Genomic DNA, 72,089 nt, shown 5'->3' with positions numbered 1-72,089 from the left:
CAGAGGCCAATGAGGTATCTAGGTTTCTATATCTATGGTTTCGAGCGTGTGATTGTGATATGCACCGACATTCTGCCAAGACCCGCCCCAGACCCGGAAAAGTTGCGCTGTGATTGGCCAGTGGTCACTTTGAGTGACAGTTGGGGCAAACGCAGTCCCCACAACATCATTTACTATTCTGTGCCTATCGGTACATAACTCGGACGGCGCTTAGTCGACTAGCAGACCATCGGCCGGTCGTCGCGGGCACTCGCGCCTGGAGGCACTCGGGTGCGACTCCTTGGCCTCAAGGTCTGCTGAGTCGGTGCGCCTCCGTCATGGTCCAAAACTATACTTTATTAGCCAAAAAAATGTTGTCTGCGGTTGTTGGAAAAAGAGTGCCCCCAGCAGGATTCGAACTCAAGCCTCAGGGTCGGCAGTGTAACCCCTAGTGAGGCACGCCACGAGACCAGAAGGCATTACAATGACTACAAGTCAGATCTGCCTTCTTTCCCCACCTTGATTAGACCCCTCCCCTATCGTGTCCGGGTCCAATCGCCCCGTCAGGGTTTATTTCTCAACAATGACCGGCTTGCTGTCAATTATCCCTTGCTTAAATAACCTGCAAAAAATGTTATACCTTTGGCCTTACATGATGACATAAGAAATTTTGAAATGTACTGTTTAATAAAATGTATTTACTGTGATCTCCATCCTCCTGTCCGCCTACAGTATCACACACACACACTCGCGCACACGCACACACAGTTTAGTTTTATTGTCACATCACAGGTTTTTACAGGTGTAAAATATCGGGTGAAATTCGTTTTTGTGATCATTTCTTTGTTTTCAGGAAAAAAATTAAAAATAATGGACAGGGAAAGCAAGGGGGAAAAAAATAAAAAAAATAAACATGTCAAAGAAAAATCTAAGATATCTACAAATTTACACATAGTTAACCTAAAAAATCTACAGGTTTTTCTACAGGTTTGTACTTTGTACATAAGACTAGACTTGTAACAGCTTTCATGCTCTGACTGCCACACAGAGGAAATGAAAACTCTGCCCCCTAGCGAAACTTTAGCTAAACTGCACACAGGAAATGTGGAAATACCACACCTACATCTTCTCATTAACCACATGGATCCATTACCACATTCACGTGACGTGAAAATGAAAGTAGCAACACATTTCCAAATTACTGAATATATCTATCAGTTGAACCCATGGTGTGCTTGATGATACAGTGAGCTTTGACTAGTCTTTCTCTCTCTCTCTGATTTACTGAATTCTTGAACGGTCTCTGGTCACAAGGAAGGTATGTATGTAGCTATAATTGCCTATATATACACATGTAAATGTAGGCTATTAGGCCTATATCATTTCAAGTTCCAACTTACATAGTGTCACATCAGAAGTTTAGGTACAAGTACTCTTTTGTCCCTCTGTCAATTACACTCCTCTATGGACTCCTTGTGGAGGGCAGACAGCAGGGTAGAGGGATTTGAGGTGGCGCTAAGGTGTTGCTCTTGTTGCACTAGGTATGTTGGTTGGGGTATGCTGGAGCCTGGAGGGTGATATATAGGCCTAAATGGTTTGTACGTGTCACTGTGTGCCTTATTGTTTTTGTACTGAATGGTATTGCATTGTGTATGTATGCTGCTGGTCCATGTGTCCAATTTCTGGTGATAGACTTGGACTTTTTACAGCGGCCAGTTTCGAATTGCAGCCACCTCTAAGTGCTCTTTTAGAGCGGTTTTGAAGGAGAGTAAGGATTCACACTTTCTATGACAGTTAGGGCATTCCACATTTTGGCACCATTTAATATTTGGGTGCATTTGTAAATATGCTATGAGAATCTGCTACGATTTCAGAGTGCTCTGGTGTTGACGCCATAGAGCAGTCTCTGGACTGGTCATTTTCCATTTTTGTCTTTTGAAATGCATTCAAATTAACGTGAATGCCAGCTTTACATGTATCCATGTTGAATGCTTTATTGTTGTCAGAAATTTTCAGATGCTCTGACAACTTTTCACTCAGAGAGGTCAGTGTGCGCCCTGAGCTTCTGACTGTTACCCGAACAGGTGCATTCCAGTGTTCTCAGAGCGTAATTTCTAAACCACAAAGTGTGTAATGGGGAGGCATCTGCAGCTGTCACCATGCTGGAAACTCAGATTTCAGTGGTGGCCCATGCCACCTTAGGCCATCCCCTGGGCATGCCACTGCTGCCTTTCATAGAGATAAAATGATATTAGTGTTAGTGTGAATAAAGCTGGTCCTATAGATGAGCTGACAGTTCTCAACCAACAACTGCCCATTCAAAAGTTATCTTAATGCAAGTGATAATCAAATATGTTTAAGATTGTTCATTATATTTGGCATAAATATATGTTATTAATTTTATATTAATTTACCTGTGCATCTACCGTACGTTTCTGGTCAGCAATGGCGTAATTTGCCTAGGGTGGGTGAGCTGTGTGAACCCAGACACAGGATTTTGCACTGCATGGGCATGGCCTATATGGGATTTATCTGAAATTAATGTACACCATTACCACATTCACGTGACGTGAAAATGAAAGTAGCAACACATTTCCAAATTACTGAATATATCTATCAGTTGAACCCATGGTGTGCTTGATGATACAGTGAGCTTTGACTAGTCTTTCTCTCTCTCTCTGATTTACTGAATTCTTGAACGGTCTCTGGTCACAAGGAAGGTATGTATGTAGCTATAATTGCCTATATATACACATGTAAATGTAGGCTATTAGGCCTATATCATTTCAAGTTCCAACTTACATAGTGTCACATCAGAAGTTTAGGTACAAGTACTCTTTTGTCCCTCTGTCAATTACACTCCTCTATGGACTCCTTGTGGAGGGCAGACAGCAGGGTAGAGGGATTTGAGGTGGCGCTAAGGTGTTGCTCTTGTTGCACTAGGTATGTTGGTTGGGGTATGCTGGAGCCTGGAGGGTGATATATAGGCCTAAATGGTTTGTACGTGTCACTGTGTGCCTTATTGTTTTTGTACTGAATGGTATTGCATTGTGTATGTATGCTGCTGGTCCATGTGTCCAATTTCTGGTGATAGACTTGGACTTTTTACAGCGGCCAGTTTCGAATTGCAGCCACCTCTAAGTGCTCTTTTAGAGCGGTTTTGAAGGAGAGTAAGGATTCACACTTTCTATGACAGTTAGGGCATTCCACATTTTGGCACCATTTAATATTTGGGTGCATTTGTAAATATGCTATGAGAATCTGCTACGATTTCAGAGTGCTCTGGTGTTGACGCCATAGAGCAGTCTCTGGACTGGTCATTTTCCATTTTTGTCTTTTGAAATGCATTCAAATTAACGTGAATGCCAGCTTTACATGTATCCATGTTGAATGCTTTATTGTTGTCAGAAATTTTCAGATGCTCTGACAACTTTTCACTCAGAGAGGTCAGTGTGCGCCCTGAGCTTCTGACTGTTACCCGAACAGGTGCATTCCAGTGTTCTCAGAGCGTAATTTCTAAACCACAAAGTGTGTAATGGGGAGGCATCTGCAGCTGTCACCATGCTGGAAACTCAGATTTCAGTGGTGGCCCATGCCACCTTAGGCCATCCCCTGGGCATGCCACTGCTGCCTTTCATAGAGATAAAATGATATTAGTGTTAGTGTGAATAAAGCTGGTCCTATAGATGAGCTGACAGTTCTCAACCAACAACTGCCCATTCAAAAGTTATCTTAATGCAAGTGATAATCAAATATGTTTAAGATTGTTCATTATATTTGGCATAAATATATGTTATTAATTTTATATTAATTTACCTGTGCATCTACCGTACATTTCTGGTCAGCAATGGCGTAATTTGCCTAGGGTGGGTGAGCTGTGTGAACCCAGACACAGGATTTTGCACTGCATGGGCATGGCCTATATGGGATTTATCTGAAATTAATGTACACCATTACCACATTCACGTGACGTGAAAATGAAAGTAGCAACACATTTCCAAATTACTGAATATATCTATCAGTTGAACCCATGGTGTGCTTGATGATACAGTGAGCTTTGACTAGTCTTTCTCTCTCTCTCTGATTTACTGAATTCTTGAACGGTCTCTGGTCACAAGGAAGGTATGTATGTAGCTATAATTGCCTATATATACACATGTAAATGTAGGCTATTAGGCCTATATCATTTCAAGTTCCAACTTACATAGTGTCACATCAGAAGTTTAGGTACAAGTACTCTTTTGTCCCTCTGTCAATTACACTCCTCTATGGACTCCTTGTGGAGGGCAGACAGCAGGGTAGAGGGATTTGAGGTGGCGCTAAGGTGTTGCTCTTGTTGCACTAGGTATGTTGGTTGGGGTATGCTGGAGCCTGGAGGGTGATATATAGGCCTAAATGGTTTGTACGTGTCACTGTGTGCCTTATTGTTTTTGTACTGAATGGTATTGCATTGTGTATGTATGCTGCTGGTCCATGTGTCCAATTTCTGGTGATAGACTTGGACTTTTTACAGCGGCCAGTTTCGAATTGCAGCCACCTCTAAGTGCTCTTTTAGAGCGGTTTTGAAGGAGAGTAAGGATTCACACTTTCTATGACAGTTAGGGCATTCCACATTTTGGCACCATTTAATATTTGGGTGCATTTGTAAATATGCTATGAGAATCTGCTACGATTTCAGAGTGCTCTGGTGTTGACGCCATAGAGCAGTCTCTGGACTGGTCATTTTCCATTTTTGTCTTTTGAAATGCATTCAAATTAACGTGAATGCCAGCTTTACATGTATCCATGTTGAATGCTTTATTGTTGTCAGAAATTTTCAGATGCTCTGACAACTTTTCACTCAGAGAGGTCAGTGTGCGCCCTGAGCTTCTGACTGTTACCCGAACAGGTGCATTCCAGTGTTCTCAGAGCGTAATTTCTAAACCACAAAGTGTGTAATGGGGAGGCATCTGCAGCTGTCACCATGCTGGAAACTCAGATTTCAGTGGTGGCCCATGCCACCTTAGGCCATCCCCTGGGCATGCCACTGCTGCCTTTCATAGAGATAAAATGATATTAGTGTTAGTGTGAATAAAGCTGGTCCTATAGATGAGCTGACAGTTCTCAACCAACAACTGCCCATTCAAAAGTTATCTTAATGCAAGTGATAATCAAATATGTTTAAGATTGTTCATTATATTTGGCATAAATATATGTTATTAATTTTATATTAATTTACCTGTGCATCTACCGTACGTTTCTGGTCAGCAATGGCGTAATTTGCCTAGGGTGGGTGAGCTGTGTGAACCCAGACACAGGATTTTGCACTGCATGGGCATGGCCTATATGGGATTTATCTGAAATTAATGTACACCATTACCACATTCACGTGACGTGAAAATGAAAGTAGCAACACATTTCCAAATTACTGAATATATCTATCAGTTGAACCCATGGTGTGCTTGATGATACAGTGAGCTTTGACTAGTCTTTCTCTCTCTCTCTGATTTACTGAATTCTTGAACGGTCTCTGGTCACAAGGAAGGTATGTATGTAGCTATAATTGCCTATATATACACATGTAAATGTAGGCTATTAGGCCTATATCATTTCAAGTTCCAACTTACATAGTGTCACATCAGAAGTTTAGGTACAAGTACTCTTTTGTCCCTCTGTCAATTACACTCCTCTATGGACTCCTTGTGGAGGGCAGACAGCAGGGTAGAGGGATTTGAGGTGGCGCTAAGGTGTTGCTCTTGTTGCACTAGGTATGTTGGTTGGGGTATGCTGGAGCCTGGAGGGTGATATATAGGCCTAAATGGTTTGTACGTGTCACTGTGTGCCTTATTGTTTTTGTACTGAATGGTATTGCATTGTGTATGTATGCTGCTGGTCCATGTGTCCAATTTCTGGTGATAGACTTGGACTTTTTACAGCGGCCAGTTTCGAATTGCAGCCACCTCTAAGTGCTCTTTTAGAGCGGTTTTGAAGGAGAGTAAGGATTCACACTTTCTATGACAGTTAGGGCATTCCACATTTTGGCACCATTTAATATTTGGGTGCATTTGTAAATATGCTATGAGAATCTGCTACGATTTCAGAGTGCTCTGGTGTTGACGCCATAGAGCAGTCTCTGGACTGGTCATTTTCCATTTTTGTCTTTTGAAATGCATTCAAATTAACGTGAATGCCAGCTTTACATGTATCCATGTTGAATGCTTTATTGTTGTCAGAAATTTTCAGATGCTCTGACAACTTTTCACTCAGAGAGGTCAGTGTGCGCCCTGAGCTTCTGACTGTTACCCGAACAGGTGCATTCCAGTGTTCTCAGAGCGTAATTTCTAAACCACAAAGTGTGTAATGGGGAGGCATCTGCAGCTGTCACCATGCTGGAAACTCAGATTTCAGTGGTGGCCCATGCCACCTTAGGCCATCCCCTGGGCATGCCACTGCTGCCTTTCATAGAGATAAAATGATATTAGTGTTAGTGTGAATAAAGCTGGTCCTATAGATGAGCTGACAGTTCTCAACCAACAACTGCCCATTCAAAAGTTATCTTAATGCAAGTGATAATCAAATATGTTTAAGATTGTTCATTATATTTGGCATAAATATATGTTATTAATTTTATATTAATTTACCTGTGCATCTACCGTACGTTTCTGGTCAGCAATGGCGTAATTTGCCTAGGGTGGGTGAGCTGTGTGAACCCAGACACAGGATTTTGCACTGCATGGGCATGGCCTATATGGGATTTATCTGAAATTAATGTACACCTTCTAGCTAATTACACATGAGTATTCTCTGTGATCATACAGTAGTATACTATAACTCATATTGATACATGGGAACTAATCTTCTTTCTTTCTTTCTTTCTTTAGATATGAAGATGTTCATGCTGACGTACAATCAGAGTCTCTGTCTAATATCAGTTCTGTATCTGCTCTGCTACACTGGAGGTAAATTACACTGCAATTAACCTACCGTTTATGAAATTGAAAACTGGTGTAGCTCTTACTTTAATTGACATTTAAAGAGCGAACAACAGGTCAATTTAATTGCTGGAAAGCCCAGAGAGACTGTGGTTTACAGTGATTTTAGAAAAGTCGTCATGCTTAACAATGCCCAGAGCTGGATCTCTGAACGGGCACGCTGGGCCCAGGCCCAGGAGCCCAAAGTTCAGGAGGGCCTCTAGACAACTGGGCCAACTGGGACCCATTCAGGGGTGAACTGTAAAAAAATATTGCCTGGGATTTTATTGTTATACATTGTTGCTGTCGGGCAGAAACCTTGTACGTCCATATTTAAAAATAAATCTACTTCATCATACAAGAGTGTCGAACAAAAGTAGTGAAAATAGCCAATCTACAAGCTCCCAAACCTCACGATGCGAGGCATTGTGAGCTTGTAGAGCGTCTATTTTCACTATTTCAATCGTGTTTTCAATAATAATTCAAAATAAATCGTTTCCACCAAACAGCCACGACATACGATTTATAAAATCAGCTGATCAGTCTGTCTATCAAATAAATAGAAATGAAAGGGCCTAGCATGACAGTCTAATAGTACCATACCCCTAAGGTCTGTTTAGTAGACCACGGTATTGTACTGCACAGGCTAATTAAACTATCTCATATTTTGACACTACTACACACCTCAATGTGACAAAGGTTTGTCGGCTATCCAGCCTTCATGAATGTGACACTGATGAACGCTGGATAGCCTGTCTGTCATTTTGGCTGCACTAAATTATTCTGAGATAAATCTTTACCAATAATGACAATATTATTAAAATCAAATATGTCACAATAATGTAATTAAAGGGATATATCTTTTGGGTAATTTTAAGCCCACTCAGGCTTTTGGGAGCACCACTGACCGTTTTTAAGTTGCTTGATTCCGTATTTAGATATTCGATATTCATTTTATCAGACACGCCCCCTTCCTAACAAACCCATTGTAACTTCGAACTCCATTTTAACCATGAGAGAGACATCGAAAACACCCGTCCTTGGTTCTGGTGACTCATGCTGCCCTCTTAATATGTGGGGGGCCCATGTTTATTTTATTACTTTTTTTATTGTATTTAATTTAGATCAAAATAAATGAAAAAAGCTATTGAAAAAATAAGGCCCCTCACATATTAGGATGGCAGTACAGTATGAGTCACCAGAACCAAGGACGGGTGTTTTTGATGAATCTATACAGTATCATGGTTAAATTAGAGTTTGAAGTTACAATGGGTTTGTAGAGGAAGGAGGCGTGTCTGATCAAAATGAATATCAAATATCTAAATACTGAATCAAGCAACTGTCTGGGATGATCACAAAAGTCAGCTAAAATGACCCCAAACATGTTTGAAAATGAAATATCCCTCTAATTTCCCAGACCCCCCAGACCTTAAAATCTTAGTTATTACTTGTTATTTATTCACCAAAATTGGCAGAATTGTTCCACTTATCCATACATCTTAAACTTTATTTTATTTGTCATGGTTTGGTTCTTGACTTTTACTCTCTCCTCTCCTGCATATTCTTACTGCTTTTGCTGCTATAACACCTGAATGTCCCTCCGGGGATCAATAAAGTCTATAAAAGTCAATCAAATCTTATCTTATCTTATCTTATCTTATCAGGGAATGGTCTACAAGTGAAAACATGTGTTGGAGATGATGCTGTTCTACCATGTGAGGTTGATCCTACCATTGATGTCACTGACATGGCTGTAGAGTGGTCCAGACCAGGCCTACCACGCGATCAATACGTGCATTTCCAGAGGAACGGGTTAGAATTAGTTGACACTAAGAATCCTTCCTACGAGGGAAGAACGTCTCTCTTCATGGATAAAGTGAATAAAAGGAACTTGTCCCTCAAACTCTCCAGAGTGACATCATCTGATGAAGGAAACTACACATGCTTAATTCCAGAATGCCTGAAGGAATTCACTGTTCAACTGATTGTTGGTAAGAGACAGTTGTCTTTGTTGAGACTCAACAGAGTAGCACTGCCCTCTAGTGTCTAGATTTAGCATAATGCAGAGCCATTGGCTCTGGCATAATCAGCTCCATGTGGTAGACTGAGTGGACAGAACCCAGTCATCATATATTGTTGGTTGAAATTGGTTAACCTGCCAATGTAATCATGCGTTTCTTTTTCTTTGTTGCATCTAAAAAAAAGAAAAACTGAAATGTTAGGGGAGGAAAAAGAGAGAACAGGATGAAAAAAGAGTTGTCTCAAGAATGCAAACAAAAGTTATAGTTAGTTGTGCTTATCAGTGTTGCTGTTGGTTTCATTCTGGTATTTCTTGTTAATTCAGGCCCAGACTGTGATTATCCAGAAGGTAAGTAACCTGCTGTTCTTGTTATTTCATTTCTATTTCTTTGTAGGCAGATTCCAAAAACGCCTTCTAAATCCTGATTGTAGTTTTCTGAAAAACTTTTTTCAAGAAATTTAAAAAAATTATGTTGTATACTGTAGCAACATTTACACACAGAGGTGTTCCCAGCTTGAAAGGCATAACAACTTAGGTGTTCCAGGTCTACATGGGTTAATCTACAATTAACCACTAATTCACTGACCCACTGTTACCTATTCTAGATCAAACATTTTGAAGAATTTAATTAAGCACTGCGATCTCTCTCTCTCTCTCTCGCACTCTCGCTCTCTCTCTCTCTTTCTCACTCACTCACTCACTCACTCACTCACTCACTCACTCACTCACTCACTCACTCACTCACTAACTCACTCTTGCATGCATGGGATGAATCTTGTCACCTTAAGTCAAAGAAACAAAGATGTTGTCTCATGATGTTGTCTTGTTTTTTGTATTTATCAGTGTTGGTTTAATTCTGGTATTTCTTGTTAATTCAGGTAAGCTGGACTCACACCGTCTCAGAACGTCTCCAGAAGGTAAGTAACCATGCTGTCTTTCTTTAATTCAACTCAATTTACAACATAAGGATTAGTAGAAGCTCTTATCCAGAGCAACTTGCTAAAATGTACTTAACCATGACCATTTTGTATCGAACTGAACCGAGTGTGAGTGTGTGAGTGTGAGTGTGTGTGTGTGTGTGTGTGTGTGTGTGTGTGTGTGTGTGTGTGTGTGTGTGTGTGTGTGTGTGTGTGTGTGTGTGTGTGTGTGTGTGTGTGTGTGTGTGTGTGTGTGTGTGTTTGCGTAACTGTATACTTGTGTATCATATCATTGAGTGTTAAAAAATGACAGATCTATAAAACCTATTGATTATTGAGTTGTTAATAGTTGATCATGGAGCTGTAAGGAGGATGGATGACTGAACCTCTGTTTTCTGAAAAACTTTTTTCAAGAAATTTAAAAAAATTATGTTGTATACTGTAGCAACATTTACACACAGAGGTGTTCCCAGCTTGAAAGGCATAACAACTTAGGTGTTCCAGGTCTACATGGGTTAATCTACAATTAACCACTAATTCACTGACCCACTGTTACCTATTCTAGATCAAACATTTTGAAGAATTTAATTAAGCACTGCGATCTCTCTCTCTCTCTCTCGCACTCTCGCTCTCTCTCTCTCTTTCTCACTCACTCACTCACTCACTCACTCACTCACTCACTCACTCACTCACTCACTAACTCACTCTTGCATGCATGGGATGAATCTTGTCACCTTAAGTCAAAGAAACAAAGATGTTGTCTCATGATGTTGTCTTGTTTTTTGTATTTATCAGTGTTGGTTTAATTCTGGTATTTCTTGTTAATTCAGGTAAGCTGGACTCACACCGTCTCAGAACGTCTCCAGAAGGTAAGTAACCATGCTGTCTTTCTTTAATTCAACTCAATTTACAACATAAGGATTAGTAGAAGCTCTTATCCAGAGCAACTTGCTAAAATGTACTTAACCATGACCATTTTGTATCGAACTGAACCGAGTGTGAGTGTGTGTGTGTGTGTGTGTGTGTGTGTGTGTGTGTGTGTGTGTGTGTGTGTGTGTGTGTGTGTGTGTGTGTGTGTGTGTGTGTGTGTGTGTGTGTGTGTGTGTGTGTGTGTTTGCGTAACTGTATACTTGTGTATCATATCATTGAGTGTTAAAAAATGACAGATCTATAAAACCTATTGATTATTGAGTTGTTAATAGTTGATCATGGAGCTGTAAGGAGGATGGATGACTGAACCTCTGTTCTTCATCTTTCACTTCTCTCTTCCCTCCTCTTCATCTGTCATTCTATCTCTGTAGATTTTTCTACAGCTGGACGGTTTCCCTGGAGGGGTGGTCTTATCATCACCCTCAGCATCATCATCATCCTCAGTGTCCTGGTTTATAAGAGACGAAGCATTCTGGAGTTTAGTAGCAGCAGATTCTGCACATCTGAAGGTCCAGCTGGTGACGAGGACGGCAAAATGTTTCATGTTTGAATTCATGTCAACTTACTCTGTGTCATTTGCAATCAATCAATCAATCAATCAATCAATCAATCAATCAATCAATCAATCACATTTTATTTTTGTGTGTCACCTTCAATGGCCAACTTAGTGGTATACTTGTGCACCCAAAGAAAACACCTCAAAGCTCTACTCTGAATATTTTTTCGGGGGAGGTCGCTCATCATTCATACCAAAACTCAGGAGACAGTTGTGATTGTCATTGACTGCCAGTCAACTATTGCTATACTATACTATTGCTATTTATATGTTATCAAATCACTACATAATGTTATATCATTGCCCTAAATGGCGATATACAGTATTAACAAGGAAAGGATGATTTAAAAAATCATTATGTCTGTATTATTGCAACCAATAAGCTCACTGGTATAGATGTTGCATCCTGCATCAAGGGAAATAATGTGCCGTGGTTTTCAGGTGTGAAAACGATCCTGTGCTCCAGTCCTCAGTGTGAACACACTCAACGTATTAACTGTTTGATGTTAGTGAGTGGATATTTTACAGAAATGATAAAAGATCTTATGAAAATCCAACGAAAGCCAAACTTTACTAATGACTTCTAAGGGTGTTTTCATGAGACTGACATTACTCTGTCATAACCATACACTTTACTTTATTGAGACATAGTGTAATAATAGAGTTATATGACAAACACCCACTCACCTCTACACCTAAAAGGCCATTTGCTCATGTGACGTGCGATTCGAAGCACTAACTGTACTGATAAGACCCAATTATTGAAATCCCAAATACGGAATAGACATTTAATGCCTGTCTTAGCCACCTGGCAGTCTTGTTTTTATTTTTTTCAGAATAGGTAACCACTTTAACCCCTGGCATCCCCATTTTGGGCATGTCATTATAGGCTAAGTAAATTGGCTTCTTTTTTTTAAATAACTTATTTTTGGGCGGTGTAGCCGCCCCTATAAGTGGGGTTGGGACACCTCATTAGTATTAGTTTCCTGCACTGTGATTGGCCCACTTGGCCCACTTTCCTGTACTGTGATTGGCTGACTCTATTGGCTGACTCTATTCAGCACTGTGATTGGCTAGCGAGACACATGATGACATTAATAACCTATAAATAGGATTATGCACTTCTAAAAATCCATTTTTTTTGGAAGTGAGCTTCCATCACTATGATGACCACTGTGATGACCACACCGCCCACTTCACACTGGGTGTGATTTTTTTTGTGGTTAATGCAGAAATACTATCATTGTCATATTATCATAACATGTGTAGCACATTGGCATAGACACTATGGCACATTAGGAGTTCATTATGTCAGGATCTCTGGTCAAATTTATTGTTCACTTATTTTGTATGTCTGTGGCAAAAACAAAATATCGATTAAAATGTCCATCACAAGCTGGCATGGTGATGACCCCTGTTTAGGCCTCAAAACTCATGTATGTGAAGTTTCCACTGTTGGGGCATTTTGGATGACTAACTATTGAAGAATGCACATTGCTGACAGTGAGGCTCTTTTGTTTTAGCTCACAGGCCACCTGACACCAGGAGCACCACACGCAGAAGCAGGCGGTTGCAATGTCGTTCATACCTATGAGAACCACAGATAATTTTAACCCTTAAATATTCAGTCATTTATTGTGTTGATTAATATAATCAATACAACAGAGAACCCAAAGGGACAAGGAGTTTTATTTTTTAATTTCTTTTTATAATAATTCTTTTGATAATTAAAAAAATCTGTAAAATCAGGCAAAAATAAGAATTAAATAACATAGCCCTAGCCTAACCCTAACCCTAGGTAACCAAAAACCGGGAAAAAAGCATCAAAATCCACCCAAAAAAACCCGGAAATTTTCGTGCATGCATGTCCACCCGCTCTCGCCTAGGCCCAGCCTATACTAGCGTTCTGGCTACGCCACTGCTCGTTACGCCGCTGCTGAGAATACAGGTTTGGCTACAATCCTCGCAGAGGACCGAATTACATACTTTTCGTTTTTTCCACAGCTTTTTTGGGCAGCTAAGGGAATGCTTTTCACTGTGACGATGATCATGCAGGCCAGGGTATAACTTAAATGCAAGATATAAAGATAGTTTCATTTAATGTAAATGGTCTAGTTAATCCAATTAAGAGAGGAAAGTTACTTTCAAAATTACAGAAGGATAAAGTACAAATAGCATATTTACAAGAGACCAACCTCAATGATACAGAACATGCCAAATTGAACAAACTGTCACGGTGCGAGGCAGAGAGGTGTAGGACCAAAGTGCAAGATGAGAGGCAGAGGCAGCGCAGCTCAAATTAAAGTGTTTATTAACACAGACACAAAAGGAGTAGGCAGCAATCAACGTCTAGGTACAGGAAAAGTCAGTAACCGGGTAATCAGTTATAACACGAAAGAGACAATAAAGGAGTAAATGAAAAACTATACTAGGAAAGCTAGGGGAACTTAATACTTGAGGTAACAACAACAATAAGTGAGGAGACACAGACTGGCATACTCACACGACTACAATCAACAAACCAACACTGAACTGTAGCAAATAAACACAGGAATTAAATAGACAGGGATTAACAGGACACAGGTGAACTCAACAGACAATCAACAATAGGATAGGCTGGGGGACTAAGAGGACACAGGTGGAGAAGACTAGTCATCAACAGGGAGGTGAGACAAGACAGGTAACATTGCTAATTATACAACAGGTAGTTCCGACCAAGCAATCTGATTGGCTGAAATAGCTATCTAGCCGTGCTTCAAACCAGCATCACAGCACGGGCCTAATCACATTAATAAATCACTCCGCACTGCAGTCCGCACCTGATTAGACCATATATGGCACAGCTGTGCTGTGAAGTCACGCTGTCCCAAGGTAGGAAAACAAACAGACAGTAGCCTGACCCACCGCCGCCACCGGAGAACAAACAACTATGCAAAATGGACTATGTTGTTAATTTTGACTTATTTGGTGGACTTACGGTTGATCAATGGTTAGAAGGTTATAAATATCCTCCTGTGTTAAAGTAAAATTACTCCCATATTTCGTTAACAGTCCAGTGTATGTTACTTTATCGTACGAAGGTATCGCACGGCGAAAATAGCCGATCTACAAGTTCACAACGCGTCGCCATCGCGACGCGCTGTCAGCTTGTAGATCAGTTATTTTGGCCATGTGACGCGGTCGTACGACGGAGCATATAGCCTACTGGAATTCATTCCACTGCGCAAGCATTGATAGCTCAGCTGTGTTGATGAGACGGTGCCTCAAACTCAAAGCGCTGCTACAGGGACTATTTAATGTCTCAGTCAAAAACACTTCTCTTTACAGGGAAACGGATAATAGCGAAACATTTTTATTATTAATTGCCCCACAATATGAATACATTTGGATGTGTTTTGTTGGTAACTGTTGTATAATCGCAATATTACACGAGAGGGTGTGCTTTACCTTAAATTTTTGGCACTTCAGTGATGCTCGCGGAACTCGGCTTCGCCTCGTTCCTGACCGCATCACTGGCGTGCCAATAATGACGGTAAAGCACACCCTCTCGTGTAATATTGCTTCAGCAGAACAGGAAACAATACTACAAAATAAAGTTGCAGAACATCAGGGTAAAGGCAACAACAGAGTAACAGAAATACAATTGGAACAATACAACAGAAGAATGGCCAAAACAGGCCTAAAGAACAGCCCTAAAGGGTCCAATACCATATAAGGGCAGTCCAGGGCTAACTAATAAAGTCACAGTCCACGGCCCGAGGAGCGGACCGTGACACAAATCAGGTTTTAAGTATGCATATTCATCTTCTTACAAATCTGGGTATATATAGTGAGTTGGATGACTTGGGCGCACAAGAAATAAATAAAAAAATATTGTTCACCAGACAGCGGTATTACAAAGTAGGAGGAAAGTCAATGCGACTTCTAGCTTATAAATTGAGAAAACAACAAGCTGACAATAAAGTAGAATTTTCGCAATTCTGGGAAATTGCAAAGTGTGGTTGCGCCGACGTGGGTCGCGGCCGCCGGGAATAAGCTGGGAGGAACACCGTCGGAGGCTGCGCCAATTACATTGTCACGTCACGTCACTCCTGAGATCACGTGCGTTTTATTTAGAGAGGATTGATCCACCCCGAAATAATGTTTTTGCATCAAACGGTTACATTTTGCGCATTTGTGGCGCCACCTATGGATCAAATTGGAAATGCTTTTGGGGATTCGTTGAGTAAACCACCCTTGACATGTGATTCAAATTTGGGATTGACCGGACGTTTCGTTGGTGATTTTTGGCCTTTTTTGTAAAACAGGCCCCTCCCGCTAACTTTGGAAGCCATTTACGGACGAACAGTAAGGACTATCAAAATGCCGTTTGGAGATGTTTATCGCATGGGTCCAGAGATCATGTGTACACATTTTTGTGAAATATGGACAAAATATGTGGGAGGAGGAGCTAAAAGTGTGTTTTGAAGAAAATTCAAAATGGCAGGAAATCTATCCTGACGCAAATTGGCGTGGCCTATATGGGGAGTTGCGTCATGAAAGATTTTGATTCTACGACCTACGGTTCAAGAGTTATAGTCCAAAACGTAAAGGGGGCTTTTATAGCGCCACCGTGAGGCCGACTGGTGTAATTATTTTTTTAATCATTTCTGACTAAATCATGAACCACCCCTCCAAGTCTTGTAACTCTAGCCCTTACAGCTTCTGAGAAAACAAGACCAGGAGACCTGGTTCTGCCAGACCCAGACTTCACATGACGTGTCAGCCTGTGTCTATGCCCATGTATGGACGAAAGGGGGACAGACTTTTATGGCTGGGGCCTAAGGACAAAGTGACCAAAACCTGTTTTTTGCCCATGTATGGAGAAAACAGGTACAAAACATGCCCATGTATGGACGAAAGGGGGACAGACTTTTATGGCTGGGGCCTAAGGACAAAGTGACCAAAACCTGTTTTTTGCCCATATATGGAGAAAACAGGTACAAAACATGCCCATGTATGGACGAAAGGGGGACAGACTTTTATGGCTGGGGCCTAAGGACAAAGTGACCATGCCCATGTATGGAGAAAACAGGTACAAAGCCTCATGTAAGCCAGACCCCCTGGGTCCGACAAAAATACTTGAAATTGATTTTTTTCATTTTCCCATTAAAGTGGATGGGGAAATGTAATGCACTAATAAATTAATATCCAATCTCTTAGCAAAATACAAGCGCACGATTCCCGGTCAAGCCTGTCATTTTGACATATGGCACGACATTGGGGAATAAAAACTGTGTGAGGAGTAGCGGTTTGAAATAAAGTTTATCTAGAAAGAATGAATAAAGTATCACTAACTATAGTCTGGTTGGGCATAATGGGCAACCACACTAATAAGGAACCCTGAGTCTGGTGTAGTAGAGAATAGCCTAGAGAAAATCAAAGAAAGTTTCAACACTTTTTGTAAGAGATTATATTCACAGCCTCAAACTAATAATGCTAACTCCAAAACTCATTCCTCATCTTTTGATTTACCCACTGTCACAGAGAAAAAAAAAAAAATTAATAGCTACAATAGAGGAAATAGAATCAGCTATTTCTAGGCTGAAGACAGGAAAATCCCCAGGAACAGACGGCTTCACGGCTGAGTGGTATAAGGCGTTGAGAGAGGTTTTGGCTCCAATTCTTTTGAGAGTTTAAGTGGGTATTGCAGACGGGAGAGACTCCATCCTCTTGGAAGGAAGCAATAATTTCAGTTATACATCCGTATTGACATAAAGATTAGATAAGATTCTGCCTTTAATTATCCACCTTGACCAGACCGGTTTTATTCGCCAGAGACAGACACAAAATAACATTAAAAGATCCTTACATACATATTGTCACATCGCTCAGAGCGGAGAAGAGGCAGCCTTAATAAGCCTCGATGCTCGCAATCGCAAAGCATCAAAGCATATGATTCCGTTTATTGGAGCTTCCTATTCAAGGTATTAAAGAGGTTTGGGTTCCATGAATCTATTATGAAGACATTCTAGGCACTATACAAAAATCCATCTGCTAGAATGAAAATAAATGGTGACTTGTCAGAACCTTTTATATTGGAACGTAGCGTGAAACAGGAGGTGGCGTTCATCGAACCATTAAGCCAAATGATTAGACAAAACATGGCGAACATAAATTTGCCCTTTTTGCAGACGATGTTCTAATATATGTAAGGCAGCCCACACAGTCAGTCCCGATCATAATGGAGAGATTAGAGGAATACGGATCTCTTTCGGCACGGGCTGCTTTCGGGCTATAAGCTTAATGTAGAGACGAATGTCGTATATTATGAGGCATAAACTGCAGGTTAGCAGGCTTGTAGTTGTTATAAGAAGTGGAGGAGAAGCAGACAGAGACGGACGGGTTTCCAGGTTCCATTCAGTGTGTTTATTCAGCATCAAACAGCAAACAGCATAACAGAGAACCAGAGAGCCAGGGCAGAGCCCTGACTCCACACAGCCTTACGTCGTGTGGGCCGGCCAGTACTAGTCTAATCATTTTAGAGACACTGTTTTTATACACATTATAATGCAGGCATGGGGGGTGGGGGAGAGCCCCCACCTGTTGACCAACTCCTTTGAACATTTGGTTGACATGGTTTGCAAGTGACTGGAGGAAGGGAGTGAAGTCTCTCAGTTTAACAATAGAAGATGTAAATCGCCCTTCTCACTTAGCCAGGCTAGGCTGTCTCCTAAACAACAGGTCACTGAATGGCCCAAAGGTGCAGACAGTCTGTCTACAACACGACCCAGGTTATTACTTTCAACTATAACCCACCTATTAGTATAGTAGGGAAGTACAACCTGAAATGGGACTCAATACGCTACCTAGGGATTGTTTTGCACAAAGATATCTCCAAAATAATAGATCTCAATTATGGCCCACTAAATGATAAAATAAAATCTGATGTTGCACGATGGAGTCTCATTCCCTTCCTGAGTCTGAGCTCCAGAATAGACTTGGTTAAAATGAACATCTTACCGAGGCTACTGTACCTATTTCAATCCCTCCCGGTGGAGGTGACACCCAACCAGTTTAGAGATTGGGATACACTAATATAATAGGTATGGCAAGGGAAGAAACCCATAATTAGATATAAAATACTACAACTAAGCAGTGAGGCAGTAGGTCTGTGCTGCCCAATTGAGGCCTCTTGTGTGCTGGTGTACCCCGTCATATTCGGCTAGATGGAAAGATATTGAGATGGCATGGTCACAGCACAGGGGGTCCCACTGGCTGCCATAATTGGAGATGATAGGCTACTAAATAATATGAAGGATAAAAACAACCCCTGGATTAATACGCCATTAAAAAATTGGCAAGAAACAGTGAAAAAATGTGGCCTGAGAAATGGAGCCAAAATGTTAAGATGGTGTGCATGACAGATTTCATTCCAAGCAGTAATGATAGCCGATTTAAGAGTTGGATTGACATGGGTATTTGAAACTACTACACATTTGTACACAAGGGGGCACTCAGGAGCTTTGAATCCATTCATAAGAAATATGGTTTGGAACAAAGAGATTTCTATAGATATCTTCAGCTTAGACATCCACCAAAATCTGGGAGGTTTCTTTAATTTGGAGGCATCAGAGTTTATGAAGGTATTTTTGGCAGTGGAGGGTTCTCCTACATGTAGTAGGATTATTTCTACACTGTATAATGGTCTCCAACAGACTACAACTGAAAATACGATATATGTCAAAGAAAAATGGGAAAGAGAGGGTAATCTTTTACCATAACTGAAGAGGAATGGGAAAAAACAAGTACAGTATTATGGGAATCAACATGTTCAAACACGTGGAGAGAATTTAATTGGAAAAATCATATACGATATTTCATAACACCCCTGCAAAAAAAAGATCATTAGGCCAGAATTTAGCAAATCGTTTCCATGTTTTCTGGGAATGCCCAGCTTTGAATTCATATTGGAGGGAAATTCATGAACACTTGGAAGCTGTATTTGGAATCAACATCCCCTTCCAGTTTGATACCTTATACCTGGGTAACCTCCCCTATGACTTACTGGACAATAATGACACGAAACTAATTCTGATCCTTATAGTGGCAAGTAAGAAGGCTATCACAAGAAAGTGGTTGCAACCACAAATTGTGGTCCACAATCACCCACTGTGGAGGAATGGATATATACAGAATGGAAAAACTGTCTTTCTCACTCAGAACTCAGGGAGACAAATTCTTCTGGATTTGGACTAAATGGAGTTGGACTGATTATGTAAAACCAATCCGCTCAGGATTGGTTTTTTTTATGTCTTGTGAATGTTGACCTTGCATCTGTTCTCAAATGTTTGTAATTATGTGAAGGCTCCCCTCCCCTTTTTCTTTTTTAAAGCTGCCCCACTGTTAGTTATTATTTCCATTTTTGTTTTTGATTGTTAAAATTTAAAATTGTTAAAGTGTTGTTCATCACTGAGAAATGAAAAATAGAATAGGTTTGTAAAATGAATGGTTATATGGATGTTGGGTTTTATGACATTTTTTATACCGTTTTAGAATTATATTTCACCTGTTTAAAGGTTGGGGCGATATGTAGTTTATTTATAGGTGGATGGGTCTCCCTAGTGGTTGTTAGGGTTATTACATTTTATCTTTATTATTTATCTATTTAAGTTTACAATTTATTCTTATGGTTATGGGACGGGAGATTATTTTGTATAAAGAGATATAGAGGTGATTTGTGGATAAATAATGTGTTCATGTTTCGGCTGGGGTAGAACAATCAAAAGCTGCCCTTGGGAGGGAATATCTTAATAAGGCTCTGGTATGAGGGGCCGTTTAGGCCAAAAATAATGAAACACTTTCACACACGCTAACGAGACAGTCTTATACTTACTACTGAAATGCTTTTACATTCAATTTTGAGACACTTTCACACACACTGATGAGACACTCTTACATATACTACTGAAATGCTATACGTTCAATAATGAAAACTCTTGCACACTCACTACTGAAACACTCTCACATACATACATACTTTGTAAATCGATGCACGTTCATATATGAAACTTTATACATACTCATCTGAACACTTACGCATACATATGAGAAACACATACACATACATATATACTTCTGTGCCATATACACATGCATACGAAATGCTTGCACGCATACAAGTTAAACATTTATTCATTTCTATCTGAAACACTCACACATACACATATGAAAAGGCTGCATGTATATCGCTGAACACTTGTACATTTACAACTGAATTTCTTGTATATTATTAAAAACTAAAATGAAAACTTTAGATGCATGTGCAAGCCTTTCACATGTATTCATACGAGTCATTTCAGTAGTATGTATACATAAATTCAATAATATATATACACATAATTTCAGTGATATGTATAAGTGAGTTCAGTATAATGTATAAAAGAGTTTCACATGTATTCATACACAGTGGCGGACTTAACTGTAGGCAAGGTTAGGCGACCGCCTGGGGCCTCAAGAGTTAGGGGGCCTCATGAAAAAAATAAAATACATTTCTGTAGCCCTACTTTTAGCTTTTTAATGGATCCCATGTTAGTAAAGTCTGATAAAAGTATCAAACTCCCAAAATGCACCAGAATACTGGTAATTACATCTATTCTGTTAAAAAATAATCTGTGGAGGGGGTCTCATACTACCGTTCGCCTGGGGCCTCCAGATCCTTAAGTCCGCCCCTGTTCATACAAGTGATCTAAGTAGTATGTATAAATGATTTCAATAGTGTATATATACACAATTTTTAAAGCATGTACAGATCATTTCACATGTATTCATACAAGCAATATCAGTGATGTATATAAGTAATTTTGATAGTATATATAAATCATTACAATAGCATGTATAGATCATTTAACTATAATGTATACAATAATTTCACATGTGTGCATACAAGAAATCTCAGTAGCATACGGAAGTGGTTTCAGTAACACCGGAAGGCACAGGCAGGTGCGCGCGCACACCAGGAAGAAACTTCCAGAAAAATGTAAAAATAATTCGCGGTAAAATATTTTTTTACCGCGAATATTTTACAAATCCACGGGACACCACCATTTTGCATGGCCACGTCCTACTTTATCCTACTTTATAAACAATAAAATCCACTTAGAAATCGTCTTAGAAAGCTTACAAATATCAATAATAATCCAAGGGAGCCGCCATTTTGCGCATGCTCAGACCGAATTCTTTAGGTAACGCGTTTGCGTGTGACACCGTCCGCGCAGTTGAAACGTGATCTGCTATTTTCGGCTGCTAGGGTTCAAGTGGTTAATGTAAAAAAAAAAAAATCATATCACACAATGATTTGGCGGACCCCCTGTAGTAACTCTGAGGACCCCCTGTTGAAGCCCCCTGCTCTACTCTATTTAATCTAAATTAATGGATAAGTTATAGAACTGCCCCTGTATTGTCATTACAGCCATTTCCTTTAAATCAGTGGTTCTCAACCAGTGGTCCTTGAGGGGGTCCCCAGCAAAAGGTTTTAATACATTTTCACCCCTTTATCCATATTGTATTATGTTGGCTATTCAAAAATAGCAGATATACAATCAATAAAAATAAAAGATTAATGTTAGTGGCACCAAAAAGATTCTGAGGGCAACACAAAACCCCCCGTTGACATAAAACCGTCCCGGGGGGCACCGAACGGGTCCGCACTGACCCCAAATAGCTGATGTATAGGCTCAGGGACGCCGGCTTTTGTGCGTGGCCATGGGGGCTGAACTTGACCACCACTCGCCCCCCGCCCCCCCTCCACCCACTGCATCGCGGGCATGTACGCGATTTTTTTTGCATAATTAATTCATTAAATGACCATAAAACAACATTGACAACACTCTACCCATCCTTCAGTGTGTCCCATCCTCAAATGTTTTACTTAAATAAAAGTACTTATTTTAGTAGTAGCCTATAGTTACTTCTACTCCACTACATATAGACAAATATTGTACTTTTACTCCACTACAATTATTTGCTAACTTTATTTACTATAGTTACTTTGTAGATTTTGATTATTATTACAAAACCACTTATACAGTATATATACTTTGGCAATTTGAAAATAGCAGATTTGCGATGCGTTGTGAGCTTGTAGATCTGCTATTTTCAAAGAATTTGTATACATTTTACACGTTTGAAAACTTGTGAAATGGGACCTTCTGCATAATGAGTACTTTTACTTTTGGTACTTTAAATACATTTTGATACCAATACTTTTCTACTTTTACTCAAGTACATTTTGAATACCCTACTTTTACTTGTAATAGAGTATTTTTACACCGCAGAATTGATACTTTTGTTTAAGTAAAACATTTGAGTACTTTTTCCACCACTGGTATTCAGTGCATGCAGTGAGTGACTGTTAGTGCACACAGGACGAGGGAGTAGAGGGACACAGCATAGCGACCCTTCATTTCAAGGCTATATGGGTTGAAGTGGTTAAACTGCTGGGGCAGGGGACCCCCAGAACACTTCCAAGGACCCCCCTGGTAGTGATGCGCGGCAGCGCGGGACGGGTGGGTCTCTGTCTGTCTGTCTCTGTCTGTCTCTGTCTGTCTGTCTGTCTGTCTGTCTGTCTGTCTGTCTCTAAATGAAGAAAAAAAAAACCTGACCACGCATCACCCCCCAGGGGAGTCCCCGGACCCCACTGTGACTGAGCACCGATGCGCGCATCTTCAACAGGAGTTGGATGGGATGGCCTAGCGTGTTTAATAAAATTAATACATAGATACATTTTGATTAGCCTACGGAGAAATTAAGTTTTGATCGGGGAGCTACGCACTTATGGTTCTCTTTGTGTCAGTCTGTGCGACGTATGGTTCGCGGCCCCGGCCGGAGCGGCTTGGAGCGGCAGGCGGTTCTTGAGTAAATGTACTTAGTTACTTTACACTGTCGATTGGTCTATATCCAGCCCAAGTCTGTATCATCATACATTTCGACCATTTGAAAATAGCAGATCTACAAGCTCACAGATCTGTAGATCTGCTATTTTCAAAAGATGTGTATATGTCATACAGAAAACTTGTGAAATGGGACATTCTGCATAATGAGTAGCCTACTTTCTACTTTTGGTAGGCCTATTTTATTTTTTGTAGGCTACTTTTACTCAAGTACATTTTTTATTCCGGACTTTATACGTAACTGTTACTTTGTAACAGAGTATTTCTACATTGTAGTATTGATACTTAAAGTAAAAATGTGAGTACTTTTTTTTTCTCCACTGACTGTATCCATGTCCAGTCCAACCACGAGGTTAGTGCCAGGGACCACCATATAATATTTATGGTGTTTTTCACAATTTGTCAAATATTTTTTTAAATAGCAGATCTACAAGCTCACAATGCATTGCATTGTGAGCTTGTAGATTGGATATTTTCAAATAGCTGATATAGGCTATATATGGTTATACTGCTGGGGGACCCCCAGAACACTCCCGAGTCCCAAGGACCCTGGTAGTGATGCGAGGGGGTCTCTCTCTCTCTCTCTCTCTCTCTCTCTCTCTCTCTCTCTCTCTCTCTCTCTCTCTCTCTCTCTCTCTCTCGCTCTCTCGGGCCGTTGATTTATATATTGTTTTGTTGAACTTGTGCTCCGTGGCGGGGCGGGTTATGAAAAAAACCTGACCCGCGCATCACCCTCCATGGGGGTCCCCACTCCCCGGACCCCATTTTGAGCACCAGTGCTCTCATCCAATGGGATGGCCTATACTAGATTGTTTAATAAAATGAATAGGCCTACATAAATGCATTTTGATTGGTCAGAGGTGTAGCAGTCACCAGCATTTCCACAAAATATGACTGCTGTCCGAATAAATAAAAGACGCATTTTCGCTCCGCGAAATTTCGTCTTTGATGTGGAAGCTTGCATTGACTTTATAAGGTTTTAAAAAACAGGCGAAAAAAAAATTATTTATTTGCATGAAGAATTCGCGGTGTGTAAGGACCTTACACTGCTGCATAGGTGATATATTAATATTCGATATCGAATTAATTAAAGTGGGTCTCCGTTCCCCTCCATGCTGCCTTTGTCTTCTCCTTCTTATCTTCTCTGGAAGTTTCTTCCTGGTGTGCGTGCGCACCTGCCTGTGTCTTCCGGTGTTACTGAAACCACTTCCGTATGCTACTGAGATTTCTTGTATGCACACATGTGAAATCATTGTATACATTATAGTTAAATGATCTATACATGCTATTGTAATGATTTATATATACTATCAAAATTACTTATATACATCACTGATATTACTTGTATGAATACATGTGAAATGATCTGTACATGCTTTAAAAATTGTGTATATATACACTATTGAAATCATTTATACATACTACTTAGATCACTTGTATGAATACATGTGAAACTCTTTTATACATTATACTGAACTCACTTATACATATCACTGAAATTATGTGTATGTATATTATTGAATTTATGTATACATACTACTGAAATGACTCGTATGAATACATGTGAAAGGCTTGCACATGCATCTAAAGTTTTCATTTTAGTTTGTAATAATATACAAGAAATTCAGTTGTAAATGTACAAGTGTTCAGCGATATACATGCAGCCTTTTCATATGTGTATGTGTGAGTGTTTCAGATATAAATGTATAAATGTTTAACTTGTATGCGTGCAAGCATTTCGTATGCATGTGTATATGGCACAGAAGTATATATGTATGTGTATGTGTTTCTCATATGTATGCGTAAGTGTTCAGATGAGTATGTATAAAGTTTCATATATGAACGTGCATCGATTTACAAAGTATGTATGTATGTGAGAGTGTTTCAGTAGTGAGTGTGCAAGAGTTTTCATTATTGAACGTATAGCATTTCAGTAGTATATGTAAGAGTGTCTCATCAGTGTGTGAAAGTGTCTCAAAATTGAATGTAAAAGCATTTCAGTAGTAAGTATAAGACTGTCTCGTTAGCGTGTGTGAAAGTGTTTCATTATTTTTGGCCTAAACGGCCCCTCATACTCTGGAAATATGTCATCAGTTCTTTATGCGCAGGCACATCTGTTGCGTCCCCTCAGTGCATAGTTGCTGTTTAAGAAGCCGACGTTTGTTGGTAAGAGGCGACGCTAAAATGTATAAAGTGTTTTGTGTGATGAGGAGTACTTTTATTATGCTTATATTTACTTGGGTTATGCAGTCATTAATGTGTTCTGTTATTGATGTTGTGTGAGTGTTTATAGCAAATAAATGACAAAAAGACAATTTGTTATTGGGTTTATTGTATTGTAGTGTGGTTGAGTGGTTTTCACTGACAATCCGGCTTAAACAGTACCCTGTGCGGAGGGGTTTATACAGGTTAATGTAGTTAATTTTGTATATCAGTACAATGGACAAGAGCAAAAATACATATATTCATTTAAAAGGTGAAGGATTCATATGATTGAACTGTATGTGATGATCTTGAAACTGTCGCCAAGATGCATTATATTTTATGATGATAAAACGGTCTGTGTCACCACTATAAGAAATTAAAAAAAACAACAAAAAAAATTGTATTTCCATATGGCAAAGGAGACAGACAGGTAGAGAGATGCTTTGGGGACAAAGTCAAAGCAAACAAGGGAATGAACTCTTTCTCATGCTATTCAACAAAAATGTGGAATGCCTTATCCAAAGGAGTAAAGGAGTGTAAAACCCTACTCACTTTCAAAACTGCCCTAAAGAATCACCTTCAGGAGGCTGCAATTCCAAATTGGCCTGTCAAAGTCTTAACCTACCCCCCCCCCCCCCCTCCTCCTAAAACGGTCTATTGTACATATTTCTTGTTTTTCATGCAGTAACCTGTAAACTGATTGTATGACTTTCTGCATAGTAGTGTATATTTGTATGTCTTCTTAAATGTCATCATGATTTGAGTGAACGGGGATCTCATTTTAAGTAAGCCAAGTGCTTTTATGAGCGATCCAGTTTAGAGGACCTTGTATTGTGAATTGTACTTCCATGTACTTTTACCATGTCTTTCTAAATAAAGTATTCAATCAATCAATCAATCAATCAATCAATCAATCAATCAATCAATCAATCAATCAATCAAAAGCCAGAATCTTTAATGATGGATGGATGTGTCCCCAGAAATACAGCTTTTTAACACATAAATGCAGTGTTGGAAACAAAACAGGATATAGATATAGAACAATAATACCCAATGACAATTGTCTGGATGGATGGACGGACGGACGGACAGACGGACAGACGGGTCATTTGATTTCAATATAGTAAGCTCTAAGGAAAACATTTGAAGATGTCCATTCATCCTCATCATCAGTAGTCAATCATTGAAGGTTTTGAATCATGTTGTGACACATAACCTGGGTAGCTTGGGGGGGGTTGGGATGCATAACCTGGTGCTGAAACAGGAAGAGGCTGACTAGCTGACATGGCATAGCTCTCTTGCCTAGACATATGGACATTTGAAGTTGTCGCTGTTGTTGGGGCATTTTGGATGATTGTAATATTTGGAGTTTGCTGCACATTGTTGATGGTGGGGCTCTTCTTTCGCTGTTTCAGCTCACGGGCCATCTGACACCAGGAGCACCACACGCAGCAGCAGGAGGTCGCAAAGTCGTTGCAGAGAGAACCCTATGGGAACCACAGATTATTTTACTCCTTAAATATTCTGTCATTTCGTTGATGATTATAAATCAACACAATACATACAAAGAGAGGAGAGGAGTTGTATTATCTCTGCCAAGCCGGAAGAACCAATAGATCGATTATTTTTGGGAGTACCTACTTCAAATATGATTATTTTGGACCTAACTACTGATCTATAGTTATTTCGTATTTAGTCCTAAATTACCTTTGTCACCTTGTAACTCATGTTTATAGCTTTTTGCATTCTTAACTATCATGATATGAATTTGTACACATATGATATTGATATATTTTAGATTACATATACAGTACTGCACCAGACCTTGATTCTGTATTTGTGTCGAATGGCAACCCGAACAGACAGAGCAGCAGGAGGCACACATAGAGGAATCCCAAAAGCTGCTGTTATTATGGCAGGGCTGCATATGTCTAGTAAGGGGAAACAATGATGGTCTCCAAATTTTGCTGTGGTGTCGCAGGCAAGGCAAGGCCAGCACCAGAGCCCATAACAACCTGAAAAACACACAAAAATCTCTTAGACATTCATATAACACATACAGATGAACAGAGGTAGATATAATAATTGTATGTGTTAATTTAAATTAAATTCTAAATAAATAATGTGTTTCAGAGGCCTATCCCCAGAATATTTGAAAAAATATAATTACTGCAAATAAATATGAAATGCTGATATGGATATTGATACTGACAAGAATTCATATCATCACAGCAGTTCAAGAGACCAGAGTTCCAGCCCGTCTCCACAGGTTCTCCATTGGCAACTGGCTGTTGCAACCCGCTGGGCTGTTGGAACACTACTGAATTCGCCATAGCAACCAGTCAACCTGCAAACAAAGTACAGAATACAACTAGAAAAGTGTACTCTTCGGAGCATAGGTCTCCGCCAGGCCGGGTTGCCGAACCAGGGCCTGCAAACTTTGGTCATAGCCACTTGGATTGGGATCAGAAAAATCTAACTTATAATATATATATATATATTTTTTATCATTATTTTTTTTTTTCAAGTAAAACAAACAGGTGAGATCACCAAAGCACACAAGAGGCCATACACAGGGAAAACCAAGACAAAAAAGGGAAAGGAAAAAGAAACTGATAATAATACACATACACACATAGACACAATAAATAAATAAATACAAAACCCGGTCAGACAAACAAACTCTCAAAAAGCTAAATAAATGAGTCAAATAATAAACATGCATACATGCATTAGATGGAGACATGCATACATGCATTAAACAAAAACATAACACATAACAAGCAAAACATTCAATACAATATGGACATCCACACAAACAGAAAAAAATTAAGAAAAAAACACAGACAAGTACAAGACAGGTACAGACAGGGACAGACCAACACGAGAAAAGCACAAGACAAGCACAGGACAAGTACAGGACATGTACAGGATATGTAAACTTATACATCTTGATCACATGCCCCCAGAGACAATATGTACCGATTTGTGTGAGTTTTGGACAAAATCTGTAGGAGTTGTAGCAAAAAGTGTGTTTTGAAGAACACGCAGTATGGCAGAAAATGTAATCTGGCACAGACAGGACCTATAAGATGTGTCATGATCCAAGGAATCCAGGGGAAAAAATAATTTGTGCAAAACGGCCACCCCCACAAACTTCAACAAGTTGTATCAATCAATGTAATATCAGAAATGTGACAGATAGCCTACGTCTTGATCACATGACTACAGAGATGTATACCGATTTGCGTGAGGTTTGAACAAAATTTACAAAGTTGTAACACAAAATGTGTCTGTGGCGCTATGACTGGCCGATTTGAAAAATAATTGGTTGGAGATTCTTCCATGGCCTACTGGGGGTGTGCGTGCAAAGTTTCCCACCGATGGGTCCAGCGGTGCTTGTAGCTGTGTAGCTTGTCGTGCAAAATGGAGCCCTCCGTCAAACTTTAAAAAACAATCGTAGTCATCGGGAATCCGAAAAATCTGACAGATACATCTTGATGACATGAATACAGAGATAGCAATATTTGGGTGAGGTTTGGACAAAATCGGTAGGAGAAGTAGCAAAGAAAACGCAACATGGCAGAAAACTTGTCAGGTGGAAATGTGTGGCTTATTTGGGGAGTTCCATAATGATCCGAGGAATTTTGATTCTATGACCTACGGTTCAAGAGTTATAGGCCAAAACGTGAATCGGCCTGTTATAGCGCGGCCGCCGCCATGGGGCTGATTTGAAAAATGTAGGCATTTTTTCCTTGGCCTAGTGGGAATGTGCGCGCAAAGTTTCACAGCAATTGGACGCTGTGTTTATGATTATTTCAAAACGGGCCAATCCTGCCAACTTTGGAAGCCAATCTTAGCGAATCAGGATGGAATATGATGGTTGAAAAGGAAACCCTAATGCTAGAATATCTGAACAGGAAGTCTCTCTCTGTCTGTAACATCTCATGGCTCTCTCTCTCCATTACATGTGGCATAATGTTGCAAACTTCTGATACAGATGCAAATGAGGTATAACTAGAAAAAGTGCTCCTCGGAGCTCCGCCAGGTCAGGTAGGTTATTGTGGCCTCCTGGTGGCACTATATTAGGCCAATGTTTAAAGGGTGCCATTTGTTCTTGGCCCTTGCACGGCAATCGGACACTGCATTCATGGTTTGAGGCATTTTGTGCAAAAAATATGTTTTGCTAAATTAGACCTGCTGGTGGCGCTATAACAGGCCAATGTTAAAAGGGTAGCATTAGTTCCCAACATAGTGTGAATGTGCGTGCAAAGTTTGACCGCAATTGGACGGTGCGTTCATGATTTGCGGAATTTTGTTCAAAACAAGCTACTACAGCAAACTTTAGATGTCAATCTTAGCCAATGAGGATGGAATATGAAAAAACACATCCGTCTTGATCACATGACTATGGAGATCATGTGTACCGATTTGCGTGAAATTTGGATAAATTGGAAGGAGTAATATAATTTTTTTTTTTTTACATAAGTCGGCCTCCTGGTGGCGCTATAAAAGGCAGATGTGAAAAATGCAGGGCAAAGGTTTTTCCTTTACCTCTAGGGAGTGCGCATACAAAGTTTTACACAGATCGGTGCAGTTATAGGTAAAAACATGAATCGGCCTGTTATAGCGCCACCATGAGGCTGATTTGAAAATGTTCAAGTGGCATTTATTCCTCGGCATAGTGGAAATATGCGTGCAAAATTTCACGGAAATTGCATGCTGTGTTCATGATTTGAGGCATTTTGTTGAAAACGGAGCACTCCTGCAAACTTTGGAAGCCATTTTGAGCCAATCAGGATGGAATATAAAAAATCTGAAAGACCCGTTTCGTTTAATGACTATAGAGATACTGTGTACCGATTTGCGAGATTTTTGGCCAAAATCTGTGGGAGTACTGTCAAAAAATATGTTTTGCACAAATCGGCCACCTGGTGGCGCTATAAAAGGCCCATGTGAAAGGTTTGGGGCAGAGGTTCGGAATTGGCATCCAGGGAGTGTGTGTGCATAGTTTAGCTGCGATCAAGCCAACGGTGGCGGCGGAGATTAGCTGGTCACAGACGGACACACACACACACGGACGGAAAAACGGACGGAGGGTAAAACATACTCTCTCACCATGCCTTTCGGCCTGGCGGAGACAATAAGACAGAAGAGTGTTACCTTGCTACTGATGATGAGGAACTTAGGCCTACTACATTATACACTACTGTATGCAGACTGAATTCAGAAATAAGACCAGAGTAGTGCTCATAAAAAAATATATATATTTAAATGTAAAGCGTATTGGCTAAACATGAGTATGTATAAATTACTCAAGCAATTAAGTAATTAAAGAATAAATGTGTTAATGAACCAAAACAAAAATTGTGCCTTGCAGTAAATCTCTTAACGCTGGCAACTATGGACGAACTATCGATGTTCTTGAACCAAGTTGACTTGGGATTTCACAGATTCTTTTGGTCCGAGACAAGACCAGATTATAAGAATGTGATCTTGAGACTGGACACAAGACCGAGAACAGTCTGACATACTACGCATGTATTTAATTGCAATTCATATTATGGTTTATGTCATCATGCCATGCAAATCAAGTTTACCTTTAGAGATACATGCATTGTAATTTAAGTAAGAAGGCAAAAGGAGCTTTTTTTTTTAAACAAAAAAAAGAAACAAAATACAAAAGATCTAATTGAAGTAAAGTGAATAAAGTTAGCTAAATGTCTAATTTGTAAAACCAAATATGTTGTTCTTACCAGATGTCCTTGCAGCAGATTACCATACAGCTAAAGTGAGACAATGAAGAGAGGAGGTTCCCTTAAGTACTTCACCAGCCTGATCTCCAGAGATATGACTATCCACGGAATGAAGTGCACTAGATCCGTGCAATGATATGTATATATCTGGAGATCGGGTTGACTTCACACAAGCATGCTGCCAAACCTGATCCTAACATGAAATGAAACTTAAAGTACTGTTCTTAATAAACATATGTAACTAATCTGTTTGTTTATTTGTTTGATTGATTGATTGATTGATTGAATACTTTATTTTGCAGTTTGCAAAAAAAGCACAGAAAGTACAATTTTATACGAATACATTGCTAAAACGGATTAAACCCAAGAAAGCACTATGGCTTGGGGTCCATGTGTATTCAATTCATCGAAACATTTAGTTACAGACAAATATACAATACTATGCAAAAACATCAAATAAACAAGTAGTAATAAGTCCATCTGTGTTAGCCCAGTTCCCTCAGTCCCGAAAATTCCCCCCCCATCCAAATTAGCCACTGTTCCCTCAGCCCCATGTTTCCTCATGAACATTTTCTCCATGCCAAGTTAGGACGTACGTATGTTCCCTCAGTCCAATGGTACCTCAGCCCCTAAATCCCCCTAACAAAAAAAAACAACACCACCACCACCACCACCACCCTCCAACCACAACATTTTTGGTTTTAATTTATGAATTTAATTATGTTTGCTGTATTTATAAAGAAAATATGAAATGCTGTCTTTTATGTTGTCTGCTAATACTTTTTCCATTTATTTGGAATACTTTGTTAATAATAATGTTGCTTTATTTCAAATTAAAACCTTTAATATTAATCATTGTTATTCAGGAAGATGCCAGCTTGTCAAGGCTTTTCTGGAATTTATATTTCACTGTGGAAAGTGCTCACACTTCTATCAAATAACTATTTGTACAATAAAAATATATGACTAGAGGGGGGTATCAAAAGGAGAGGCATGGATCTCCCCGTCCCCCAGCAAATCAAACCCTTCTACAGCACTGCCACTAATTTTTGATGTACATAATGTTATCTTTTACAAAAAAAAATTTGTAATGATATTTGAACTGTAGTGCCACTATATATGTCTATGAATTGAATATCAAGGACCTCATTGGAAACAAGACCGCAAGGACTTTTATGAACGGACCTTTTAGACAAAGTATTTTAAATGTAACTGTGCTGTTTAACATTTTTTTTGCCCAATAAAATATTCAATCAATCAATCAAAGTCTTTATCCCTTCACTAAATTGTTTCCTGAGGATTCAACCCTCCTCTGGATGTGGCTCAAAGACACACAGAACACAGTATCATAGTACTTAGATATAGGTAGATCATTTGCCACCTCCTATACAACCAGTCACCTTTCCAACGCATGATTCTAAGTGTCCCGGTCAGCATTAAAGCTTTAGTTTTGGGTTTGCCATTGGGCTGGGTTCACCACTAACTTGCCATGTTGTAACTTGAGTATGCATGTCAGAATTGGGTGACTTCTCTATATTGAAAAAAATAAATATTGCTTCACTGCCAACCAGTGCCACTGCCACGGCATTCTTCCTTCTTCAACTCCCACCATCTTCATATGCTTATAAGTTCAGGAAAACTGATCTCAATGTGAACTTATAATAAAGTATTGTTGTTTCTGCTGTTTAATTGAATCACTGTTACTCAAGGAAAAACACAACTGCAAGATTGCTTTCAGATAAATGAAACTGTGAGAGCAAACAGGCTTGGTACAGGAAGGACCTGTTGTTCATTTTATACCCGGTACATGTAAAAAGTACAGTACTCATGTGCCATTTGTGGTTTGAATTGGATGTCTGCAAAAAATGAGGAATGCACCTTCACTCATCCGCATCCTCATTCTTTGTTGTTGACTAAGTAGTCTTGCGATAGTTGTTTTGTTCTTTTGTTTTTCCATGTAGTGTTACTTCCTTGTTCTTTTGTTTTTTCATGTAGTGTTACTTCCTTATCATCTGTAGAGAGAAACCAGTATGTGAAATTATATTATAGCCTGCAGTCTCATAAATATCCAACAGAATATTTAAATTAATCTTAAACCCTTTGTCTTAAATCATGGCTATACATCTGAGTGTTTAAAAAGATTGTTATTTCTATTTTTATATTTGGCAAAAGAGACAGACAGGTAGAGGCAGACATGCTTTGTTGAGACTACAAGTGGGTGTACACATAAATGCACAGATTTTGGAAGGAAAAAACTACAGGATATAGAACAATAATACCCAATAATCTTTTCTGGATGGACAGTTTTATGGTAGCTTTGCCCCACTCATTTTCCTCATTGTAGAGTGATATGAAATGTCATAACTTTTGAACTGCTGTTAATATTTTATCAGTAGGGTACCTGATTTGTCATGGTCAGATCAAAGGGAATTACTTAATTTTATTAGTAGGATGTGGTAAGCAGCTCCAGGAAAAACATTTGAAGATGTCCATTCATTGTCATTACTAGGCCTTACTAATTTAAATCAAAACACATCTCCATCTTACGTTACAAAACATAATATTTGTTCATCATTGGTCATGCAGGATTGAATCATATTGTGCTCTAGACACATAAGCTGGGGGTTAGGCCTCATAACTCATGGCATGTGAAGTTGCCACTGTTGGGGCATTTTGGATGCAGCAGATTACCCTCCCAACCCTCTGAAGTGAGATAATGAAGATAGGAAGTTCCCCTAACATGCTGTGCCGTGCCATACCATACATGTCATGCCACATGCCATGCCACATGCCATGCCACATGCCATGCCATGCCATGCCATGCATACCACACCACACCACACCACACCACACCACACCACACCACACCACACCACACCACACCACACCACACACCATGCCATGATACTAACATGATACTGACATGATACTAACATGATACTAAAATGATACTAACAGGATCAAAGTCACTCAGAATCACTCAGCACACATACTGTATGGTGCACCTTGAGTGAAATTGTTATTAGATTTTTGTGTTATGATTTTATTTGTATCACTTTAATTCCTACATAGTCACAGAAATAAATTATAAAAGTTAGTATTAGTTGAATTAGACTTATTGCACATAACAATGGCCAAGTTATGGCCTTCGGAATAGCAACATGACCTTGACCATGACCTTTCAAGGTCAAAATCACCCAAAATGTTCATAACAATATCAAAAATGAATTCTACACACCACAATTAGTGAGGTATTACATGTGTATATACAGTCAGAAAAAAAAAGCCAATGGCGGCCATATTTGATTTGGCCATTGTGCCATTCGTGCCTCTATCGCGGACAAGCACCTCTGTGATTTTTATGTCTAGGGACCCACTGACTCAGTTCGAGTGAGAAATTCCCCCAACATCAAATTGCGAACGTGTCTGCAGGCCAGGTACAGGACTATTATGTCTGAGTCATGGTGACATGAGAGTGACGTCAGAGGTCGGCCCATCCCCCCACCCTCCCATTAGCCAATTTTAATATAGGATACCTTAAATTAACCTGGTGGATTATGTTAATAAAATAAACCAAAAATATACCTTTTTATATTACCATGGGCGTGGATAACCCAAATGTAAGACACCTCGACCTCAAATTAAAACAATAAACTAGTGAGTGAAATAATAAACCCTCCCGTTGCAGGCCTGTTTCTTAACCACTTAAGCCCTATAGCAAACATAGCCGATCTACAAGCTGTTTTGTTGTTTTTCATCACAGTTATGTAGTTTTTGGTCACATTTTGAAAATGTTAATATGCTATAACAAATCAATTCAAACAAAACATTCATATGTATTGCTTTAAAGGATCTACACCATGAATTTAAAAAATATATTTGATATTTAATATCATATGGTGTATGTCCCTCAAACCTTTTTCAAAAGGTTTGAGCCTAAATCATCACTCAGATATACTCATCCCAAGTCAATTGTCTCTGGCTTATACAGCACTTTCAGCTGCAATACCAAAACGTCCTTTTGGGCAGGGGGGGCTACTGAGCAATTCTGTCTGGCCATCATCAATGCAATGGCAAGGCAAGTGATGTCACTTGCATTGCCATTCTGAAATGGCCTGTTCAGACACGCCCATTCTGAAAATCTCTGAAATGAGAATGAATGACTGAATGTTAAAAAAAAAGAAATTTTTGGGGTACAAGAGACACTGGGGAGCCCAAAAAATACCCCCCCCCCCCCAAAACAAAAATGAAATTCATGGTGTGGTTCCTTTAATAATGTTCATCCACCAGACTATTACAGATTTCCTGGGAGGGGTGGTACATGGTTCAAGGTCTCTTAATTGTTACGTCTTACATAAGAGAATATTTTTTTTGTAATAATATAATAATGTAAGTAAACTTATAGCCTAACAGCATGGGGCACTGATAGCCGAGTGGTTAAGGCGCGTACCACGTACGCTCTGATGCCAGAAAGTGATTCCCAGACCGGGCATACATATCATTATATTACAGTTCATGTGGGAAACCAGTACATGTGGGAAAACGGAACGAGGAGCACTCGTTTTTCCGACACAGGAGACCGGGGCCAGGCCGCAGCCGAGTCTCTTGAGGCCCCCCCGGCCCACCCCCCGGCCGCCGGGGTAAAACGGGTCCTCGAGGCTGGGGCAGCGATTAGCGGACCCGTTTAGCCCATCGGCTTCCAATTTTTTCGTCATTATAGTTTTGCCTATTGTTTATAGTTTTTAGTTTTGAAGAACAGTTGGGGGGTGGGGGGTTATTTTTATGCTATAATGTAGACCTTATTGAAATTCCATTTCAACTTCTCACAGGCTGATGGCTACTCAGGTGGTCATCAGGTGTGTGTGTGTGGGGGGGGGGGGGGGGTGCAGTTAGGGGTGTCTTGTTCAAGGACACCTAGACGGGGCCGAACCTGGGACCCTCTATTTCCCAAGTGACCTCTCTACCCATTCAGCTATGGCCGTCCTATGCTACATTATGTGCCCACTTCTCATGCAAAATATCTCCCAAATGACCCTATGTATCACCAGATTCACCACTGAAATGGAAATTATCATATGGCTTTCATCCCCATTACCAGGCCCTACGAATTTAAATTGAAAGACAGCTCCCAGCTAACATCACAAAAATTATTATTTCATTATCATTAGGGCACCTGCAGGTTGTGATATAAACCCAGTAGGAGGTGGAGACACATAACCCGGGGCTTGGGACAAATAACCTGGGGGTTGGGATGCATAAGCTGGGGGTTGGTCTGCATAACCTGGAGCTGGAACAAAAACAGGCTGACTAGCTGACATGGCATAGCTCTCTTGCCTAACCATGTGGACCCGTGAAGTTGTCACTGTTGGGGCATTTTGGATGACTGTAATATTTGAAGTATGCACATTGTTGACCGTGGGGTTCTTCTTTCGCTGTTTTAGCTCACGGGCCATCTGACACCAGGAGCACCACATGCAGAAGCAGGAGGTCGCTATGTCGTTGCAGAGAGAACCCTATGGGAAAAACAGATTATTATAGCTCTTAAATATTCTGTAATTTCTTGTGTTGATTAATAATATTAGTTCTTATTTTAGCCCTTAAACTATAACTGTTGTCAACTTGCATTCTTGACAATCATGCTATTAGATTAAAAAAATATGAGTTTTATACACATGTGATATTGATATATTTACATGATATATTACATAATACAGCAACACCAGACCTTGATTCTGTATTTGTATCGGATGGCAACCCGAACAGACAATGCAGCAGGAGGTGCAAAAACAGGGACCCCAAGAAGTGCTGTCATGGCAGAGAGTATGACAGGGCTGCATATGTCTAGTAAGGGGAGACAATGGGGTTGTCCAAATTTTCTTGAGGTGTCACAGGAAAGACAAGGACAGCACCAGAACCCATAACAACCTGAAAAACAAACAAAAATGTCTTAGAGAATATACAGATAAACAGAGGTCTATGGGGAATGTGCATATTGATAACATTGTTTTGGTTCTCTTGTTTGATCTCCCTTCCCACTTGCCCCCACGCCCTCTTCTTCTTCTTCCCTTTCTTTTTTCTTTTCTTTTCTATGGAAATAACAATACGAAGGGAACTATGCACGAAAACGCATTTCACCCACTTTTTTTTACTTCTGTAAACCTGTGATGTGACAATAAAGCTGATTCTGAATCTGCATGGTGTCCCAGGGGTGAAGTTACTGCCTACCACATTGGACACTGTGGGGTTCTAATCCTCCAAGGTACAGTATATATTTAAACAAAACAACAATTCATTAATGATGTGTTTGACATGGCTTGTCCCCAGAATATTGAAAATGCTATAATTACAGCTAATAAATATGAAATGCTGATATGGATATTGATACTGACAAGAATTCATATCATCACAGCAGCTCAGGAGATCAGAGTTCCAGCCCGTCTCCACAGGTTCTGCAATGGCAACCGGCTGTTGGATAACTACCCAGATAGCAAAATATGGGTGAATCAACGTTGAAAAATAGTCGGCCATAACGGTTGACTCAACGTTCAATCTCAACGTTGAAACTGTACTGAAATCACAACGCCATTATTATTTGATTCAACGTTGGGTTTCAACCACTAACTAACACTATATCAACGTTGATTCAACCATCATCTAAATGGTATTCTGCATGCTGATTTTAGTTGATTTTATGTTGAATCAACGTTATGACTCAATATTGATTCAACCATCATTAAATGGTAATCTGCATGCACATTTTAGTTGATTTAATGTTGAATCAACATTAGGAATCAACATTGATTCAACCATCATCTAAATGGTAATCTGCATGCACATTTTAGTTGATTTTATGTTGAATCAACATCAGGAATCGAACACTGATTTAATTTATTAATTGGATTATACTGAATCATATTAGGAATCAATATTGATCCTGATCATCCAACAACCTAATGGTAATCTGCATGTACATTTTAAATTATGTATGCTGATATACTGTAAGGCTACATCTTGTTCAAAATTACCTTACATTTCCCAAAATGTGAAAATATAAAAATAAAGACAAACAATATGATTTGAATCTTCACATTTATTGAACCAAGGCATTTAGACCTGCGTTGAACTGCTTTAACCATTGTTTTTATGCTTTAACAGATGAAATATAGAACATATACAAGATTGTAGATCTGCTATTTATGAAAGAAATCGTGAAAATGTCTGCAAGCATTTGGATATTTTGACCCGATTCTGTGAATGTCTTCTAAATGATAGATCTGCTATTTTTGAAAAATCGTAAACATTTGTTCAAATCTTTGAATATATATTTTTCAAAGGAAACTTTTGTAACTGAAATCTGTTTCTGGGGGTCCCTGGAAAGATATTTTTCTAGGTGGGGGTCTGCGTCCAAATACATGTGATTTTGGGGGTCCTTGACATGGAAAAATTTGAGAACCACAGATTTGGAAGAAGTATTTAGAAGACAGAATCGGGGACAAAATATTCATTTTCACGATTTTTTTTGAGTTGTTTTTTATAAAAAGAAAAGAAAAAAAGGTCCAAGTTCAAACGCAAAACGCTGTCCCGGTCTAGATGGGTTAAAGAAAAGAAAAAATGGTTGAAGTTCAAACGCAAAACGCTGTCCCGGTTGTAATGGGTTAATCCCTTCAGGGAGGGAGGGAACCTGCAGAGGTGCCACCTGCATCCAGATCCGGTCCCTGCTGCTCCAGAGCATTCCTCGGGATGCCTCCCTGACGGCCAGGCGCAAACTGCAGCCAAGACTTGACCGTCTTTTCATAGTTCAACTGGGTTAATTTTCGGTCCGATCGTTGAGCAGCAGCTGAAAGATAAGATAACAAGAAAGCACATGGGATTTAAACACTCAATTTTGTATACATATAAAACACAAAGACACTTAATCTGCAGCAGCCAGTGCGGGTTGGCTAAAAGACTGGACTGGAATTTGAAATGAGCATCTAAAGCATTGCATACACTTTCACCAGCACCTGACTCCAACCTAAACTTTTTTTAAATATTAATTTAGGAAATTGTGCTCAACTAGTCAACAGGAGATTCTGGTTAAATCAGTCTAAATGCACACATCCGAGTTGAAATCTGAGTTGAAATCTGATTTGAAACCACCTCCAGAGGTGGTTCGAAATCAGATTTAACTCGCACATACAGCACAATAGGCAGGTCGCACTCTGGAGCCCTGTGCCTGCCACAGTCTGTGTAGACAGAGTTTACAGCTGATCAACTGGTTATGAGGGGAGGGGAGGGGCCCTTGGCAGCCTCCTTGCTCTCTGCAAATTTTACTTGGAGGCTATTTATTCCGAATGTATCATATTTTTAAGTTTAATTGTTATAGCACGCCCGTCCCCCGAAATAAAAGCCCTAAAAACACAACACAGTAAGACAGACATGTGTATACATTGTCACAAGATACCCCAAGATATATATCTATACAGGCATGCAAACAGCCCGAGGTGAAAAAGGTGACAACATGTTGTTTTCTTTCGGGTCAGGTGTCACACAATTGCCCTATTTGAGTTCAAAAAGGTGACTGTAGCTGAAAAGTGACACTTTTGCATGTCTGTATACAGGTGGACTATAGGTGGTATACGGGTGGTATACAGGTGGTATACAGGTGGACTATAGGTGGTCTCTAGGTGGTATACAGGTGGTCTATAGGTGGTCTATGGGTGGTATACGGGTGGCATACAGGTGGACTATAGGTGGTCTCTAGGTGGTCTCTAGGTGGTATACAGGTGGTCTATAGGTGGTCTACAGGTGGTCTCTAGGTGGTATACGGGTGGTCTATAGGTGGTATACAGGTGGTATACAGGTGGTCTACAGGTGGTATACAGGTGGTCTATAGGTGGTCTATGGGTGGTCTATGGGTGGTGTATGGGTGGTATACAGGTGGTATACAGGTGGTCTCTAGGTGGTCTCTAGGTGGTCTCTAGGTGGTCTCTGGGTGGTATACGGGTGGTATACGGGTGGTCTATGGGTGGTCTATGGGTGGTCTCTAGGTGGTCTATGGGTGGTATATGGGTGGTATACGGGTGGTCTATGGGTGGTATACGGGTGGTATACGGGTGGTCTATGGGTGGTCTATGGGTGGTCTCTAGGTGGTCTATGGGTGGTATATGGGTGGTATACGGGTGGTCTATGGGTGGTATACGGGTGGTATACGGGTGGTCTATGGGTGGTCTCTGGGTGGTCTATACGGGTGGTCTATGGGTGGTCTATGGGTGGTCTCTAGGTGGTCTATGGGTGGTATACGGGTGGTCTATAGGTGGTCTATGGGTGGTATACAGGTGGACTATAGGTGGTCTCTAGGTGGTATACAGGTGGTCTCTAGGTGGTATACGGGTGGACTATAGGTGGTCTCTAGGTGGTATACGGGTGGACTATAGGTGGTCTCTAGGTGGTCTATGGGTGGTATACGGGTGGTCTATAGGTGGTATACGGGTGGACTATAGGTGGTCTCTAGGTGGTATACGGGTGGACTATAGGTGGTCTCGAGGTGGTCTATGGGTGGTATACGGGTGGTCTATAGGTGGTATACAGGTGGACTATAGGTGGTATACGGGTGGTCTATAGGTGGTATACAGGTGGTCTATAGGTGGTCTACGGGTGGTATACGGGTGGTCTATAGGTGGTATACAGGTGGACTATAGGTGGTATACGGGTGGTCTATAGGTGGTATACAGGTGGTCTATAGGTGGTATACAGGTGGTCTACAGGTGGTCTACAGGTGGTATACAGGTGGTATACAGGTGGTCTCTAGGTGGTATACAGGTGGTCTCTAGGTGGTCTATGGGTGGTATACGGGTGGTCTATGGGTGGTATACAGGTGGTATACGGGTGGTATACGGGTGGTCTATAGGTGGACTCTAGGTGGTCTCTAGGTGGTCTACGGGTGGTCTACGGGTGGTATACGGGTGGTATACAGGTGGTCTATAGGTGGTCTCTAGGTGGTCTCTAGGTGGTCTCTAGGTGGTCTCTGGGTGGTCTATGGGTGGTATACAGGTGGTCTATAGGTGGTATACAGGTGGTATACAGGTGGACTATAGGTGGTCTCTAGGTGGTATACAGGTGGTCTCTAGGTGGTATACGGGTGGACTATAGGTGGTATACGGGTGGACTATAGGTGGTCTCTAGGTGGTCTATGGGTGGTATACGGGTGGTATACAGGTGGTCTATAGGTGGTACACAGGTGGACTATAGGTGGTATACGGGTGGTCTATAGGTGGTATACAGGTGGTCTACAGGTGGTATACAGGTGGTCTATAGGTGGTCTACGGGTGGTATACAGGTGGACTATAGGTGGTCTCTAGGTGGTCTCTAGGTGGTATACAGGTGGTCTCTAGGTGGTATACGGGTGGACTATAGGTGGTCTCTAGGTGGTATACAGGTGGTCTCTAGGTGGTATACGGGTGGACTATAGGTGGTCTCTAGGTGGTCTATGGGTGGTATACGGGTGGTATACAGGTGGTCTATAGGTGGTATACAGGTGGACTATAGGTGGTATACGGGTGGTATACAGGTGGTATACAGGTGGTCTATAGGTGGTCTATAGGTGGTCTATGGGTGGTCTATGGGTGGTATACGGGTGGTATACAGGTGGACTATAGGTGGTCTCTAGGTGGTATACAGGTGGTCTATAGGTGGTCTATGGGTGGTATACAGGTGGTCTATAGGTGGTATACAGGTGGTATACAGGTGGACTATAGGTGGTCTCTAGGTGGTATACAGGTGGTATACAGGTGGTCTACAGGTGGTCTCTAGGTGGTATACGGGTGGTCTATAGGTGGTATACAGGTGGTATACGGGTGGTATACAGGTGGTGGTATACAGGTGGTCTATAGGTGGTATACAGGTGGTATACAGGTGGACTATAGGTGGTCTCTAGGTGGTATACAGGTGGTATACAGGTGGTCTACAGGTGGTCTCTAGGTGGTCTCTAGGTGGTATACGGGTGGTCTATAGGTGGTATACAGGTGGTATACGGGTGGTATACAGGTGGTGGTATACAGGTGGTCTAGAGGTGGTCTATAGGTGGTCTATGGGTGGTCTACGGGTGGTATACAGGTGGTCTATAGGTGGTCTACGGGTGGTATACGGGTGGTATATGGGTGGTATACAGGTGGTCTATGGGTGGTATACAGGTGGTATACAGGTGGTCTACAGGTGGTCTACAGGTGGTCTACAGGTGGTATACAGGTGGTCTCTAGGTGGTCTCTAGGTGGTATACGGGTGGTCTATGGGTGGTATACAGGTGGTCTCTAGGTGGTCTATGGGTGGTCTCTAGGTGGTATACAGGTGGTATACGGGTGGTATACAGGTGGTCTAGAGGTGGACTCTAGGTGGACTCAGCATTTATAGGATGCCAGGTCAACAATGACCTGGTATCTGTCCTTTGCATAATCCTGCAAGGTCATCAAGGCTAGGAGGGCAAGTGCTACGGGCTGAGGTGGAGTCTGAAGAGGTGAGTCTATGGGTGGTATACAGGTGGTATACAGGTGGTCTCTAGGTGGTCTCTAGGTGGTCTCTAGGTGGTCTCTAGGTGGTATACGGGTGGACTATAGGTGGTCTCTAGGTGGTCTATGGGTGGTATACGGGTGGTATACGGGTGGTATACAGGTGGTCTCTAGGTGGTATACGGGTGGACTATGGGTGGTATACGGGTGGTCTATAGGTGGTATACAGGTGGACTATAGGTGGTATACAGGTGGTCTATAGGTGGTATACAGGTGGTAACTATAAGTGGTTACCAACTCCACTGACTGGCCATCTATAACACTACTCTGAGGAACTAGTGGTGTGACAAATACTTACTGAACAGTGCCTCTTCGCCTCATCCGGTTTGTTCTTCCCCTCTGGGATGACACCATGCTTTCCGTATACGACGGCATTGCGGCACTCCTCATGGGTGAAGAACACCTCGAACAAGGCGTGGAATAGCCTCTTGCAGTCCTTCCTGGCACGCTGGTGTATGGCTGCCAGCTGCACAGATGAAATCATCTGTCCACAGCCTGTGAATAGAGAGCGAGCAATTAACAAACTGCATTTTAAGACATCAGCTACATTGACCCCTTTCTGCGCTCAGTGCACCATGAAAACAGACAACTGTGACCTTCTGAAAACTTCACTATCTAGTTGCAGCTCACAACACGGATCACTCGCTACCAAGAACGTCAGGTTCAGTGTGAAATGTATGGCAAACGTATACATCCATACCTGGATATAGCTCCTGCTGCCCGAGACTGGACACTCCAGACTCTAGGTCACCGACCAGGGTGATAAAGCCCTTCAGTGCGTCTAGTTTCTCAGAGCCTAGAACAAAGACAAAAAAATCTGAGTCTACTGAGTGTATTTGTAAAACAATAAGATTGAGTACTGTTCTACAAAGCTCTACAGTATATTCTGATAGCAGTCATTGATGAGTATTTGTTCAGTAGCAGGGGTCGATCTCCCCAGCTCTTCAGTAAACAGAAAACAGTTTTATTTTGGGATACCAATGTTTTCCAGTCATGTCAGAGAACTCACAAAAGAGGTACAGGATAAAGTAAAGTTTCAAGTGAGACAAAGAAATTAGCAGACAACTGAAAACTGCAACATTACAGGCAATAAAACGTACTGATACTGGAGAGCACAGTGGTTATCCTCCTCAACTGGAGCTGGAGCTTCTCCACCTCAGACCGACAAGAGTCGCAAGGCTGCCACCCTTGACCCTCTGGTATGCTCTGGTCAGATGGATTTGGTTGACCTAGAAAGATTGAAAGCACGTCAAAAACTGTAAAGAAAAGTTTTTAAAAAAAAAGCAAAACTCATCTATGAATCCTGAATTTGAAGGACAACAGTGCCAAGTCTGCTGACACTTAGCTGAGGAACCACACCTTCTACTGGAGCATCACTGGACGGAGATGGAGGTTGCAGTACACTGGGTGTTTCTTGGTTCCACTGATCCAAGTCCATATATGTAGCTGCATACGGCTGTGCAGAAAAGACAAAAGGCCCTTAATTGTACTTGGTCAAAAATCATCAAAACTATAGGCTACTATACAAGCTCATAGCGCAGCACCGAGTGCTGTGCTAAGAGCTTGTAGGTCTACATGGGTTAAATCTAAAGAAAACATACCTCATCAACAGGTCGGCAGGCCTGTGTAGAAGAGGCTGGAGGGTTTGGCTGTAAATCGGGGTAGAAGGTATCACAAGGTTGCAGAGACATAGAAAAGTAACCTTAGTTTGTAGTCTGTCAAAGATCTTTAAAAAATAGCTATGCCTTTATGCAATGCATTGTGGATTTTAGATAGACCAATCAAAAGTAATGTGGAATGTAATACAAGTCACAAATAAATTCAATTTATATTCAATTATAACCTTAGCAATACAAAAATCAAAATGAGTGCAATAAATCAATGGTTATTATAACCGTAACAATCAAAATTAAAGTGTCTGCATTAAATTGATGGTTATTCAAAGCTAAACAATCAAAGTGCCTGCATTAATCCAGTGGTTATTCTAATCTTAACAATCACTAACTCCATCAGTTTTTGAGAGATTGTATTTTGGGTTTTAGGGATTTATGTCCAAGTGAGAGAAGAACTCTTTGAATAAAATCAAAGGTGTTCTTCATTGATTTGGGGTACTCCAAATTCAGTGCGTAAATCAGTCCAAACAGTAGGCAGATGGCATGTGGGAGACTTTGAAGGTCATCACTGTTGTACCTTCCAAGACGATGCATGATAGTGAAGAGTCCAAGTGCAGTGAGTGAGGAGAAGCCGGGCTGTCTTCAGGAACCACGGTCAGGATCCCAATGGAGAGGTGGGACATGTCTGGAAGGTCATCGGTGTCCTAACAACCACAACCACAATTACATGTCAAATGTCGCCTTTTTATATGGTAGAAAACACAATACACACCCACTAAGGGGAAGTAAAATTCTGGAATGACTATATTCAATAGAAAGAACAGACTGTAAATACTGTACACGCATAAATAATTAACAGATCAATTAATGATTTAAGTACATCTAGACAGCTGTAAACATTCTGTCTGCTTGAAAGTAGAGTTGTTATCCCAAGATCTATTATGACCAGATAGTGTATCACGTTGTTAAACATAGCCATGTCCTGAACTAAACAGTTGTCATGTTGGCACCATTTTCAAATAGTATAGCAAACTTATTTACCAAGAGTATCAGTGAAGTGTTGATGTTGTTTGAAGAGAAACAGTCTAACATTGATGTGTTAGACTGCAGACTAGCAAGGCAAGGTGGAGGGAACAGTGGAAAGCAGCAGAACCATCTAGGCTTCACAACTACATCGAGGATCCCACAGATGTCCCTGGCCAGCACCTGCCCCGTAAGCAGTGGACAACCCTCAACCGCCTGAGGACAAGCGTGGGACGCTTCGGTGAAGCAATGCAACAGTGGGGCCTCTCGGACAGTGCCCACTGTGAACCTGGAGACCCCCTAAAGACTGTGGAACACATCATGACCAGCTGCCCGAAACACCGCCCACCACATGGCGACCTAGGCCTGATGAACCTGGATGACGAGACGCTGGACTGGCTTGCTGCAACGGAGCTGAGGATCTGATGACATACGCAAGAAGAAGAAGATTGATGTGTTAGACTTTAATTAATTAGTTATAGGAAATATTAGTAGATCCCCTCATAAAGACAAGTGAAGGTGTACAGATACCTGTGTCTATAGATAAATGACATTTGTTTTATCATTTAGTTTTTGAAAGCATAGTGGGAGAATGCCATTAAATGCAATCAGATACAAGTTTTAATTATCATGAATAGGGCAGTCTATGGAGGGATGACTTTGTATCTTAGAAACTTAACAGTGGAGGTACAGCTGATAAGGAGAAAGTGGAGCAGGATTAGTCACACATTCAGGAGAAACAAAACAGCAATAATTAAACATTAACATGGAACGCACCAGGCAAACGGAGCAGAGGAAGACCCAAAAACACCTGGAGAAGGAGCACAGATTTAACATAGGTTTAACATAGGTTACTGCATCCAAATAGCTCTAATGAGGTGAATGCCAGTGTAACACTTTTTTCTGCCCAGTGTGATGTGGTATTTCTTTACTGTTTGGTTAGGATTTATAATGGTAAATTATGTTTTTTAAATTGCGTGGTTCTGGCATGGCTTCCATGTTTAAAGCGATAGTGCTTAAAAGGGCAAGACCACTTTGGTAGAGGTTTGTGTTGTGTATTTACCTTGCCATGATGTAACTCCAAAGGAGGACAAGAAATCAAATATAATTGCTCCATTGATTAGAAATTGATCATTCAAAATATGCTCCTCATTGACTTACATTGTACGCTGAAACAGCTCTCAAAGTCACTATTTTAGCACATAAACAAACACAATCAAAGCTAATTCAGACAATATAGAACATCACCAAACCCAGTACTGTTTATTTTTTGAATAAAAATGTCAACTTCCTGCTGATTTTACTATTTGAAGATCCGGATCCACAGATCCAGTCGGGGTTTTCTTCTTAATAAAAATAGTAAAATCAACAGGTTGTGAGCTTGTAGATTGGCGATTTTTTTAAGCAACGCTGTTGTACGACAAAAGTATAAAATAGGGCTAAAGTACTTAATCAGACTTATTGATTTACTAATTATAAACATCACTTGGATACAATTATATTTTAATCGTGTGCAAATATGTTTCTACCAATGACTAGTTTCAAAATTTGCGAGTCAGGCCTGACTTATAGCCATGGATCACGAGCGTCATGGATAAACTGCAAACTAGTGTTTGCACTTTCTCCATTTATAGCCCGTACATCCACATAAACGTTCAGATTCCAAATATAAAGTGCTGACCTCATGGCCACGAATGTTACAAGTATGTACGGACCCTCAGATGTACACGTATCTTCCGTATTGTTCAATAAAAAGCATTTTAATCCGATCGGTGGCCATTTTCTTAGGTTTTTCGCCATATGCTAACTGTGACCCTATCGGTTGGGAAGTGTATTGCACTCTACATACGTTATAACTCTATGAGGAAATGGCCATCGATCGGATGAAAATGCTTTTTATTAAACAATACGGAAAATACGGGTACTTCTGAGATACCATATATAATTGTAACATCCGTGGCCATGGGTTAAGCACTTTATATTTGAAATCTGAACGTTTATTTAGATGTAAGGACCGTAAAGTTGAAAGTGCAAACACCAGGTTGAAGTTTCGTCATGACTATCATATCATATATGACAGTCATGTTTCAGGGCTATACTCGGGCAAATACACGCCACGGTCATGAACTAACAAGTTGGACAACATTTTAATTCCATAAACTAATTCAATTTACCTGTTATAGTAGATTAGAAGCATGGAAACATCCATGTCTGTAAGGTTCGCTCCTCCTGAGCCGTTAGTTCGACTTCCTGCAGCTCCCCGGTCCGTCTGAGTGTGTGTTCAAAACGGATAAGCTCCGCCTCCGCCTAACCCCTTTGTAATGTTGACGCAATTTTGGGTCAGTGGTACTCAACCTGTGGATCGGGACCAGCCAGGGGTCCCCACATGATTTTTTTTTCTGGGGGGGGGGGGGGGGGTCCCCAGATGACAGTGAAGGGACAATTTAAGTAACCTTTTTAATAAATGAAAAAGTAAAAATATAGCAAATAAAAAGACCATTGCTGCATCAAGAGTAATCAACAAACTATACAAAAAAAAATTTGTCAAACATTGGCCAAATTCTCAAATAATATAAGAAAGAGGCAAACAGCCGATCTGCAAGTTGTGAGCTTGTAGATCGGCTGAAGTTGAAGGATAAAATTAATAATGATAATAATAACTGATATTAATGATGATGTTCACATCATGTAAAAACATTTAACATTTTTGTGCCTTTTGTTTTTTAACCTGTTGTTTTTTAACCTGATTTCCAAAAATGTAAAGTGTGCTATAAATAAAATGTATTATTATTATTTTTTTATTATTATTATTAATATTATTATTACTATTATTATGTATACTTTACATTACTGAGAATGTCTGCAGGTGGCACATCTCTGTGCAGTGTCTGAGCTCTGCCGTGTAAAGGGTGAAGAGAAGGGAGGCCAGCACAGTCCCCTGGGGGACTCTTGTGCTGCAGGTCACAGTGTCAGATGTAAAGTCCCTCAACCTGACGTATTGTGGTCTGTCAGTGAGGTAGTCCATGATCCAGGACACAAGGTGTGGGCCAACATGCATGCTGTTCAGTTTGTCTTTCAGAAGGGGAAGGAGGGGGGGGGGGGGCTGTATGGTGTTAAAGGCGCTTCGAAAATCAAAAAATAATATCCTCACAGCACCACTTTCCTTGTCCAGGTATGTAGTCGAAGCTATTGAGGTCTGAATTAAAATCCCTGTATAAGGTCGCAGGCACCCCAACTTTAAGCTGGTTCCCTAGGCCTAGTAGGCCTAGAGCCTAGGGAAGTTGAATCGCATTCTTATGCTTTCCTCTGGGAAACACGTCCATGTAAGACACTACAAGACCATTCAACCCTAAGACCACTCAAAATGGTCTTAGGGTTTTAGATTCTTAGGACCATAGTGAAAGTGGAGATCTTCGCCATAAAAGTGTCAAAGAAATTAGACACATATCCACGTGTTCGCATGGACAAGCTCTACAACATATCAAAAGATGGGCCCGTAATACATTATCAAGTTAAAGCACGTTGAAGTGAAGCGGTAACACTAGGCCAGGGGTTCTCAAACTTTTTCATACCACGACCCCATATAATAAGGGAAATCTTTTGGCGACCCCAGCAAACCGCCCCCAAAATATCTCGCTAGAACCACATCATTTCTTTATCCGACATAGCGGTGCAGCTGTTGGTAGTAGGCTACTGGTGGTCTCTGGTTGTCTGTAATTGTTGTCTGACGGTAACGTTACGACGCAGTCTAAGTTAAACTCCGTGCGAGGGCTACAGATGAAACCACATGGATCCGCGGTTCTTGTATTTTGTACCCTCTCGCTTACGGACTAAGTAAATCGTTTTGAAGAGCTCAGCTAAATCATCTGTGTCCTCCTGTGTTGTTGCTACGCTGTGTGCATTGTGTGCAGTGTCAGTGTCGTGTCGGGGTGTGTGTGTGTGTGGTGTCGGGGTGTGTGAGAGAGAGAGAGAGAGAGAGGTTTCACGTTGGTCGTGGACGCAGCCCCCCCAAATTATACATGCATGATGTGTATTGAAGCACAGCCTATCGGCCTCAGTTGATGCGCGAGACAGGACAAATACACAAACGACTGCCTGGTGTAAAATCCGAGTGAAGGACATCGTCTTTTTTTCCTTCCACTTTGGGTTGCGACCCATAGTTTGAGAATCGCTGCACTAGGCAATTAAGAGCCTAGGTTGTAAACCGTAGGTCTGTGTGGAAGGAAACTTATATTGGGCGAATCGGACACGCACTGATCGAGAATCTGATTTCGGATTCACTCCATGGGCTCCAGAAGGCTAACCCTAACCCAAGGGCAGCTAAGGTTAGGGTTAGCGAAGGTAGGGGGAGGAGGGGAGGGGAGGCGAAGGCATCCCCCCTCCCTCACCCGTCAAAAAAAGAATAAGGCAAATGTCATAGATTCAACATTGAATCAATGTTGGTATTTCAATAATTAAATGGGAGGAGGGGGGAGGGGGAGGAGGGGGTTGCCCCCCCTCCCCCCAACAAGAAAAAAAGAAAAGAAAACGGCAAACTGCATGGATAAAACGTTGAATCAATGTTGTCATTTCAATCATTAAATGGGGGGAGGGGGGGTGTGAGGAGGGGTGTGCCTCCCCCCCTCCCCCCATCAAGAAAAAAGAAAAGAAAAAGGCAAACAGCATAGATTCAATGCTGATTCAATGTTGGCATTTCAATCATTGAATTTGCACCATAGATTCAACGCTGATTCAATGTTGGCATTTCAATCATTGAATTTTGCACTGCAATACAACAGTGATTCAATGTTGAAAAACCATCAGTCTTCAATCGTAACCAAAAATCAACCCTAACGACTATAATTCAACGTTGAATAACCATATTTTGCTATCTGGGTACTGTATTTGCCATAGCAACCAGTCAACCTGTAAACACAAGGTACATCAACAAAACACAGTAAAGTGTTGGTTGACAAGAAAATCCTAATGCTGAAATATCTGAACAGGAGGAGGCTTAACAGCCTCACTGTCTGTATGGCCCTCTTCATTACATAATGTTTATCATTACATGTGGCATAACATTTCACATTTCTGATACAGATGCAGATTTCAGCACAGAAAATGTGAATCATTCAAAGTAATTCCATCTCTCTAGTCTTGATACATACGCTATCCATCTTTCAGTAAATCAGTACATGCCATTTAGTTTTTCAGTGTAGAACTGAATCAAATTGTTGTATTGATACTGCATACATGAGTGAGATGATTACATTCCCTCGTAAGAATCCATCAGTTTGATTATCTTGATGTACACCTGTGTACACAAGGTTTCTTATTATTACCCAAACTGTATTATCAATTCAAAGTATAACTTAGTCAGCGATACAAATAACAATTAAGGCAGAGGGAAAGTAGCATGGGAAATCAGGGTAACATACAGTATCAACCTGAACTGGCCTGCCAGTCATATCTCGCCTGACAGATTATTTTGTAAATAATTTACAATATCTGACTGATAATCCCAAATGAAGTATATTGTATAGATGCTTTAATGTTGAAATTGAGAATCTACCCCCACCTAAAAAAATACTTATAACACTTTTATCAAATTTATATTGAAAGTGAATGACAAGCACACTAGGAAGCAGGGCAGAAGGATGGCACTTTGACAGTGCAACCCTCATACTGCAATTAATAGGTAAATGTGTCTTTGTGGCTTTTCATTCATGAAAGCGGGTAGGATACACAGTTATTTTTCCATTCCTCTTTGAATGCCCTGTTTTCACTGTCAACTGTCCTCTTTAGACTTTGATAGACGTTGATAAAAATGTTGTCATGTGCCTTAAACAATACAGTTTCTCTACATATCCAAGAAGATACCTTAAACAATAAAAGAGTTCGTCTACATCTCTTTTCAAAAAGGAGTATGAATGTCTATCTCCAGATAAAATGTTTTTAATTAGCTAAATAAGTGCCACAATAAAGGTTTACACAACCATTTCCACACACACACACACACACACACACACACACACACACACACACACACACACACACACACACACACACACACACACACACTATGTGTTATGCCGTGGGAATTTTGTGTTCCTTTAGAGATAAATGCATTCTAATTAATCAAAAGTGGCAAAAGCTTTTTTAAACTAAAATAAAGGTTTTTCAAATTGTTAACCAAATTCCTGATTTATAAAGTAAATAAAGCTACATTTAACTAAATGTCTCAGTTGTAAAAGCAAAGATTACTGTACCTTGTTGTACCATCCAGCTGAAGTGAGACAATGAAGGGGGGACGTTTGTCAGGTATGTTTGAGTACTTCCCTCAAACATGCTGCTAAACCTGAACCTAAGTACCATCAAATGAAAACGAGATTTAAACTAGAAAAAGTGCTCCTCGGAGCACAGGTCTCCGCCAGGTCAGGTAGGTTATTGTGGCCTCCTGGTGGCGCTATAATAGGCCAAAGTGAAAAGGGTGCCATTTCTTCTTAGGCCTTGCACGGCAATCGGACACTGCATTCATGATTTGAAGCATTTTGTTCAAAAATGTGTTTTGCTAAATTAGACCTGGTGGTGGCGCTATAACAGGCCAATGTTAAAAGGGTGGCATTTGCTCCTCAACATAGTGTGAATGTGCGTCCAAAGTTTGACCGCAATCGGATGCTGCGTTCATGATTTGCGGCATTTTGTTCAAAACAAGGCACTACTGCAAACTTTAGATGTCAATCTTAGCCAATCAGGATGGAATATGAAAAATCAAACACATCCGTCTTGATCACATGACTGTAGAGATCATGTGTACCGATTTGCGTGACATTTCGATAAAATCGGAAGGAGTAATATAAAAAAATGTGTTTTACATAAGTCGGCCTCCTGGTGGCGCTATAAAAGGCAGATGTGAAAAATGCAGGGCAAAGGTTTTTCCTTGACCTCTAGGGAGTGCGCTTACAAAGTTTTACACAGTTCGGTGCAGTTATAGGTCAAAACACAAATCGGTCTGTTATAGCGCCACCATGAGGCTGATTTGAACATTTTCAAGTGGCATTTCTTCCTCGGCCTAGTGGGAATGTGCGTGTGAAATCTCACGGAAATCGCAAGCTGCGTTCATGATTTGAGGCATTTTGTTGAAAATGGAGCAATCCTGCAAACTTTGGAAGCCAACCTTAGCCAATCAGGATGAAATATGGAAAATTGGACAGATCCGTGTTGATCACATGACTATAGAGATACTGTGTACTGATTTGCGTGATGTTTGGATACAATCTGTAGGAGTACTGTCAAGAAATGTGTTTTGCAAAAAGCGGCCTCCTGGTGAAAAATTTGGGGCAGAGGTTCTGCTCTGGCATCCAGGGAGTGTGTGTGCACAGTTTCGCTGCGATCAAGCCAACGGTGCCGGAGATTAGCTGTACACAAAATGACAGAATGACGGACACACGGACGGACGGACGGACACACACACACGGACGGACGGACAGGGGGCAAAACATACTCTCTCGCCATGCCTTTCGGCCTGGCGGAGACAACTAGAAAAAGTGCTCCACGGAGCACAGGTCTCCGCCAGGTCAGGTAGGTTATTGTGGCCTCCTGGTGGCGCTATAATAGGCCATTGTGAAAAGGGTGCCCGTTTCTTCTTAGGCCTTTCACGACAATCGGACACTGCATTCATGATTTGAGGCATTTTGTTCCAAAAATGTGTTTAGCTAAATTAGACCTGCTGGTGGCGCTTTAACAGGCCAATGGGAAAGGGGTGGCATTTCTTCCTCAGCCTAGTGGGAATGTGCGTGTAAAATTGCATAATGCATAATTTGAGGCATTTAGTTCAAAACGGAGCAATCCTGCAAACTTTGGAAGCCAGCCTTAGCCAATGAGGATGGAATATGGGAAATCGGACACATCCGTGTTGATCACATGACTATAGAGATACTGTATACCGATTTGCATGACCTTTGGATAAAATCTGTAGGAGTAATATAAAGAAATTGGTTTTGCACAAATCGGCCTCCTGGTGGCGCTATAACAGGCCCATGTGAAAAATTTGGGGCAAATGTTCTGAATTGGCATCCAGGGAGTGTGTGTGCACAGTTTCGCAGCGACCGGGCCAACGGTGCCAGAGATTAGCTGGTGACAGACGGACGGACGGACGGACGGACGGACGGACGGACGGACGGACGGACGGACGGACGGACGGACGGACGGACGGACACACGGACAGGGGGTAAAACATACTCTCTCGCCATGCCTTACGGCCTGGCGGAGACAACTAGTTCTTAAATGAGAAAGACACTCATAACCCCACAGGCTTGGGGTCATTTTAACGTCTACTCTGACTTTTGTGATCACATCAGACAGTTTTTAAGTTGCTTGATTCAGTATTTAGATATTTGGTATTAATTTGATCAGACACACCCCCTTCCTATACAAACCCATTTAGGCGGGTGCAGTTATGAAAAAAAAAGCACCTTACCCAAAACAAATTGCAACAAAACGTTTTTCAACAGTTTTTTGTAGTATTAGGTGTCCTTAATAACATACTAAAAGTTTACCAAAGTTTGATCACTGGAAAGGTGTTATTTTCAAGATGGCGTCCAAAATGGCCAACAAATCTTTAAAATAACCTAACTCCTTCATTATTTATCCTAGACAAGTACTTTTTGTGTCTAACCTTATGTTTTGGGGGCATAGAAATCCACAGGACTTGTCCAAATTGCAGAGATACATTTAGATAATTGTGAAATCCAATATTTTGTTTTTGACTCTATTAAAACCCTCTGAAATGTTCACCCGTTTCAACTAGTTATATTTGTTTTATTGGAACAAGGCTCCAAGATATCCTCAAAACACAACAAAACAATAGTCACAATTTTCAGTCATTCAGAAGGTGGCAGAGAAAGAGAATATTGTCAGTTGATATAGTATTGCTTGCAATATTGAAACATTTTGGATAGCTCTGCGGATCAAATGTGAATTAAACTGTCATCTTGTAGACAACATTTTGAAAAACGTTTTTAACACATTAGGAAGGCAATCAGTGTGAGTGTGTTAAGAGGGGTGGCTACGGAGGTTAGTGCAGAGCTGTCAGAACCCATTTCTCTACTGGGTGCCTAGGCAGAGGGGAGTATGAGGGTGGGGTTGTGTGAGGAGGTAAAATGGGGTCTGGTGTAGAGTTTAGTGGGCCTAGGGTTCCCCTCAGGTGGGTACAGGGGAGTATGGGGAGTGGGGGTCACTGGATTGCTCCCTGGGCACTTGGAGCACAGAATAGCAAAGTTATAGGAGCCAAGGAGACCCTGAGCTTCTCCTCTCCCCCATGTCCGAGGTGCAAAACCTTCAACAGTTGGCTCAGACATGTCCCATTAAAGCTATAGTGGGCACTTGGGAGCTCAGGACGAGTGCTCATAGGCAGCTAAAGAGAATGGGGCTTGTCAGCCCCTGATGCACGTTGTGCATCGCGATAGCCAAATTCCAATTTTCAAGTGTCCATCCTCAAGTCCTCCACTCCCGCCTAAGCCCTGCCTCGGAGCGAGGAGGCGAGGAGGCAATGAGCGTCATTTTGAAGTGACAGCAATTATGACGTGTCACACAGTTGGATTGCTGGACTATTCCAGAGCTCGGAGGGTTGTCATGTGGAGGAGGAGAAATTATATGCCACGCATTTCAACAAAGACAGTTCCCCAAACGATACATGAAAGATACACTTGTATCTTGCCAGATTTCACTCCAAGTGGCTTAGGGAGCCTGCGCTCACCTCACGCTGGAGGACAGAGTGAGGAGGAGGCAGAAATGAAGCTTATGCGTTAGGCTGAGAGGAGTATCCCTATGTTGCCTGGCTCACTGGATAGTCCCACTGGTCCCAAGTGGACCTCCATGCTGGCTCCTATGCCCGAGATGGGCACTCGTGAGTGGGCATAGTTAGTGAGGAGGGACCCCCCCCCCATAGTTGTGGTTGTAAGTCCTCCACGTGGTGCATGACTGTGTGTCAGGCAGTCAGGGGTGTCCCTATGTCTGACTGGCTCACAGGAGAGTCGGTGTCTGGTTGGTGGCTGACCATTAATATTCCCAGGGGCCCCCAGTGACTTATCATTATGGCTCAGAGCGTCCTCTCCCCTCAAATCAATTTTTAAAGTTAAAATTATCCAGAAAAAAAGATCAAAGTTCAAGGTTATTGCCAGCAGTACCAATCACAAAATAAAAGACATGTGAAATAAATGTTGCACTAAAACCCCACACAACTACTACAATCTCAGGAATAAGATGTCTGTGACAAGCAAATCTGAACCCTATCCGGCCACACTCCTCTACCACCCCTACCCAAGACAGTAGACACTAAATGTTGTGATAATTCTGTGCTGACTTACAATGTTTACAAATGTCACAGTACCACCCAGTAATAATGAATTTATTCCTTTTTGGTATGAAAATAAATCTCCTGAAAGCTTCAACAGAATGTGAATTACCAATTCACCAATCCTGGGCATTATGTAGAAGAGGGAGAAATGTCAAATTACATTGTTATATATATATATATATATATATATATATATATGTGCTTATAACCATGCTTATAACCAATTCCTTTATAATTGAACTTGTAATCACTTGACTATAATTTATATATGCTAATTCGATTTCAAGATTACCAAAACATGAGGTTAGGCACCAACATTACTTGTCTAGGATGAATAATGAAGGAGTAATGGTCTTTTTAAGGAACTGGCGGCGGCCATCTTGAAAATGTTACCTTTCTAGTGGTCCGATTTTGGTAAACTTTTTATATGTTATTAAGTACACCTAATACTACAATAATCCATTGAAAAACCTTTTGTTGCAATTTGTTTTGGGTCAAACCATAACTGCACCCGCCTAATTGTAACTCATCGAAAACACCCGTCCTTGGTTCTGGTGACTGATATTCTAACATGGTTAAAATGGAGTTTGAAGTCTGATAAAAATGAATATCAAATATCTAAATACTGAATCAAGCACCTTGAAAACTGTCTGGGGTGTTCACAAAAGCCTGAGTAGACGTTAAAATGACCCCAAACACGTTTGAAAGTGAAATATCCCTTTAACCCCTAACTGCTCCCATGGGCGTATTTAGGTGAGGTTTCAAAGAAACTAAAGTCAAAAGGGCTAGTGAAGCTGGAACTCAAACACACTGCAAAACAAGCTTACTACACACTAGGTGGGTTAGGTGCACACTGCACTCCAACCCCATCTGGTTCACACAAGAAATATTAAAAACAAGTTGGGTTATCACAACGAAACAAAATACAAACAGGGGTCTGAAAAAGGGGCAAAAGCAGTAACAGTTAGCCTCCAACATCAGAATACATTAAGATCAGAATACCATATTACCTCAACAGTCAAGGTGTATGTGTAAGGGAGGGGTTACACCTGCCAGGAGTTGACAAGCCTTTGTGTTTACAGGATACATTTGAGTGTATGTATAGTGACATTCCATTCTCCTATGCCTTTCCTTGTTAGTAAAAACGTAACATATGACACCGGTCTAAATACATGCTAACCATGGCTCAGATAATCCAACTATGACAACTTGGGAGTTTCACCCAAATAACTAATAAAAAGGTCTACTGTAACACACTCAGTGACAACAATCAGTCAGCCGACCTTCCACAGACAAGCCAGTGCACACACATACTGTAAGGCCAATGCAAAAAAAAAAGTGAGTGGGCAACAGGTTTCTTTAGGGGAAGAGTGACTGCTTATGCTTACACCTGAGGGAGGGCGTGGACACAGAGCCCTGAATGGAGACAATGGTCTCCCTGTTACATACAGATGTCGAAATTATTTACATGGTAGGCCTACTTAGTAAAGTAGCAGATCAGGAAAGGTTGGTGGTATGTTTCCCATGACTGAGGTCTTCTTGAGACCATTCCAATTTAAAAGACAACATTGATGTAATAATCCAAGCCCTTAATAGAATTTTTTTTTTAATACGGAGATCATGTATTTTTTGGCGCAACAATGTTGTAAAATTAAGAAAATTCAGAGGGCTCTTAAATATTTAATGGACATTGATGACAGATTGAATAGTTTAATAAATATGATTAATTGCAATGTATTGTCATTCCAGAATTACATGAACATAAAAAAATAAATCTTCATCAACAATCTTCCCCACTGCACTCAAAATGATTCAGCCACATAAAGTAATAGTCTGTTCTTTAGCAGTAATGTATGTCTTGTTCATTGATTAATTCACTGAATACATACAATACTGAAGTAATCCAAGCCCTAAACAGAAAAGCTTTAGAAAGATCCTACATGTTTGGTGAACAGGGTTGTAAAGTCAAGAACATTGAGAGGGCTGTCAAATATTCAATGGACATGGATGACAGATTTTAATAAATATGATAAAATAATTTAAAAACGGATACAAAAAGTGTTGCACGCTCTGGCTCCATACCGTATACACATGCACTAGAGATGTGCAACACTTATGTTTTCTTTTTAAGCTTGTCCCCGAAGGTCAGCACCTTATCACAACCTCTGGTGTGCGTTACCGTTCCTGCTATAATAAATATGATTAAACTTACAATAATAATAATACATGAATGAACATACAAATAAAGAAAAACAACAACAAAAACAAAAACAAATCTTCATTCACAATCTGCCTGCTGCACTCAACATGATTCAACCACATACAGTAAGTCTGTTCTTTAGCAGTTTTATCTTTAGTACTTTTTCAGGCATTTGGACAATGCTGCAGTAGCAGCATGTGAATCACTGGCAATTGACCAAATGTATTACATCTTTTATGTTATGTGTCCAAAATCCAAAAATAACAATTAACAGAACTGAACTTAACTAGCAGTAATGCATGCCTTGTACATCATAGATGTATCAAATCCATGCTGTGTAGCTCATACACATGCGTTTGGCTTAATCCATGCCTTGGTGTGTGTCCCCATCTGCTGGCCATCATAACATTGTGTACTTTTATTTGTTCACAACTTCTTCTCATTTACTTAATACCATCCAAAAACCTCAGGAGTCTGAAAAAATAACAACTCCTCATCGTGACAAGAAAAAGGACCTAGCCAGTGGTCTCCTCTTGGTCAGCCGCTGGGGTTGCACCGTCTGCAGTAACCTCCTGACGAGCTTCAGCCTGCCTGTCCTGATCAGAGCCCTGGATAAGTCTGTCACCTCAGCCGTGTGTGCTCGACACAGGCTCCTCAACTCGGCCTGCACCAAGTCCTCGGGGTACCTCTCCTCCGCCTTCTGCACCCACACCTCCAGCTGGGTGACCGCAGGGCCCGTGTCGGACACTCCTTGGGTGAACAGAGCCAGCAGAGCCTCCAGGAGGCAGCGTAAGGCCGTGGTGTCTGTGCTCCCGGGCCTCTCCAGCTCCAGGGCCCGTTTGAAGCAGTCCGCCGCGTTCTGCTCCTCGCCCTTCAGCAGGAGGCAGCGGCCCCTCAGTAGGTGGAGGTCCGGCAGGCTGTCGCCCATTTCACACTGCCGGGCTTGTGACAGACTCACCAGAGCATTGTTCAACGCGGTCTCGTCCACCACGAGGCTCTCCTGGAGGGCATCCACACCCATGTAGTAATACACCTAAATGAAACGACACATTATAGAAGTCTACGTTTGCCAGGGAGACAAGATGCATTCATATGTGGGCCGTTTAATCAAATCAATCACACCCAGGGAAATGCCTTGGCCAATAACAATAAATGTACTTAAAGGAGTAGTTCACCCAAAAAATGACGTATTTTCTATCAATTACACACCCCACGAAGCCTTGAATGGTTTTGTTTTTGTCACTTTCCTGATAGAGACAATAATTTGATGACCGGCTGCGCTTCTGGTAGGAGACTCAAAAGAGACTCTTTGAGTCTCCTACCGGAAGCGCAGCCAGTCATCAAATTAGTGGCCTAGGAAATAAATGTTTTGAAATATTTGTTTTGGGTGAACTGCTCCTTTAAGTAACTCTTCACAAACTGCTCACCTATGAAGGTCACAGTATTTTGTACAGGGGTTAACAATGTAAAATGCACACCCATGGGGAATCATCTTGTTACAACATAAGCAACCACTTTGTCAGGCCAGTTACAGTATCCACCCCGACATTTAGTGAAGCAACAAGGGAGCTGTGTAGGACAACTAGTAATCAAACTATACCAAACAGAATGACTTTTTACTGAAGCCTCTTATCGCTGACTGTAAATTGAATCAAAAAGACCTCCTCTTGCTATGAAAAAATAAGTCTTGGCTTGGGATCAACTCAGTTGGAACCAAAAATAACCATAAAGCCTTGCCAGAGTTGTTGTTTTACAGTACCTGTGCTATTTCCAGGTGAGTACGCAGACAAGGACGTACGGTCAGGACCTTGTCTAGGTCTTTTCTGGCCTCAGTCAGCTTTTGTCTGTCTGGCATCCCACCGTTACCCTGCTTTGCTCGTTGCAGGTCCCTCACATAGGCGGTCATATTGATCTAAATGGTGTGAATTTACAAATGAGGCAATTATCCGAAATACATTAGATGACTTCATGAAATGTATACCTTAATTGATTTAAGGTTAAACATGTTTCTAATAGCATAATACTATCCTATGGTAAATATTCCACTCACCGCTACAGTATTAACATTGATAAAAGTAACTTATCGTCATTGTTGTCAGGAGGTATTAAAACATTCAACAGAAGTCAGCAAGTACTACTTATGTTTGATTTCTATTTGGTTTCAATTTAGTTTTGAATATACCTGAACAAAATGTTTTAAACAGCCTTAATAAACTCATCATAACTGCATAACTGTAGTCCTGGGTTTCCAGAAGCCGGTGGCATCACAGTTTAATGTTCTGGTTCATTTATCCATAGCTTTGTTTGATTGGCTCGACAGCAGTTTTGAAACACACAGTTTCCTACAGTTACACAGACTAGTTATGCACAGAGCCTATTGCTTTCCTATAGCACATTGGTTCTCAAAGTGGGGTCCGGGGACCAAATACATATAATTTGGGGGTCCTTGACTTGAAAAAGTTTGAGAACCACTGCTGTAGCATACTGTCTTTATCCAACACAACAGAAATAACTTCCCAAACAAAATGGATTTCAATTAGTGATGGACTCAGATCTGCTTAGATGTGGGTTCAAGAGGTGCTTTATTCTTCATTACCTTGGCCCGTGTGCAGTAGGCCTGCCAGTTTAACTCTGGATCAGGCAGCACATTGAGAGCCATGTTGCAGATCCCTGTGGCCATCTCATGTTTTCCCAGGACAAAGAACACCTTGGCCAGAAGGTTGAGGATGAAAGCATCATCACTGGCCAACTTTATAGCCTGTTGAAACATAGAGGTATACAGTGTGTTAAAAATATTTAACTATATAGCTATCATCACTGTTTGGCAGAAACCTTGTAGCTCCATATATAATCTTTTTACGTTTTCATAAATTCAAGCCCTATTTTATATTTGATCATATAACAGTGTTGACAAAATTAATGAAAATAGCTGGTGCATCGTGAGCTTGTAGATCTGCTGTTTTGGAAAAATCTTTGAAAATTGTCGCTTATAATGACATGCCCAAAATTGGGACACTAGGTTGAAAGTGGTTAAGTAAATAACTACATTGGAACAAAGTTTTTTTTTTTCATTTTCTGAAAAGTAACGGTTTTCGACATACAAAATGTCAAATGAAATACACCTGGGGGGGGTGCAGCCTGCTTGCACAACTGATTTAATCTTCCATGAGGAATCCAATACATCTTCTTGTCTCTTCATTCCTGGGTTATGGTTATGACATTTTGACCTTGATTGTGACCATGACCTTTGACCTTTTAAACCCTGAAGTTAACCATCTTGTTTCGGGCAGCCTTCTGACAATTCAATCAGCTGTTCTCTAGTTATTTTGTTCACAGACACACAGATACACAGACAGGGTTATTACAGCAGCCTGCCATGCATTGCTGCAGGTATAGGGAATGAATCAGATAACCTTACAGGGGCAAGTTGGGGGCAAGTTGGCATCAGCCCTGAATCCCAGTCAGAACACATCAGACTGTTCATACACAGATTACTTTGCAAAAGTAAATAAGGGAATGCATAGAATAGTATGATTCATCATCTCGGGCCTCGGTTTGAGGCATACATTTCCAGTAATTCTGTTAGTTTGTTTGTTTTTAAGGCCTCTCTGCTCTCGGCACAGGAAGAGGAGGTGGACAATGCAGGGCAATAGCTACAAGCCAGAGCCAAAGCCAGTGTACCACACCTACAGTAACAGGACACCGGTGAAAAATTCAATGGTTTTGATAATTACTCCTGAATTCCCTGGGTTTACGTAATAGTTGGATAAAGAACTAAATGTGACTTCACTTACAGTTCCATAGCAGGACAGGGGATCAGAGCCTGAGAATCCACAGTCATGCACGGACATGGGCACGGGTGAAAACTCCTCTTTTCTCTCCAACAGGATGCCAATGTAACACCAGGCTAGAGCTGGGTGTGAGGCAGAGGTAAGATTAGAACGGGACCCTACCCAAGGACCACTTTCATATAGTAAATATTTTCACTCACACACGTCATGATCCAGAGCATACCTTTGTGCTGCGTTTTCTCTGACTTCAGTGTTTCAGTGAGAAGCTTCAGACCCTTATTGTAGTGAGAGGGTCTAGAGTAGTCAGAGTCTACCTCTGTCTTTACTATGTCATCCAGTCTACAGGGGAAAAAAGAATCCAGGAATGTTAACCAGCCAGGAAACAATTACAATCACCAAATGTCATCTTAATAACAGTAGCATTTTAGGTCAAAGTTGTTGGATGTCAGTTGTGTGCAGTACCTTATATAGATTGTTGCCATTTTAAAATACCAGCTTCTCCTTTCCTCATTTGGTATCTGAAAAACAGCCTCTGTATAATGAATCATCTTACATACTAGCTATAGAATGATGTTATTGTGTAACTGTTTGGTTGTCTCCATAAGATTTTCATTATGAAGGCCAGTATCCATAACATATTAGAAAATAAAAGTGCTGATGTGCATTATAGGGCATAGAAGTGGTGGCCATTTTGTGGTACCACAGATAGAAAACCCATACATTTTTCCCATAGAGATTTCCAAAAATATTTATATACATTATTTTAAGCCTGGAACCAAGCCATCCAGGCTCCTGGTGAATCATGACCATAAAACATTTGATTCAAAGAATATTTGAATACTGATAATATTATACTATTATAATACTATATTTAATAAATAACCTTTTCTTTGCGGTTTACAAATAGTTTTTGACACATAATCAAATGTTTTATGGTCATGATTCACCAGGAGCCTGGATGGCTTGGTTCCAGGCTTAAAATAATTTATATAAATATTTTCGGAAATCTCTATGGGAAATATGTATGGGTTTTCTATCTGTGGCCCCACAAAATTGCCACCACTGCTATGCTCTAAGCCATATGGTGAAACTCTGGGTCATAACCTAGCCAGTGTTTATACAATACATGTAGATCAGCACACCATTTTACATTTATAGCATACATATTACGTGAAAAAAAGAAACATGTAAAGGAACTGACTTACTGATACAGTAAGTGCCAAGAACAATATTAGCACAATATTAGCACAATAGGGCCAGTTCTATTCGTAAGCCTGCAAATAGAACGGCTCCTTTGTGCTATTCACGGCGATCCAACACAGTCGTTCGATAAATTAGCCTTAGTATAAATTGGGCTTCATGAGCACACTCCCATCTCACCAACTGTCCACCATAGTCCAGGGCTCTGTTGTACAGTGTTAGTGCAGCGGTCAGTCTCTCCCTCAGGTCCTCGTCTCTGTCCAGTTCTACGTCGTAGGGATGAGCGTAGGCCTGTTCAGCCAGGCACCGGGCAGCAAGGAGCCTCGACTCTGCCTTAAAGTCCTGCCCTGCGTCCAGGCCCATGAGCTCGGACACCTTGTCCACACATTCCCCTGCGTCCAGCTCTCTTCCCAGCTTGTCATAGACCTGGCCCAGGTTAGCCCAGGCGTTCAGATTCCCTGGGTCCTCTTTACAGATGCTTCTGAAAAGCCAAGATATACAGGACTGTCAACTTTCACAAGGAAGTAAGATGTGTTGTGCATTTGGAGGCTATATAAGGTGGTTTGGGGGGCTTTCATTTCACTACAGAAGTATTAACAAATGATTGTAAAAAATAAATGTTTGAAACAAATGTCATGGTATTTTTTTTTCTTGAAAATGTACTTTTAATTGTGATACCGATAAATAAGAACTTATACAATGTTAGTTCCTCTGATCCAAGCCACATCACAATCGATTGATTGGTCATTAAAATAAACATGCCCTGAAAATGCATGTGGCCCACCCAGTGGTCAGATGGGTGGGCTGTGAACAACATTCAAGACTTTCAAGTGGGCCCATAAAAGGTTGAGAACCACTGGTATATATCCTATATCATTTATAAGAGTGAATTAGTTTGTTTTGAATAGATGTGTTGTGTATATCAGGCATGAACTCAACAGTAGCCTATTGGGAACTTGTTGGAAGCACAGAAGTTCTGTGCTCGATTTGGTGATGAATTAATTTGACTTCTTATTCATTACCAAAGACTGGGAAAATGTGACAACACCTTTTGAAGTCTTGTCATTGTAAGTAATGATAACATTCGATGAGTACAAAGGACCCCAATGGAAACAAGCCATAGGCTTTCTTGGGTTTAAAATCCTCTTAGCAGACCTTGTATTGAACTGTACTTTCCTGTGCTTTCTTGGAAACTGCTAATAAAGTATTCAATCAATCAAACAAACGTCTCAGTTCACTTTGTGAGGCTTCTACTGTACATGGTGGAGTGGAGTGTACACCAAATGCCACAGTCTGAATTCAAAGTATTTACCAATCAGTTAATCATGTTCTGACAGTACAGGAAGTGATAGATCAAATCCCTCTTGGTTAAAACTGCCAGGAATAGCATGTTAGATTAGCATAGCTCATCATCGTCCAGCATTACTGAATATAAATAGGCAATGTTTTTGAAACATCAGACAGGCATGTTTTTTGTACTATCACAGGTACCCATTGTGCTCGTAACGTTTGACGCGTGTCACCCTTCCTGTAACTCTCAACTGAGTACTGTCGAGATACAGTGGTTCGCAAAGTGGGGTCCAGGGACCCAGCCCAGGCTATTTTAGGGGTCCTTGAGGTAGGTCCCAGGGTGTCCCCAGCTAAATATTGGTAACTCTCTGAGTGTACAAATGGAACCAAATGGTGTACGTAAGGGTCTCAGTGTTATGGGTGTCTGTGCCCTAATTCATACTAAACTAGGGGGTCCTTGAAATGGAAAGGTTTGAGAACCACTGGTCTAGAAGCATAGAAATACGTAAAAATGTAATTAACATCCCTGTTAACCCATTAAAACCGGGAAAGCATCTGTGCCATTTTAGATTTTTGCGTTGGCTGGTGAAAAATATCAGATATACAAGCTCGCAGCGTGGCACCAAGTGAGCTCGTACATCTCAAATTTTTGAACATTTTTGAACAATCTTGAAAGTGCGAGAACTACTGAAGAATCGGCCTCAGGTCTTATGGGTTAAAATGATCACTCTGCGTGCCCTACTACACAGCACAATCCTCTGTGTTATGTCATCCATTTGTAACTCAAAAGAGCTACATTTGTACACTCTCTCAGAGTTTAAACGTATGATGTAGATGGTCACCTGAATGTTTCCTCGGCGGTGTCCAGCTGGTCCAGGTGGAAGGCCAGAAGCCCCAGCAGATTGCGGACGGCGTACTGCAGGAAGCCGGCCTCGGCTTCCAGCTCCACCCGTAGGCTCTCCTGCTTCAGGTGGGTGTCCCGACGCCGCAGCTCGCTCGGGCCCACGGGGTCACAGTTGAGGTTCAGGTCCAGGTGGAAGTGACCCGGGATGTACTCCAAGTCGTCTATGAGAGACTCGATGTCCTCTGTGCTGTCTCCCTCCATGGTGTCAGCCTGGTTCCTTTGGAAGAAAATGAAAGAAAACAAATCAAAGATACCGCAAAATGTTGGCTTATCCGGTCAACGTTTTGGATCAAAAAGACCTAGGGATCGAGAGATCAAAGCAGGGACATACCTACACACATCCACCAGCTCTTGTTCAGTCCAGTGTCGGCGGTACTGAGCTGGCGAGGAGTGACTGACTCGGCTTGTTGTCATCCTGGAGCATACAGGTAAAACTGGTTCAGCATGGCAGCGGCTGGGAGTGGAATACTGTGACTGTCTTCAGTCCCAATCTCTCCTCAAGTGTTTCCCAAACACTGGGTCGAGACCCATTTGTGGGTCGCGGACCCATGTTTATGGGTTCTCCTACAAGAAAAAATATATATATAATTTTAAAAACGGATATTCAGAAATTGTAAAAACAAAGTCAAACATTTTTCAAAAGAATTTCAGAAATGTAAAAAGAAAACTTTGAAGAAATTGTTAAAATAGCAGATCCACCGTATAAGCTCACAAAGCGTCGCATGGCAACGCGTTGTGAGCTTGTTGATCGGCTAATTGTGCTTAAAGTGTGTCTCTGCACATCTGTATCATTGTATTGAAATGTGTATTGTAGAAAACCACAAGAGATCTGTGTGCTGCTCATTTTGAATATCCGCCTTGTGTGACTTACTTGTCTTTTGGCAAACAGAAGTGCAAGCAGTGGCCAACATCCTTTTTTCATAAGATGACAATATAATGACTTGACTACCCCCACCCACCCAAACCCCACCCAACCAAAACCCACCCAACCACCCACCCACCGCCACCTTTTCCCCCAAAAGACAGTGGAGGAATGTGAGCCGTCAGGCTCTGTGTGAACAGCTATGCACTGTCAGTAATGTGATGTAATGTTTATACTAGCTTAGCTGGATAGAATATATATTTCAAGCTACATTTCTATTTTCAATCACTTTAAAATATACAAAACTAATATCAGCTCGATAGTTTTTTCGGTTTCTTTTGCATTGCCAATCAGTTGTGTCTTGTGTGTCAACTGAAATTTTTGAGAAAAAAACATGAAATGAACAAGATCAAAGATAGAGGAATACTCAGAGCAGGCATGCAGATCAGCATGGATCACTTCCATCAGTATCTAGATGTCATGATCCCGCTTACACACAGTACCTGTCTTGTTGTTGTTAGATGGTATTCAGTGATTGGTTGAACTTTGTAAGAACACCACGTCCTCTCTTCCAGACCTGATTAATGAACTCAACGTATACCCCTGAATCACCTGCACTTCTCACTGGTTGTCCAAACCAGTGATTCTCATTTAGTTTAGTTTCAAGGACCCCCAGTTTGGTACGCATTAGACCACTGGTTCTCAACCTGCGGGCCGGGGCAAACACTAATATTTTAATGATAGTATAACATTAATATAAAGAAAATTATAAAGTGAAAAGAAATTACACAGTATTTCTTCTTTAAAACCTTGAAAAATTTGTTTTCATTGTGATCCCGATAAATAGCAACTTAAACTAGAAGGTACTGTTCCTGAAGAAACAGTGTGGGATCGCTAAGAATGTTGATGGTGTTGAGTATTGATAGTGTTAGTAGAGTTAAAGGTTTGAAAGGTTTAAAGGTTTGAAAGGTTTGAAAGGTTTGAAAGGTTCTAAAGCTTTGAAAGGTTCTAAAGGTTTGAAAGGTTTGAAAGGTTTGAAAGGTTTGAAAGGTTTAAGAGGTTTGAAAGGTTTAAGAGGTTCTAAAGGTTTGAAAGGTTCTAAAGGTTTGAAAGGTTTGAAAGGTTTGAAAGGTTTAAGAGGTTCTAAAGGTTTGAAAGGTTCTAAAGGTTCTAAAGGTTCTAAAGGTTTGAAAGATGTAAAAGGTTTTAAAGGTTCTAAAGGTTTGAAAGGTTCTAAAGGTTCTCAAGGTTTGAAAGGTTTGAAAGGTTTGAAAGGTTTGAAAGGTGTTAAAGTATTTGTATTGTTATTTTGGGTTAAACTGGGTATGTTTACTCAATTTAAGTACTCTTAAGTATTGTTACTCAATGTATTTACTTTAAATTATTTTTAGTCACTTTATTTACTTTAAAGTATTTTTTACTAATTTTTACAACTTTTAAGTATTTTTACTATTTTTATCAACTTTTAAGTATTTAAAAAAAAAAAAAATCAACTTTTAAGTATTTTTACTCATTTTGAGTACTTTTAAGTATTTTTACTCAATATAAGTACTCTTAAGTATTTTTACTCAAGGTATTTACTTTAAAGTATTTGTAGTCACTTTATTTACTTTAAAGTAGCTTTTACAAATTTTTACAACTTTTAAGTATTTTTACTCTTTTTATCAACTTTTAAGTATTTTTACTGTTTTTATCAACTTTTAAGTATTTTTACTATTTTTTTCAACTTTTAAGTATTTTTACTCATGTTGAGTACTTTTAAGTATTTTTACTCAATATAAGTACTCTTAAGTATTTTTACTCATGGTATTTACTTTAAAGTATTTTTAGTCACTTTATTTACTTTAAAGTAGCTTTTACTAATTTTTACAACTTTTAAGTATTTTTACTCTTTTTATCAACTTTTAAGTATTTTTACCATTTAAAAAGTGAAATATCTCTAAAAGTACAAATGATTTCAAAAATTCTAATGGTAGCCAATATGTCCTAAGTAGGCTGAACGTTATAGAGTTGGAACAGAGTTTCTAGCTAAAAGTATGAATTTCTCCATTGAAATGAATGGGAGTTTTTTAGAAGTAAAAAGTGAAATATCTCTAAAAGTACAAATGATTTCAAAAATTCAAATGGTAGCCGATATGTCCTAAGTAGGCCGAACGTTGTAGAGTTGGAACGGAGTTTGTAGCTAAAAGTATGAAGGACTAGTTAGGGGCCAAAAAACTGTACCAAAAACGTACCAAAACGTTGAAGATAACAGTAGTGTGATCGCTTTAGCGATCCCACAATTATACTATGTTGGTTCCATTGATCTATTGACTATTTAGGGACCATAGTCAGCTACATAGTCAGCTACATAGTAAGCACCATAGTCAGCAACATACTGTAGCTACATAGCGAACTATGGTGCTGACTATGGTGCTGACTGTAGCTGACTATGGTGCTGACTGTAGCTGACTATGGAGCTGACTATGTAGGCACCACAGTCAGCTACATAGTCAGCACCACAGTCAGCTACATACTGTAGCTTGCTGACAATGGTGCTGACTATGGTGCTGAATATGTATGCACCATAGTCAGCACCAAAGTCAGCACCATGATCACCCAATCTATACTGTAAAATCCTCAGTGTTAACTGTGAGTGTACAAATGTAACCAAATAGACCCATAAAGGACCCTTTGGTTCCATTTGTACACTCTCTGAGTAACAAACCCATAAGGATCCATTTGGTTCACAACTATACATTTATTTAGCTGGGGAATACTTGGAACTACCTCAAGGACCCCTGGGGTCCCCGGACCCCACATTGAGAACCAGTGAGCATGTAAGCTCTCACAGCATGGCATGCTCCCAATATCGTTCTAGCAATAGTACTGCCTGTAGTTTAATACTTAAACCCTACATAATGTGTTGACCGGTGTCCCCCATGGGTCTATACTTGTTTCCCTCCTTTTTTCCCTCTACACCGAATCTCTTGCCGAAAATAGCTGATCTAAATATGCTATTTTCACTGAATGTTCACCTATTATGACATGCCCAGAATAGTACTAGGGTTCATGTGGTAAAACAAAAGATAGGGAAAAAAATGGTCTGTTAAGTGCCAGAGGATGCAGTCAGTGTCCTCAAATTAATGTCACTTTGCAACTGTTGCATGACATACAGGTAGATGTGAGTATAAGCTGTTAAATCCAGGTACTTTGTTGTTTTGAAAGCCCTGGTATTGCTATCCAGATAAAGGTCTTTTATCTGTATTTTTGAACTTCCCCTTCTTGAATATAATGTGAGTTAATTGTGTTTTTCCCTCATTCTACTGTAGGGGCTGTCAGATATTGAATACCTTTCACTGTAAAGACCAAAATACTCCACCAGGGGGTGAATTTGCATTATTGCAACTCCAAAAAGAATATCCACAGGAATAATTTAGGTGAAATAGAGACATTTCAAATTATAATACTAATGATAATGATAGTATTATAGATGTGCATAAATTATATTTTGGAAGATTATTCAACATCAATGATAAAGAGAAAGAAAGAAAGAGAGAGAAAGAAAGAAAGAAAGAAAGAGAGAGAACTGCATGATTAACAAGCTGACAGTGATATATGGTATTATTATGAGAAAGCAGTGGTACTATAGATTGTGTGGGGAGTTACTGTATCCAAGAAGAGGATAATATGAAAGACAATTCTCTTTTGATACACTGTAGTCGCATGAACAGAAAGGGTTCCTTTGAGGTGACTCACTCTGGCAGTCTCTCTGTGTCTCAAGTCTTTCATTGTCATTTGATATGGTCTTTTCCTGCACATAACCTACTGTAGTATGTCTAGACATCTGACATAATATTGATTTCACTGGGTCTGGTTTCTATTCCATATATTACCGACTTATGGTATTAACATGAATCATTTAGCCTGACTCTGCGGACATAGCTCAGATGTGCAACTTTAACATCACCTCATATTTCCATGCCTGTCCAATTAAGCCCTAAACTGTTTGTACTTAGTAGCCTACTGACCTTAATGCCAGAGACCTTTGGTGAGCCATGTGATTGGTTTGTCAGGCACAGAACTCACGAACAAGTGGTTTCCCTCACGTCACTGGAAAATGTGAGCCAATTGTGTGAGTTTTTCCATCTGTTTAATTTATTCTCCTGTTTCTTTCTATAAGACTTTAACAGGAGGGAACCTACCACTGCTGTGCTGTATCTACAGCTGCTTCATAATGTCATAAGTATGAGACCATAACCAGGTACAACACCAAAGTTCTGTAAAGCCTCATCATTTTGCTTGAAACCCCCCCCCCCCCCCTTTGGCAAGCAACAACATCACGATGAAGTATAAATTAGGCTTTAAGTGGAGCTACAGTAGAGCTTTCAGGACAAGAGTTTCTCTTTGTCTTTCATTTCTCTTATCTGTCTGTCTGTATCATTTCATTACAACAAATCTATCCTTGTATCTGTGTTTTGTGTCTGCTTTAGGAGGCAAAATGTGAATTAGCCCTCATAGCATCGTCTCATATCCTCAACACGTTCAAATGCAGTGGATATTTGTTCCATGACTTTTATTTCTTTGTGTGGGCTGATATTCGTACGCAGTGCAGCTGAGCTGAAATAGAATTTATCTACACAACAGTTGCCATGGTATTCATGCATATTATCGGGGTAGAATATGATTACATAAAAATGTAAAAATAAAATAAAAAATGGCTTCCTCATACTGTACCTGCAGCTACAGTATAAACATCCGCTGAGAATGAAGTAGCATTTCAACAACATATTTATGTCAGAGGCTACTACAGGCTATACTGATTAATACATTTTACATTCCAGGAGACATGGGCCAAAACAAAGACATCGAGGTGTTAACCTCCAATAATCCCTAAGGGGCCTTAGCAACATTCCCCTATGGAGAGGGATTAGTATATGTATCCCACTGTTAAAGGTTCTGAAGCTGTCATGCTAAGCCCTAGTTAACCCAGTTATTAATGGTCGTGATAATGGAGGCTGTCTTGATTCCTGACACATAGCATTGTTAGCGTATTACAATAAGAGTTTAATAAAGGGCATATGCACAACTATGTAAGCTATGGAAAGGACACTGGCTAAATAACTTGTACAGCAGGTTTCAGTCTAATTTAATCCAGATCTTTGTCAGAATTTAAATGCATGTTATAGTGCAATCTGGAGGGCAGAAATGGCAAACAATTAGCCACCAAGTGTAAGGAACCCTTAGCTTTCCTCCCTGGATGTATCCACAGAACATGAAAGTGACATTGACAGAAGCTTAGCTAGGAGCTTTGGGCCCCTTTATGAGATGTGACAGAGAATACAAAAGAACATATCAAAACTTTAACCCTTTCAGCCCATTCCATCTCACTGACTAGGGGCCTCCACAATCATCACCACATTTCTGCCACTCCCAGTAGCTACAGCCTGTTTTATGATCCTTTTAGTATTTAATTAATCAGATCCATGTAGTATTAATCCATGTAATGTGTACTAACACTGACCTGATACAAACTGTGAGTGATGAGTTGTGACAAACTGATCATCAAGTAAGTGCATAGAGAGCAGAAAACCCACTACAGTTTCTCTCTGTGCTGATCACCACTGTTGGCTACTGCTGTGCAGTATTTTATTGTATTTTATTGCAGCATCTCTAGTGAGCACTCAGCCTCTCTGTGGCACCCTGAGTGAGTGCTCACACTGCTAAACATCCTTCCAACTCCCCACAGGCCCTCACTGACTGCAGATTAAAGCATGGAAAGTCTTGTTGCAGTCTCCCATCATTTACTGAACCTGACGAGTGGCATGATATTTTTTTCCATTTGCTCCTTATCTGGTTAAACTTTCCATGGACTGAATTTGCTCGTTATACACTTCCATTTCACTTCTTTCAAAGATACAAAAGATATTATGTTCATCTTTATATCTTAACATTTTGTGCAGGGTACAGTTTAGTTTTGATTGTTGATTGCCGTTGCCGTTGGCCTAGGTTGTCATGGGGATGATCTTGATGGTGTTAAAGGATAGGACACTTTCCCTCATAAGGTATAACATTGTTATCAACAACAAATAATGCATTCATTCA

The 72,089-nt window shown here is 40.6% G+C and overlaps 2 protein-coding genes across 5 annotated transcripts; both read right to left on the bottom strand.

Annotated features, from left to right (window-relative positions):
- Positions 1–38,324: 38,324 nt before the first annotated feature.
- On the bottom strand, positions 38,325–47,799 carry LOC308087829 (uncharacterized protein). 3 transcript variants are annotated; one of them, XM_080432021.1, is made up of 10 exons: positions 47,597–47,799; positions 46,200–46,233; positions 45,441–45,844; positions 44,977–45,103; positions 44,388–44,435; positions 44,146–44,242; positions 43,887–44,015; positions 43,487–43,582; positions 43,085–43,281; positions 38,325–39,080 (listed from the first exon to the last, which is right to left on the bottom strand). In XM_080432021.1, the coding sequence occupies exons 6-10, from the start codon at positions 44,222–44,224 to the stop codon at positions 39,051–39,053; spliced, it is 531 nt and encodes a 176-aa protein (XP_080288147.1). In that variant the 5' UTR covers positions 44,225–44,242; positions 44,388–44,435; positions 44,977–45,103; positions 45,441–45,844; positions 46,200–46,233; positions 47,597–47,799; the 3' UTR covers positions 38,325–39,050. The 3 variants fall into 3 exon arrangements, with proteins under 3 accessions (XP_080288147.1, XP_080288149.1, XP_080288148.1); XM_080432023.1 differs by having other exon boundaries at positions 45,441–46,233; XM_080432022.1 differs by lacking the exon at positions 46,200–46,233.
- Positions 47,800–57,452: 9,653 nt separating this feature from the next.
- ttc22 (tetratricopeptide repeat domain 22) lies at positions 57,453–65,534 on the bottom strand. 2 transcript variants are annotated; one of them, XM_080430065.1, is made up of 9 exons: positions 65,479–65,534; positions 65,082–65,360; positions 63,130–63,430; positions 62,212–62,267; positions 61,973–62,088; positions 61,753–61,871; positions 60,555–60,716; positions 59,718–59,870; positions 57,453–58,991 (listed from the first exon to the last, which is right to left on the bottom strand). In XM_080430065.1, exons 2-9 carry the CDS (start codon positions 65,342–65,344, stop codon positions 58,452–58,454), a joined length of 1,710 nt encoding a protein of 569 aa, XP_080286191.1. In that variant the 5' UTR covers positions 65,345–65,360; positions 65,479–65,534; the 3' UTR covers positions 57,453–58,451. The 2 variants fall into 2 exon arrangements, with proteins under 2 accessions (XP_080286191.1, XP_080286190.1); XM_080430064.1 differs by having other exon boundaries at positions 65,475–65,512.
- Between the last annotated feature and the right edge of the window lie 6,555 nt (positions 65,535–72,089).

The sequence above is a fragment of the Gymnoscopelus braueri genome (genome assembly GCF_963280865.1).
Source record: "Gymnoscopelus braueri genome assembly, chromosome: 6".
NCBI lineage: Eukaryota > Metazoa > Chordata > Actinopteri > Myctophiformes > Myctophidae > Gymnoscopelus > Gymnoscopelus braueri.
Note: the sequence above shows the minus strand (reverse complement) of the source record. Positions and strands in the feature narration are given on the sequence as shown.

What these genes read in the sequence shown, in the direction of transcription:
- LOC308087829 (XM_080432023.1), bottom strand. Translation starts at nt 44,224, where the DNA reads ATGGACTTGGATCAGTGGAACCAAGAAACACCCAGTGTACTGCAACCT. An exon ending in CAGTGATGCTCCAGTAGAAG is followed by an intron (nt 44,016 to 44,145) that starts GTGTGGTTCCTC and finishes CAATCTTTCTAG; the next exon opens with GTCAACCAAATCCATCTGAC. An exon ending in GCAGCAGGAGCTATATCCAG is followed by an intron (nt 43,282 to 43,486) that starts GTATGGATGTAT and finishes CTCTATTCACAG; the next exon opens with GCTGTGGACAGATGATTTCA.
- ttc22 (XM_080430065.1), bottom strand. Translation starts at nt 65,344, where the DNA reads ATGGAGGGAGACAGCACAGAGGACATCGAGTCTCTCATAGACGACTTG. An exon ending in ACCGCCGAGGAAACATTCAG is followed by an intron (nt 63,431 to 65,081) that starts GTGACCATCTAC and finishes TTGGCTTTTCAG; the next exon opens with AAGCATCTGTAAAGAGGACC. An exon ending in TGGACTATGGTGGACAGTTG is followed by an intron (nt 62,268 to 63,129) that starts GTGAGATGGGAG and finishes GCTGTTTTTCAG; the next exon opens with ATACCAAATGAGGAAAGGAG.